The sequence below is a fragment of the Oncorhynchus mykiss genome, chromosome 27 (assembly GCF_057628025.1).
Source record: "Oncorhynchus mykiss isolate SJ-2025 chromosome 27, ASM5762802v1, whole genome shotgun sequence".
Lineage (NCBI taxonomy): Eukaryota > Metazoa > Chordata > Actinopteri > Salmoniformes > Salmonidae > Oncorhynchus > Oncorhynchus mykiss.
Genome location: NC_143048.1, coordinates 26,735,280 through 26,807,368, shown reverse-complemented (window position 1 = coordinate 26,807,368; position 72,089 = coordinate 26,735,280). Strand labels below are relative to the sequence as shown.

The window sequence follows — 72,089 nt, the reverse complement described above, 5'->3', positions numbered from 1 at the left end:
AACAAAAAGATAGTTACTTGACACATGGGAAAGAATTAACAAAAAACAGAGCAAACTAGAATGCTATTTGTCCCTAAGCAGAGAGTACACAGTGGCAGAATACCTGACCACTGTGACTGACCTAAACTTAAGAAAAGCTTTGATTATGTACAGACTCAATGAGCATAGCCTTGCTATTGAGATACAGTAGACCGCCGTTGTAAGACCTGGCTTTCAAGAGAAGCCAGGTTACGTGCACACTGCCCACAAAATGAGGTGGAAACTGAGCTGCACTTCCTAACCTCCTGCCCAATGTATGACCATATAAGAGACACATATTTCCCTCAGAAATCCTCAGATACACAAACAATTCGAAAACAAACACAATTTTGATCAACTCCCATATCTATTGGGTGAAATACCACAGTGTGCCATCACAACAGCAATATTTGTGACCTTTTGCCACAAGAAAAGGGCAACCAGTGAAGAACAAACATCATTGTACTGTAAATACAACCTATATTTATGTTGATTTCTTTTCACTTTTGTACTATTTGCACATAATATGACATTTCTTATGTCTTTATTCTTTTGGAACCTTTGCGAGTGTAATGTATACTGTGCATTTTTATTGTTTATTTCACTTTTGTTTATTATCTAGTTCACTTGCTTTGGCAATGTTAACATATATGTCCCATGCCAATAAAGCCCTTAAATTGAATTGAGAGAGAGAGAGAGAGGTTGCGTTTGTGTGCAATTGTGAGGGAAGTGCCCCAAACGCCTGGGCAAAACCACTGCGTTCATGCCTGCCTCTTATAGAGACAGTGTCAGTGTCATCATATGTGTATCTGGAGAATAAAGTGTTAACATATGGTGCTGTTCTCTGGGTCTGACTGTAAGACAAGTTGAAACCAGCAGGTGGCCATACTAGTTCTTATAATGGGCTTTGTGTACATAAAGACAATTTATTCAGCACTGTGTTTGATCATAGCCACTTTAGTCATTTGGTGTAAAAAACAAAAATCCTATATTAAATTGTTTTTGGGAAAGATAAATAGACTCAAATGTGGAAAATGCCTGAGCCAAAGTAATTATCTCAGCTTGAGCAGGTCTCATGAAAAACATGTTTATCCAATGTAATCTGTGTAATCTGCCACTTGAAACAGTACTGCACTTCTTCACTTTGTCATGCTACTGAGGACTGGCTGAGAAATGGCCGTAGTGTGGCGTTCCACTGATAGAGGGCACAGTTGAGCTTTGGAACAACCTGAGAACCTCATGTAAGTCTATTCACCATTAGTATGCTGGTAACCAGAGGACCATTATAAGTAATAAAGAAATTGACTGTAATGAATTGGAACAAACATAATATAGACCAACTTTAAAAACATTTAGACTTTGAATAATTTATGCATAGTGACAACTGATATGATTGACATGAGAGACGAATCCAATCTTACTGGGTCTGTTCAGTTTCCAATAGCAGAGACATGGGGTTAGAGTTGAGGACCAAACATGCCCAGAGATCAGAGTTCAGAGTTTAGTCACAAGGTGTTCTTGATAGTCAGTGTTATGACATACTGTATGGAAATGGTTACCTCCTGCATATACATGCAGTTGCAAATATAGCATTTAGAAGACTAAGTAAGACTCAACAAGGTAATCACCTACAATATACAGGTAACTGTCAAAATAATGGAAACACTTGAGTAAACGACGGATACAAAGTATACTGAAAGCAGGTGCTTCCACACAGGTGGGGTTCCTGAGTTAATTAAGTAATTAACATCCCATCATGCTTAGTGTCATGTATAAAAATGCTGGGCAGGCCATTATTTTAGCTACCATGGCTATTATGCCTCCATAGGATGACAATACCGCCATCCACAGGGCAAGAGTAGTCACTAAATTGTTTAATGAGCATGAAACGATGTAAACCATAAGCCATTGCCGTCTCAGTTACCAGATCACAACTCAATTGAACCCATATGGGAGAATCTGGAGTGGCGCCTGAGACAGCGTTTTACACCACAATCAACAAAACACCAAATGGTGGAATTTCTCTTGATAGAATGGTGTCGCATCCCTTCGATAGAGTTTCAGACACTTGTTGAATCTAAGCCAAGGTGCATTGAAGCTGTTCTGGCTTGTGGTGGTCCAACACCCTATTAAGACACTTTCTGTTGGTGTTTCCTTTATTTAGTCAGTTACCTGTATGTCCACAAACATAAAACAGTTAACATGTACAGAATAAAGGTACATGATGTACCTAGTGGTGTGCTGACAGCGCCCTTGGCCCCCACAGACGGTTCTGGTGGTGAGGGTGAGCAGGCAGAATGATGAGAGGCTTAGATTAAACATAGACAGAGAAGAAACCACAATGACACCAACACTGATAACAACACTCTGAGTCTACACAATCAGCAACGGGGCAGGAGAGAGAAAAAGTAATGGCCCATGCCTAAACCACACAAAAACAACACAGGACACTATGGAACACAAAACAAATATTTTACTATCTCATTCTGGAATATATAAGGTCTGAGGTCATCTGCCTTTGGCCTAAAAATCAGGAACCCAGATTTCAGAAATACAGACATTGTCATCCTGCAAGAAACATGGTCCAGAGGAGATGGACCCCCTGGTTGTCCTCTTACACAGGGATGAGATTCAGGGGGTATGCTAATTTGGTATAGATCAGACTTAACCCATTCCATTAAATGAATCATAACAAGAACATTTTACATTTGGCTAGAAATGAAAATGGAAATAATCTTAGCAGAGAAAAATGTCCTTCTGTGTGCTACCTAAATCCCCCCACTAGATCCCCCATACTTTTATGAAGATAGCTTCTCCATCCTAGAGGGGGAGCTTAACTGTTTCCAGGCCCAGGGACATGTACAAGTCTGTGGTCACCTAAACACCAGAACTGGACAAGAACCTGACACCCTCAGCACACAGGGGAACAAGCACCTACCTGGAGGTGACACCATTCCCTCCCAAATATGCCCCCCTAGACACAACTACGCAAAAATAAACAATAAACATGGGTCACAACTCTTGCAGCTCTGTTGCACGCTGGGTCAGTAAATAATCAATGGTAGGCTTTGAGGGGACTCTTACGGTACGTACACCTACAACTCTTCCCTTGGCAGTAGTGTTGTAGATTACTTTATCACTGACCTCAACCCAGAGTCTCTCAGAGTGATCACGGTCAGCCAACAACACCCCTATCAGACCACAGAAAAAAATCACAATCTTCTTGAAAAGATCAATACTCAACCATGAGGTGTTGAAGACGAACAAACTGCAAGTTATTAAAAAATGCAATAGATGGAAGGAGGGTAGTGTAGACAACCGACCAAAAAACAGTTGGCCAACGATTACAATCGATCCTAAATAACTTCCTGGACAAAATATTTTCCTGCAATAGTGAAGGTGTAAACTTAGCAGTAGAATGCCTGAGCAGTTTATTTGACCTATCAGCTAACATACAGTAAATTGCGAAAGTATTCGGCCCCCTTGAACTTTGCGACCTTTTGCCACATTTCAGGCTTCAAACATAAAGATATAAAACTGTATTTTTTTGTGAAGAATCAACAACAAGTGGGACACAATCATGAAGTGGAACGACATTTATTGGATATTTCAAACTTTTTTAACAAATCAAAAACTGAAAAATTGGGCGTGCAAAATTATTCAGCCCCTTTACTTTCAGTGCAGCAAACTCTCTCCAGAAGTTCAGTGAGGATCTCTGAATGATCCAATGTTGACCTAAATGACTAATGATGATAAATACAATCCACCTGTGTGTAATCAAGTCTCCGCATAAATGCACCTGCACTGTGATAGTCTCAGAGGTCCGTTACTTTCGCAAGGCACTGTATCAAATAAATACAATTCTAGCAGAAAACCTAAGAAAACTAACAGTGAGAAATGGTTTGATGAAGAATGCAATAGCCTAGAAAGAAATTCAGAAACCTATCCAACCAAAAACACAGAGACCCCAAAAAACAGAACCTACGCCTTCACTATGGGGAAACACTAAAACAGCATAGAAATACACTAAGAAAAAAGAAGGAACAACATGTCAGAAAACAGCTCAATGTGACTGAAGAATACATAGAATAAAATCACTTCTAGGAGAATTGGAACACACTAAAAACAACAACAACACGAAGAGCTATCTATCCAAAATGGAGATGTATGGATAAACCACTTCTCCAACCTTTTCCGCCATATACAGTTGAAGTTGGAAGTTTACATACACTTCGGTTGGAGTCATTAAAACTTGTTTTTCAACCACTCCACAAATGTCTTGTTAACAAACTGTAGTTTTGTCAAGTTAGTTAGGACATCTTACATTGTGAATGACAAGTAATTCTTCCAAAAATTGTTTACAGATTATTTCACTTATAATTCACTGTATCACAATTCCAGTGGCTCAGAAGTTTACATAGACTAAGTTGACTGTGCTTTTAAACAGCTTGGAAAATTCCCGAAAATGATGTAATGGCTTTAGAAGCTTCTGATAGGCTAATTGACATCATTTGAGTCAATTGGAGGTGCACCAGTGGATGTATTTCAAGGCCAACTTACATCATGGGAAAATCAAAAGAAATCAGCCAAGACCTCAGAAAAAAATTTGCAGACCTCCACACGTCTGGTTCTTCTCTGGGAGCAATTCCCAAATGCCTGAAGGTACCATGTTCATCTGTACAAACAATAGCACGCAGGTATATACACCATGGGACCACGCAGCCGTCGTACCGCTCGGGAAGGAGACACGTTCTGTCTCCTAGAGATTAACGTACTTTGGTGTGAAAAGTGCAAACAATCCCAGAACAACAGCAAAGGACCTTGTGAAGATGCTGGAGGAAACAGGTACAGAAGTATCTATATCCACAGTAAAGAAAGTCCTGTATCGACATAACCTAAAAGGCCGCTCAGCAAGGAAGAAGCCACTGCTCCAAAACCGCCATAAAAAATCCGATCAAATCAAATCAAATGTATTTGTCACATACACATGGTTAGCAGATGTTAATGCGAGTGTAGCGAAATGCTTGTTTACGGTTTACAGCTGCACATGGGGACAAAGATCGTACTTTTTGGAGAAATGTCCTCTGGTCTGATGAAACAAAAATAAAACTGTTTGGCCATAATGACCATCGTTACGTTTGGAGGAAAAAGGTGGAGGCTTGCAGGCTGAAGAACACCATTCAAATGTGAAGCACAGGGCTGGCAGCATCATGTTGTGGGGGTGATTTGCTGCAGGAGGGACTTGTGCACTTCACAAAATAGATGGCATCATGAGGCAGGAAAATTATGTGGATATATCGAAGCAACATCTCAAGACATAAAGACAGCTTGGTCGCAAATGGGTCTTCCAAATGGACAATGACCCAAAGCATAGGACAACAAAATCAAGGTATTGGAGTGGCTATCACAAAGCCCTGACCTCAATCCTAACGAAAATGTGTGGGCAAAACTGAAAAAACGTGTGCGATCAAGGAGGCCTACAAACCTGACTCAGGTACACCAGGTCTGTCAGGAGGAATGGGTCAAAATTCACTCAACTTATTGTGGGAAAATTGTGGAAGGCTACCCGAAACGTTTGACCCAAGTTAAACAATTTAATGGCAATGCTACCAAATACTAATTGAGTGTATGTAAACTTCTGACCCACTGGAAATGTGATGAAATAAATAAAAGCTGAAATAAATCATTCTCTCTACTATTATTCTGACATTTCACATTCTTAATAAAGTGGTGATCCTAACTGACCTAAGACAGGGAATTTCTACGAGGATTAAATGTCAGCAATTGTGAAAAACTGAGTTTAAATGCATTTGGCTAAGGTGTATGTAAACTTTCGACTTCATCTGTAACAAAGAACCAAAAGCAAACACATATTCATGATCATTTGCAAAACTTAGAATCAGCTATTAACCACTGGATTCTCCAATTATATTGTATGAGCTACAGAACAAAATACAAACCCTCCAATCCAAAAAGTCATGTGATGTTGATGGTATACTAAACAAAATGATAAAATATGCAGACCACATTCTTAAACTCTTCAGCATCATCCTCAGTTCTGGCATATTCCCCAATGTTTAGAACCAATGTCTGTTCATCCCAATCCACAAAAGTGGAGACAAATATGACCCCAATAATTACCAATGGAATCCGCATCAACAGGAACCCCTGAAAAATCCTCAACAGCAGACTCCGATAATGTTCTGAGCAAATGTGAAATTGGCTTTTTACCTAAATATTGTATGACAGACAAGGCATACACCCTACACACCCTAACTAACAAACAAACAAAACAAAACAAAAGCAGTCTTCACATCCTTGACTGATTTCAAAAAAGCTTTTGACTCGATTTGGAATAATGGACAACGGTGTTGCATACAATATTATAAAATCAATGTATGCAAACAACAAGTGTGCAGTTAAAATGGGCAATAAACACATAGATTTCTTTCCTCAGAGCTGTGGGGTAAGACAGGGATGCAGCTTGAGCCCCACTCTTTTCAACATATACAGTATATAAATGATTTGGCAAGGGTACTAGAACATTCTGTAGCACCCCAACTCACCGTACTAGACTTGGAAGTCAAATGTTTACAGTTTGCAGATGATCTGGTAATTCTGTAGACAGCACGAGTGCTGGGACAGTAACCGAAAGGTTGCTGGTTCAAAATCCCTGAGCCAATAAGGTGGAAAAATATGCCATTCTACCCTTGAGCAAGGCAGTTAACCTCCAAAATGAACTGCTCTCTGGGTGCCAATGACATGGATGTCGATTAAGGAGCCCAATGCACCTCTCTGATTCAGAGGGGTTGGGTTAAAAGCGGAAGACACATTTCGCTTGAGAAAATAAAAAGATAACTATTTGACACACTGGAAAGAATAAATTAAAAAACTGAGCAGACTGGAATGCTATCTGGCCCCAAACAGAGAATAGAAAGTAGCAGAATACCTGACCACTGTGACTGACCCAAACTTAAGAAAATCCATGACTATGTACAGACAGTGAGCATAGCCTTGCTATTGAGAGAGGCCGCCATAGGCAGACGTAGCTCTCGAAAGAAGAAAGACTAAGTGCCCACTGCCCACAAACTGAGCTGCACTTCCTAACCTCCTGCCAATGTATGACCATATTAGAGACACATATTTCCCACAGATCACACAGACCCACAAAGAAAACAAATCTAACATTGATAAACTCTCATATTTGTTTGGCAAAATCCCGCAATGTGCACTCACAGCAGCAAGATTTGTGACCCGTTGCCATGAAAACAGGGCTAACAGTGGAGCACAAATAACATTGTAAATACAACCAATCTGTTTACTTATCTTCCGTTATTATTCATACTACAACTATTTGCACATTGTTAAAAACACTGTACATACTGTAGATGATAATATAACATTTGAAATGTCTTTATCCTTTTGAAACCTTTATGAGTTTTTTTTACCTTCAATGTTAACTTTCACTGCTATGCGGATGACACACAGCTGTACATTTCAATGAAACATGGTGAAGCCCCAAAATTGCCCTCGCTAGAAGCCTGTGTTTCAGACATGAGGAAGTGGATGGCTGCAAACTTTCTACTTTTAAACTCGGACAAAACAGAGATGCTTGTTCTAGGTCCCAAGAAACAAAGAGATCTTCTGTTGAATCTGACAATTAATCTTAATGGTTGTACAGTCTTCTCAAATAAAACTGTGAAGGACCTCGGCGTTACTCTGGACCCTGATCTCTCTTTTGACAAACATATCAAGAATGTTTCAAGGACAGTTTTTTTCCATCTACGTAACATTGCAAAAATCAGAAACTTTCTGTCCAAAAATGATGCAGAAAAATGTATCCATGCTTTTGTTACTTCTAGGTTAGACTACTGCAATGCTCTACTTTCCGGCTACCCGGATAAAGCACTAAATTATCTTCAGTTAGTGCTAAATGCGGCTGCTAGAATCCTGACTAGAACCAAAAAAATGGATCAAATTACTCCAGTGCTAGCCTCCCTACACTGGCTTCCTGTCAAGGCAAGGGCTGATTTCAAGGTTTTACTGCTAACCTACAAAGCATTACATGGTCTTGCTCCTAACTATCTCTCTGATCTGGTCCTGCCGTACATACCTACACGTATGCTACGGTCACAAGACGCTGGCCTCCTAATTGTCCCTATAATTTCTAAGCAAACAACTGGAGGAAGGGCTTTCTCCTATAGAGCTCCATTTTTATGGAATGGTCTGCCTACCCATGTGAGAGACGGCAACTCGGTCTCAACCTTTAAGTCTTTACTGAAGACTCATCTCATCAGTGGGTCATATGATTGAGTGTAGTCTGGCCCAGGAGTGTGAAGGTGAATGGAAAGGCTCTGGAGCAACGAACCGCCCTTCAACGAACCTCCCTTGCTGTCTCTGCCTGGCCGGTTCCCCTCTTTCCACTGGGATTCTCTGCCTCTAACCCTATTACAGGGGCTGAGTCACTGGCTTACTGGTGCTCTTTCATGCCGTCCCTAGGAGGGGTGCGTAACTTGAGTGGGTTGAGTCACTGATGTGATTTTCCTGTCTCGGTTGGCGCCCCCCCTTGGGTTGTGCCGTGGCGGAGATCTTTGTGGGCTATACTCTGCCTTGTCAGGATGGTAAGTTGATGGTTGAAGATATCCCTCTAGTGGTGTGGGGGCTGTGCTTTGGCAAAGTGGGTGGGGTTAAATCCTTCCTGTTTGGCCCTGTCCGGCGGTATCATTGGATGGGGCCACAGTGTCTCCTGACCCCTCCTGTCTCAGCCTCCAGTATTTATCAAATCAAAATCAAATCAAATTTTATTTGTCACATACACATGGTTAGCAGATGTTAATGCGAGTGTAGCGAAATGCTTGTGCTTCTAGTTCCGACAATGCAGTAATAACCAACAGGTAATCTAGCTAACAATTCCAAAACTACTACCTTATAGGCACAAGTGTAAGGGGATAAAGAATATGTACATAAAGATATATGAATGAGTGATGGTACAGAGCGGCATAGGCAAGATACAGTAGATGGTATTGAGTGCAGTATATACATATGAGATGAGTATGTAAACAAAGTGGCATAGTTAAAGTGGCTAGTGATACATGTATTACATAAAGATGCAGTAGATGATATAGAGTACAGTATATACATATACATATGACATGAATAATGTAGGGTATGTAAACATTATATTAGGTAGCATTGTTTAAAGTGGCTAGTGATATATTTTACATCATTTCCCATCAATTCCCATTATTAAAGTGGCTGGACTTGAGTCAGTGTGTTGGCAGCAGCCACTCAATGTTAGTGGTGGCTGTTTAACAGTCTGATGGCCTTGAGATAGAAGCTGTTTTTCAGTCTCTCGGTCCCAGCTTTGATGCACCTGTACTGACCTCGCCTTCTGGATGATAGCGGGGTGAACAGGCAGTGGCTCGGGTGGTTGTTGTCCTTGATGATCTTTATGGCCTTCCTGTGACATCGGGTGGTGTAGGTGTCCTGGAGGGCAGGTAGTTTGCCCCCGGTGATGCGTTGTGCAGACCTCACTACCCTCTGGAGAGCCTTACGGTTGTGGGTGGAGCAGTTGCCGTACCAGGCGGTGATACAGCCCGACAGGATGCTCTCGATTGTGCATCTGTAGAAGTTTGTGAGTGCTTTTGGTGACAAGCCGAATTTCTTCAGCCTCCTGAGGTTGAAGAGGCGCTGCTGCGCCTTCTTCACGATGCTGTCTGTGTGGGTGGACCAATTCAGTTTGTCTGTGATGTGTACGCCGAGGAACTTAAAACTTACTACCCTCTCAACTACTGTTCCATCGATGTGGATAGGGGGGTGTTCCCTCTGCTGTTTCCTGAAGTCCACAATCATCTCCTTAGTTTTGTTGACGTTGAGTGTGAGGTTATTTTCCTGACACCACACTCCGAGGGCCCTCACCTCCTCCCTGTAGGCCGTCTCGTCGTTGTTGGTAATCAAGCCTACCACTGTTGTGTCGTCGGCAAACTTGATGATTGAGTTGGAGGCGTGCGTAGCCACGCAGTCGTGGGCGAACAGGGAGTACAGGAGAGGGCTCAGAACGCACCCTTGTGGGGCCACAGTGTTGAGGATCAGCGGGGTGGAAATGTTATTGCCTACCCTCACCACCTGGGGGCGGCCCGTCAGGAGGTCCAGTACCCAGTTGCACAGGGCGGGGTCGAGACCCAGGGTCTCGAGCTTGATGACGAGCTTGGAGGGCACTATGGTGTTAAATGCCGAGCTGTAGTCGATGAACAGCATTCTCACATAGGTATTCCTCTTGTCCAGATGGGTTAGGGCAGTGTGCAGTGTGGTTGAGATTGCATCGTCTGTGGACCTATTTGAGCGGTAAGCAAATTGGAGTGGGTCTAGGGTGTCAGGTAGGGTGGAGGTGATATGGTCCTTGACTAGTCTCTCAAAGCACTTCATGATGACGGAAGTGAGTGCTACGGGGCAGTAGTCGTTTAGCTCAGTTACCTTAGCTTTCTTGGGAACAGGAACAATGGTGGCCCTCTTGAAGCATGTGGGAACAACAGACCGGGATAGGGATTGATTTATGCTGCAGTAGTTTAATTGTCGGGGGGCTAGGGTCAGTTTGTTATATCTGGAGTACTTCTCCTGTCTTATCCGGTGTCCTGTGTGAATTTAAGTATGCTCTCTCTAATTCTCTCTTTCTTTCTCTCTCTCGGAGGTCCTGAGCCCTAGGACCATGCCTCAGGACTACCTGGCATGATGACTCCTTGCTGTCCCCAGTCCACCTGGCCGTGCTGCTGCTCCAGTTTCAACTGTTCTGCCTGCGGCTATGGAATCCTGACCTGTTCACCGGATGTGCAACCTGTCCCAGACCTATTATTTGACCATGCTGGTCATTTATGAACATTTGAACATCTTGGCCATGTTCTGTTATAATCTCCACCCGGTACAGCCAGAAGAGGACTGGCCACCCCTCATAGCCTGGTTCCTCTCTAGGTTTCTTCCTAGGTTTTGGCCTTTCTAGGGAGTTTTTCCTAACAAACGTGCTTCATGCCTGCATTGCTTGCTGTTTGGGGTTTTAGGCTGGGTTTCTGTACAGCACTTTGAGATATCAGCTGATGTACGAAGGGCTATATAAATAAATTCAATTTTATTTGAAATTTGATTATGAGTGCAATACTGTACATTTAAAAAAAAAAAATTGGTTGATGGTGTTTTGTGTTTCTTCCCACTTTTGTTTATTGTTTATTTAACTTGCTTTGGTAATGTAAACAAAAATGACAAAAAAGCCCCTATGAATCAAATTGAGAGAGAGAGAGAGAGACAGAGTGGGGGGGCTAATCAAAGAGAGTGGTGAAGGGAGAGAGAATGTGAGGGGAGGCAGGGAATGACGGAAAGAAGAAGGGGGGAAGACAGAGAGCAGCCCCTTTCCTCACAGAGAGATTCACGGTAAAGGATGGTCTATACATTCTTAAAACATAAACTCTGGGATAAAAATACCCCCGGCGCTGCACGGTAAGGGGATGGGTGGAAATTGTGTGGGGGGTTAGGTGGGCATGGGAAGGGGAGCCATGTGGGATAGTCAGGAGGAAGCTAGTGAGAAACTCTACTCCGGAGGACGGTTGTGATGGGATAAGACTGAATGTGAGTGAGAAGGGGCGAGATGGAGAGGAGATGGGATGGGGGGGGGGGGGGGGGGGGGGGGGGGGCATGTAGTTGTAATCTAACCCCCTGGCTGTATCTATATACCTCCACAGGACAAAACCAGGACTCAAATGAACTATCCTGTCATTAATTACAGACTCTGGTTCTGTAAACACTTCTCTAAGCCTGGCCTGATGGAGGGGAAGGAGGGAGTGGAGGGAGAGGAGGGAAGGGAAGAGGGAACCAGGGGTTAGGGGCTTCTGCTTTTCTCAGGATGAGCTTTAGCAGGCCTCCATTGTTGGGAAAGTGTGTCTTGTCTTGAACTTTGCTATTGCAGCTGGAGTACCTGCAGTATTGTGGAGGGTTGTAGAGAAAAGTTCACATCCATTCAGATATGTTAATGAAACCAAGGCCTGGTAAGAATAAGGGAGAGTATGAGTGAGGGGTGGCAGGAGTGATGTATTTCCCTGGGCAGACAGGAAGACAGCACAGGCTCTGGACTGGACACTACCCAGACCCTGGTGAAAATCACTCACTGACAAGCAGCAACGTCTTCCCTCTCATCGCCCTGCCGTTGATAAGCCTCGCTGCACCTTCACAGATCACAGCGTAGATGAGCTGAGTGAGGCTGACAGATCTGCTTGTGCCACTTATGTTCCTATCAGTGCTAACACAATTGGACTAGGATGGAGTTACTGATTGTCCAAAACACACCGAAGAGGGAGTCACAAGGGAGGCTGTTTTACGCTGTCATCTCCCTCTTTTTTCAAAGCAAGCAAGCACCTCCAGCTGACCCCTCTCTCTCATCCTCCTCTCCAGCCCTCTTCTCTCTTCACCAGCTTTCTTGCACGTCTCTAATGAGAGTGTGTTTCACAAGCATTCAGAAAACCCCTCTTCTAACTACATGGCAAGCAGTTCTGGGCGGCTAATGAAGAAGAATAGCTAGTGCTGGCGCTGGGACTGGGGCCCAGGCTGGGGCTGAACAGAGGAGGGGAGGGGGGGCTGCGTGGGTGTTTGTTTTGGAGCTCTGCCAGCAGCTTATCAAGGGCACGCTGGACTGAGCATCTTGTTCTCCCTCCTCTTTACTCCATCTCCCGTCTGTCTCCCCCTTCTCTCATCTTTCTTTTCTGCTTCTTGAGCTAGAACTACGTTTAGTGCTGTTAGTTAACTCACTGAAATGTTTCATCACACTGTTGTATTTGAAAAGAGACATAAGGAGGGGATGATTTTAATCCCTGTGTTGCAACTTGCAGTCACTTGGTACATTTCATGATCTTGAATAAAAATTCTGAGAACAAACATTCTATTGGGTCAAAATCAAACTCTGTACACGTGCCACCATCTCCAAAAATGGCAAGTCAAGTCCATACATGTGAATTGCTCTTCTAAAAGGTTTTACTTTTACTTTCTGGTCCTTCACTCAAGAGGTGAAGTGGGAAGCATTTGTTGGACAACTGTACTGTGACAGTGTCAGTGTCATATTTCAAGACAACAACTTGTCTGCTGAGCTGAGCTACAGTCAACCACTATCCTCTGACCCCAGGTCAGATGCAGGGAACAATGCTCTTCAGATTGAACTAAACACAGTCCCTGACTGGGGGGGGGGGGGGGGGGGGGGGACGACGACTCAGCATGTGATTCTGTGGAACCGGGTCTGTCAAGGCAACGCTTAAACAGAAGATCCCTGTCCTCGGTACAGAAACATGAACCATCTGGGGCGAGTGCACGCACCCAAACTATCAAATACTGAGGATGTTAGTCTGATTTAGTATCCCTATTTAGGCCTGTTTAGACAACTTGCCAAAGGGATTGGTTCCTTAATTAAAGATAATATATCTCCCAAGACCTCTGCTTCATAGTCAGGCTGCAACAAAGTCACAGTTCTTTGGGTCAGAGTGTGACCTAACCTATCTAGCCACTGCCACTTCTGTATAAACCCACTCAAACAATACAGAGAGCCTTTCCATGACTTGAGTATTCATTGAGTTTAGTACTCCAGTGTTTCTTTCTTTTTACCAATGCTGATGTCTCAGCTTTTTCAACGATCTAAAACTCTACCATAGTGATCGCACATTGATACTGTCAGAAAATATTACATCCTCACTTTAGTCATTTGAATTGGGTCTTTAATCTAAAAATATCTCGGCAAGGAATAAAACATGTTTGGAGCAGAAAGATTAGGCCTCTCAAAGCACCACATCTCGGAAACAGAAACACACAGGGACCCAAATAGACGTTCTCCTCATAAAGAGCTCCTTCTTTGTAGTTGGCCTAGCAACATCTGCGGGGCAGTTTCTTCAGTGGGGAAAGGATTCGGGCGTCATATCAAAGAAAATGGCCATCTCCTGTGTGAGGGGAGTGGGAAGAGAACTCCCCATTGTCATTCTCTCCCCTGAAAGAGACAAACGCAGCCCAGGCAGGTTTACCTAGAGCAATCAGAACACTGCTAATAAAATACCTTTAATACCTTTAATACCTGTCAGCTCTATCTCTAGAATATTCAAAAATGAGAAAGTGAGACAAAGGTTTCTTGGTCTACACCCACTCAACATACCACAGCACACCATTGGGGAGATGGGGAGGGTGTTGATTAAAACAATATTGGGAATTGGGATGACAAAGGCCTACTGTCAATGAGGCGACATAAGTACAACACAGGACTGAGAGATTTTCTAAATTATATTCTTATTTTTAATTCAGCTTTAATATTTAATATTTATTTAATATTGCAGATAGATTGTAGTTTCCATCAATGTAATTGTGTGCATTATTTCCAATCCCCCATATATTTGTTTTGTAAATATATATACAGTACCATTCAAAAGTTTGGACACACCTACTCATTATTTTTTTTATTTTTATTTATTTGTACTATTTTCTACATTGTAGAATAATAGTGAAGACATCAACATTAAGAAATAACACATAGTAGTAACCAAAAAAGTGTTAAACAAATCAAAATACATTTATATTTGAGATTCTTCAACGTAGCCACCCTTAGCCTTGATGACAGCTTTGCACACTCTTGGCATTATCTCAAACAGCTTCATGTGGTGTGGTAGTCACCTGAAATGCATTTCAATTAGCAGGTGTGCCAGTCAATCTGGACTGGCACACCTGCCAGTTTCTTCAAGTGCAGTCGCAAAAACCATTGAGCGCTATGATGAAACTGGCTCTCATGATGACCGCAACAGGAAAGGAAGACATAGAGTTAGCTCTGCTGCAGAGGAAAAGTTCATTAGAGTTACCAGCTTCAGAAATTGCAGCCCAAATAAATGCTTAACAGAGTTCAAGTAACAGACACATCTCAACATCAACTGTTCAGAGGAGACTGTGTGAATCAGGCTTTCATGGTCGAATTGCTGCAAAGAAACCACTACTGAAGGACACCAATAAGAAGAAGACACTTGCTTGGGTCAAGAAACATGAGCAATGGACATTAGAGCGGTGGAAATCTGTCCTTTGGTCTGATGAGTCCAAATGTGAGATTTTTGGTTCCAACCACGATGTCTTTGTGAGATGCAGAGTAGGTGAACGGATGATTTCTGCATGTGTGGTTCCCACCGTGAAGCACGGAGGGGGAGGTGTGATGGTGTGGGGCTAGTTTGCTGGTGACACTGTCTGTGATTTATTTTGAGTTCAAGGCACACTTAACCAGCATGGCTACCTCAGCATTCTGCAGCAATACACCATCCCCTCTGGTTTGCGCTTAGTGGGAATAATTTGTTTTTCAACAGGACAATGACCCAAAACACCTCCAGGCAGTGTAAGGGTGATTTGACCAAGAAGGAGAGTGATGGAGTGCTGCATCAGATGACCTGGCCTCCACAATCACCCGACCTCAAGCCAATTGAGATGAATTGGGATGAGTTGGACTGCAGAGTGAAGGAAAAGCAGCCAACAAGTGCTCAGCATATGTCGGAACTCCTTCAAGACTGTTGGAAAAGCATTCCAGGTGAAGCTGGTTGATTGAATGCCAAGACTGTGCAAAGCTGTCATCAAGGCTAAGGGTGGCTACTTTGAAGAATCAAACATCTAAAATGTATTTTGATTTGTTTAACACTATTTTTGGTTGCTACATGATTCCATACGTGTTATTTCATAGTTTGATGTCTTCACTATTATTCTACAATGTAGAAAATGTCCAAACCTCTATATGGGAATATGGTAGGGTTAGAGGAGTATAAAAATTGTAATAACGCTAACCCTACCATATTCCTATATACTCCCCTAACCCTACTATATTCCCCTAACCCTACCACACTAATTAGAGTAAGTTAATGGACAACAACACTTAGGATTTTACTTCCAGGTTATACATTCTATTTACATTTTGTGGACAAGTATATTTTACAATAGTTATCTTTTGTTTGTTTTGAATCCCATCCAGCTACCCACAACCCCTTCCATATATCTCTGAAGACCATCCAGTTTTCTATTTGCCATATATTTTTAACTGTGCTGTTTCACAAAAGTTCTGAACCTATATACATTTTACTGATACAGTATATTTTAGTCCCACCCTTCAGCACCACTCAACTCTCCCATTATAAGGGCACAAGGCGAGACACAGATGCAGACACAGGAGGCAGATGGTTAGAGTCTTTGTAGTTTACTTATAATCCAAAAAGAGTAGGCAAGAGAATGGTCGTGGACAGGAAAAAGGACAAAACCAGATTCTGAGTCCAAGAGGTAAAGAGTGGTAGACAGGCTCGATGTCAGAGCAGGCAGAAGTGTCAGGCAGGCAGGTACGAAGTCCAGAAAAAACAGGCAAGGGTCAAAACCGGGAAGACTAGAAAAAGAGAATAGAAAACAGGAGCACAGGGAAACACACTGGTTGACTTTAAAAATAACAAGACAAACTGGCACAGAAAGACAGGAAACACTGGGATAAATACACTGGGGAAAATAAGCGACACCTGGAGGAGATGGAGACAACCACAAGAACAGGTGAAACAGATCAGGGTGTGACACCCATCTATCTTTGAAAATCATCCAGGTTTGATTTCTATTTGCCATAACAATATTCTTAATGATTTACTCATGTTCTTCTGGCTCCTCTGGAGAGCACTGATCTTACTTTTCACTTCAGTTTAAACACAACAGTTCACCCAAAATCTTAGTTTGTTAGATGTTTTTATACTTCAATAGTGTTCCAACTTTACCACGCCAATCCTGTGCCAGTTCACTGAGGACTGAGACCTGCAGAACTCTCCAGATGCCTATAGACAACAGATGGTGTGGAAATGGGTTCAGTTTGACTTCAAACCACGTTTGAGGTATGAAAATGTCTGCCAAACTTTGGGTGAACTATTCCTTTAATACCCAGAAGGGTCTGTCTGATGGCCTAGTGACTAACAGTAGGGTAGGCTTGGGCTTCATGCAGAAGAAGACGTAGCTAACCAAGAAGCAAAAAAAGCAAACAGCCATCTCAAAGTAAAACATAGTGAAATAAATAACCAGAGTACATACAACTGTAGTTTCACTAAGACAAAAAACATGATGGAAAAAATGAACGTCAAGTAACACCATGACTTTGGTGAAAGGTACAGTTGGCAATAAAAAAAGTTCCTACTCTATGAATTATGGGGCTTACTGGTGGTGATGGCATGGTGTTCACTGTCTGTTTAATGTAAAGCATGAATGCAGTTGAGCCAGAGAGAGAAGGAAAGAGTGAGAGAGAGTGACTGAGCGTAAAAAGGTGGCACAACAATGGCATGAGGTTAAGTGATGAGATCTGCTTCATGTGGAGCAGAAGTGTATTGGGGCCTCCCCTTTGAACTCCCAATGACGATAATTGAAACAGCATTGAGGGGGCATTAGAATAGATCTGGATCGCATTCCTGCCCCTTTATTCAATTTAGCTCATCAGAGGGGCGAGCCCGATCTCCTCTTTTCGCATGGCAATTACTCATCCCCTCCCCTTTTTGCCCCGACGTGTTGTCCATCTGTGCCCTGAGGGGGCCAGGGGAGAACAGGGGGGGCCGGGGGGCCCGCGTCAGAGCTTCAAACGGGGTGCTGAGAAAGCGCAGGCCATGCGCCCATCCCAGTTTGCCACTGGGCTCCTCATCTACAGCACTCCTTCACGCCTCTCACTTTGGACTTGAACAAGATGTACTTTAAAGAGGCAGCCTCTGCCAGGGGCTTGGTACTTTATCATTCAAACAAATGTTCTACCAGGGTCAGGAGAACATCACAGAGTCACAGGGTGTTTCAGATGAGTCGCAAGTGTTGAGCTGATAAATCCCTGCTTTTCCCATTTCACCATCATGTTTTCCAGTAGAATGCTTTTTTACAGATAGAAAAATACTTATAGTGCAGTTAATAACCAAATGAATAGATACATATCATGTTGTTTCCTGTGTATCACAGCACCCAATCAGATACAGAGGGCTTGTAGACTTCCCGGCGTGTGGAATCACCTCTTCTCATTTCGCAGACTACTGGCTGAGGTTTCCGTCAAGGCTTTAATCAGCGTCACACACGCATGGCCTGGGATGGGGCTGAACGGCGATGGGGCACCAGCCACTAGAGAGCTGTGGAGGGGCAAATAGATGACAAATATTCAGGAACCAGATACCTCTCAAAGGTATCCTTTATAGACCTGGAGGCAGCCACGAGGCGCAACTGTTTGAGACACCTTGGTGGTGGCACACTGTTGATGAGCACATGCCTTCTGACACCAGGCAGGATAGAAAGGGCCCTTGGCCTGTATGTCCTAACAACTGACTGACCACTCCCCAGGTCTCACCCTTTCTTGACACTTCACTAATGTGATACTGTGTGGCCTGTGTGCCCATAATTGGGGGCTTTTTCCCAGGTCACCCAGGAAGCCTATCCATTGTCACCAAGTACCAACTACACCTGCAAAACCAAGCGAGATGATCATATCATTGGCTTGATGGTAAGAATTCAAGATGACACTGAAAAAAGTCTATATGATTGACAAACCTGCATAGGACTGATGGTGAAAACCCAGATGTGTCACTAAACAATAACACGTTTTTCTATTTGGAGTAACTGTTCGGGTACTCAGCGATTGTGTGGAAAACCCCAAAGGGAATTTGAGTGGGTCTCGGTATGATTCGAGGGTGGGACTTAAATCCGGCATGTGCATATTCCTTCCTCCTTGGATTCACTATAAGCCCAGGTACAGCATCAGTGAATTGAGTCTGTCTACAGCTGAACTGTCACAGCCAACTAGCCTACAGAGCGCACCACTCAACCAACCTGCAGGAAGTTTCACTCACAACACACGGTAAGTTTATACTCTTACCAATTTTACAAATCCAGTAGATATATAATAGAGTAGAAAATAATGTTGTTTACATATAAATAGGAGAAGCAACAGGAGTGTGATGTGTCTGTCGGGTTGTAAAAGCTCGCTTTGAAGTGCAGTCGCGCTTCCCGAGAGGAATGCTGTTGGAGCGTGAATGAACTGTGCAATCTGGTGCATTTTGAACTAAATGGTGAAGACCGCGTTTATTTGATCAAACCTACGTAAAAATAGTTTTGAAAAAAATGTTAATTACAGCTTAATAATATTTGTGGTATATCTGCATTGATATGCAATAGCATATCACGTGCGTATCTGTTTGGATTATCTGCTGTGTCATTGGCCATTGACCCAGTCATTTGGAAAATATGTTTATATAAAATGTTTTACCTCACAATAAACCTTGAATTGATTGCAAACTATTGGTGTCGTAATGTAATTTTGTGACTTTGGCTGCAGAGATTTATGATACATATTTTTCTATTGTAGTCGATTACAATAGTTATCACTTGACAATGATAAATTATGCTAAACTGTGCTAAATAAAGGCATACATTCAAGGACACTTGTCCCTACCCACGTTGTCTGTCAGCTCCCCTGGAAACGCTCTCCTCTCAGCTGGGTTCCTGTTCCCCGTCTGTTGATGTTTCTACTAGTAAACACATGATAATGAGATGCCCAAAGTGAGTGGGAGGAAAGGAAGGAGAGTGGGAGGGAGGGACAGATGAGGAGGAGGAGAGCGCTAGGAGGTAAAGAAGGGGGGATCAGGCAAATAATTATATATCAACGCTGGAGATAGTGTGACTTAACATGTTCAGCCCTGAATATTGAAAAAGCTGCCTCATATAAATGTCCAAATATGGAGACACACTAGCAACTGAATTCATTATAATCTTGACTGGGATGTTGTCGGCTAGAATTTAGTATCTGTTATTGCATTGTTGTCCATGCTAATTTATTTTGTATTTTTTTGCCCATGCAAAGAGGAGGAAATTATGAAGTTGTTATTCATTAAAGATCCTCTATTTCTAAACCCATTTCCATCAAGTGATTATGTAATTTAAAGTCAACATTGCAAAAAGGAAGAATTATCGCAATGTTGTTTGTGAAGTCTGCATTAGATGTTACACAGGGCAGTGTGGGGTGGTGCCACTCTGTAGAACTGTGGTGACAGCTTATTGTAGTCACACACACAGTGTAAACAGTGTGTGATTGATAGGGGCCCCGCCTCGGCTGTTTGTATGCTGATCCCTTCCACAGGCCTGCTGCTCCATCCAGACCCCAGGATGAGTTACTACATGGATCCAGTTTCCTCCTACTCGACCCTTCACCCCTGTGACCGTCTGGGCGCGATGGTAAGACCCCGACCACCATAAATCACACTCCTGTTACAGCCTGTGGACGGGCTAGCTACCTACCACATGCCACGGTGTAGGAGGAGTATGCAAGTGTGTGTTAACAATGCACCTCTGGATTCCATCAACCTTCTGCAACACTGGAGTGTTGTTAAGTTTACTATAAAAAATCGGCACTTTATTTGTCGTTAAAAAAATGCTACTATCAGTTATTCATTCTAGACCACTATGGACCAGAGGTGAATGTAAGGTTAACATTGTCTTGGGAGGCTGCAGTGGAATAAGAGATGGACGACGAAGACCAAGTTCTGAAACCAATAGTTTCAATCAACTCTGCTCTGCAAAACAATTATTACCTCCTAACCATATTGGCAGTAAATACTTAGAAGTGTGGGGCCCAACCATCACTGAGTCTATTTGGAGTCATGCAGAGCACCCTCACAGGAAAACACTTTACCATGTAATACCATATTGATGTGCTATAGAGCAGGTTATTTAGGCTATTTGTAAACACAGTCTTTTTAACACCATCCAAATGAAAGGACCATATGAATACAGCCTGTCAGATCACAGGAATCAGGGACATTGGGATTCCTGTCAGGTGAGCTCTGAAAGGTGAAGGCCGAGAAGCGCTGGCAGAAATGTTCCCATTTGTATGCAGAATGTAGCCCTGTTAGACAAAGAGGATGAGGTCACATGCAAATATCAACCCAACCTGGCTCTGGTACAAAACGTGGAGGGATAAAGCTCCCTCGCCCCTAATTGGCTCAGGTGGTTCTGCATGCCTTTGAAATTGAGATTACTGTACCCGGGGCCAGATGTGGTCAAAAGGTGAACCTAGGTTGCCACAGATTTTCCTATGAATTGACATGTATTAGTAGAGAAAGGTCCTCTGATTTCCCTGCCCTCTGCTTTTGTGATTTTCCATGTTATTCTGGATGCAAAGAGGTTGTTTATGTGAAAGAAATGGCCAAGGTTTCCATGTTTTGTGACCATGTCCTGTAAAATGAGACTGTGGAAGAGGCTGTAGTTGAATTGCCCCTGACTCTCCTACTTTCACATATCAGATGTGTGGCATCAAAGGTTCATCCACACAAGGGATGGAGGACTCATGGCAATCTACTTTTGCTGGTCCTCCAATTTCACTTTAAAGCAGTGGAGGCTGCTGAGTGGAGGACGGCTCATAATAATGGCTGCAACAGAGCAAATGAAATGATATCAAACAAATGGAAACCATGTGTTTGATGTATTTGATACCATTCCACTTATTCCGCTCCAGCCTTTACCATGAGTCCGTCCTCCACAATTAAGGTACCACCAACCTCCTGTGCTTAACAGTGCCGATACGACTGCCCTCTTCCCCTGGCTATCACTCCCCTCTCCCTGCCAGACTGGACTGATAGTGCCGTCATCGGCCCACGTACCCCCTAGAGACTTCACTAGATTAGACTCCATAGTCCCCTCTCACTATTAGCTGGCTGTAAAGCTGACAGCCTACTGATAAACCCGGCATCACTTTAACAAGAGTCCTTATCAGATGGGCAGTCAGTCAGGTACCCTGATCTGAGGTCTATACTCCTAGCCATGCCTGTTGTGAAGCCCGACCAGGCGGTAGTCAGTTAAGTGGTGAGGTTACAGGAGCCACCACTATTGTCCCTATGGTGAGCTGATAGAGCTGATAGATGGAAACTGCTACTGTAGAGGCTCCTATGCTTCTTGCTACTGGTCATCACATACCTACCAGGTATGCATCAGATATCACTTTCAGAGTGTCACCAGAGTATGATCACCCATTTCTTGAAGTAGTGCATCAGAACTGCATCATGTTCCATGTGCTTGCTTAGTGCGATTTTGAGTCAATGGAAAATGTTCTCAGAATAGTCCTGACCCGTTATCTACTCTCCTGCTATTTCTTGTATCCACATACGTACAGTATTCCTATATGGTCCTCCTCCCAACTACTCATTCACTTTGGACTTCCCCTCAGTCCAATCTGAGGGGACAACAGATTGAAACAAAGATAAACCTATTGAATCCAATTTAGCCTTCATTTTATCTGTACTGAAAGCGTAAAACAAAACCATCTCCACTCCAAAATAGTATTTTTAAAACTCTAGCTTGGTCTCTTCCCCCTTACAATCGAGCTCATTGACATTCTTACAGTATGTCCGTAAACCTTTTACTCACATGTACAGTAAGCAAACACAGTTTAAATGTAAACAAAATTTGAGGTTGAGATATACTGCATCTGTGCCTTGCTGTTGCTGTGCAGTAGGAACCAGGTTAGGGTTGGGCGATATATCATCTTTTAAGGTATGAAATCCACATACCGGTATGGATTTTTACAGTACTAAATATAAAGGTAATTTAATACAGTGTTAAATAAATGAAAAGTTCTACAAATTGGACTACTTCACTGTCAGGTTTGTCCTAGTTTGGTTCATTATAAAACTATGATGGAGAAAGCCCATTAAAACTACTTGTTGCCATCCTAGGGTCATGCACTACTCATAAAACATTTAAAACATGTTATTCAGAAACATAAAATATCACCAAATACCACCATACTGTCAAAAATAAGAAACATATTGTGATATAATATTTTGGGCCAAATTGCCAAGCCCTAGACCATTTCCAGGCTCAGTTAGTTAACCCCCTGTTTGTGTTGCCTTTACAGAGGCAGAGTGGAGGGGTGGCTATGGGACCACTGACCCAGCTCTCTGGTATGGTGGTTCACCCCCAGCAGCAGCAGCACTACCCCCCACCCAGAACCCTTTACCCCCAGGACATCACCCTTCAGGAGGTCCCCAATGGACACGACCTCATACCCACAGGTAGGAGCCAAAGTAAGCCTCTGACTAAGAACAAATCCTACAGAACACAGTTGTTTGCCTGTTTGTTCAGGTCACTGCACTTAATACAGTGAATTAAGCAAGCAAAGTGAAATCTGCCTTTTAAATTTCTCAAAGGAACACATGGATAGCCTCATATAAACATAAACTATATTGGGGTAAAATGGAACTGAGATTGGGGATGAAAGAGATTGTTCATTGTGGATTAAGTGTTCACTGCAAACAAATTACTTTGTGTGGAGAGGTGTGGCAAATTAACTGTGACTCACATACAGGCACACACACACACACCTCATCCCCACATCTTACACACACACACACACACACACACACACACACACACACACACACACACACACACACACACACACACACACACACACACACACACACACACACACACACACCAGTCCAGGCAGTCTGTCTTGCTCCAGAGTGCTGCATTCAGAGCGGCCGGCTGAGCAGCCCCGAGGCCCCCTCTGGGTCTCCTCCTCCCTGGGGACCATGGTGACGTTGACCCCAGGGCCGAATGCCTTTACCAGATGCCTCCTCCTCTCCTCCTCTGGGGACCTCCACATACCCCGCATTTTTCTGCCTGCACTCTGTTTTTTTTCTGCCGTTTATTTTAAACTGGAACATTCCTCCCAGTGCATTGCCTCTGTTTGACTCTGGCCTCCCTCTTTCTTAAGAGTGATTTATTCAGGGGACTGGGACACACGCCATGGGGGATTGGGGGGGTGGTGCTTAGGCCAGGCACCAGCTTTCTTCCGTCTCCTCCCAGGCTGGATGCAGGGGCACAGGGGAAAGGAGGACAAAAGGACAGCCGTCTTTTTCCCAAGCCTCTGGTTCCCCCCGGGGGATAAGGTCGGGGCTGGATCTGATGGGATTTGCTGATGTTTGTTGCTGGAGACACACTCCTTTGGAGCCTCCAGTGGTTCCAGCGCTAAACCGTTGACATAAACATTATCACATGGAAAAAAACGACCTCCAGTTGACCTCCTCTCCCTCGTGATGGTGATCAAGCTGTTCATTCGTCCGCGCAATGCAACCACCTGTAGACGCAATTAGAGTAATTTGGTGACCCCATAGTGTCATATACATGTTGTTGCTGTCATTGAAGTGTAGCCTCCCAGTGTATGGAGCTGAAACCTCCTAACTGGTAACCCTTGACATACTCCACTTCCTAAAACCGTTGATCTGACCTATATGTTTCTCAAACTAAAATATTTTGACTTAACCACAGTCGTTCCATGTCATCTCAATAACCTGTTGAGAAAACCAACTATATAGTAAGGATAGAAGTGAAGAAGTCTTCTTTGGCTGTCTGTGCCACCAGCAAACATCCTCTTCCTTTCCTGAAGCCATGCTCTACCGTGTGTGTGAGTTTGGCTTGAGACCACTTCTACACCTTGCTTAGCTTTGAACACATTTGCGTGTGCTTCCCTTTGATATTTTACAGCCCAAGTCACTGCGCACAATTAATTGGTGACATATTTCTGCTAATGAATATTTTGCCAGCTATTACATGTTTCCTTTCGTGGAACCAATGCAATTAAACACAGATATCACCTCAACTGCTGTTGAGTCACGCTAACATTATGGAAAATGACTGCCTGTGTGTCAGTATCCACCTAGAATGTCCAATACAGTATACAACTTGTGAAGAACCTTTTTGTGTTTCACTATGTATACGGCCAATACAAACTGCCCTGGTTCTCTTTCATAGAAATGACAGCTAGGTGCACTGAGTACTGGGGCTGGTAATGAACATGTTCTCTACTTTTTTATAGAGGAACACAACTTAAAGTTTGAAAGACTGAGTTCCTAACACAGTTACTGTAACACCCTTTTAGTTTACATCACTGGGATTTATAGCTTGTTGCTACAGTAACTGTGAGAGAGACCTGAGAGCTGATGTGGTGAAGGGATGTTGTATGTTAAAGGGCATTTGCATGTTTGACCCTGAGCCCACTGTCACACACAGCTTCCTGACATCCGCCGTACCATAACCCCCCTCTCACTTTCCTCTCTTTTCCACTCATCTCCTTTCCAGTCTTCTCTGCTCCACTCTTCTCTTCTCCACTCCTCTCTTCTCCACTCACAGAAACCTAGCCACTCTCACACCGCTGGGTCTGATCATTAACACCCACTTAGAGATGCATGATGTGTGTGCTGCACAGTCTCACTGAAACACAGAAACACACATACACACACACTTTACTTCCGGTAGTCGCTCACACCCCACATAGTCCTTCATTAATTCACACCAGTTTTCTGGCATGTATTGTATTACTGTATCCTCCCATTCAGTAAAAAGCCCACTTCCACACACATCCACTCCCAGGCACTCAGGATCTCACTGTACATTTAAACATCCACTCCCATTTAGAACACAGCTGTGATATGGAACCCAGGGACCATTGGTCTGGGTTTTATTTTATGTGATTTAACAGCTGGATAGTAGGGAGGGGGATGGTCACAGGGCCAGGGCTGGGGGTGGTGGTTTGGAGGGAGGGAGGGAGGGAGGAGGAGAGTAAAGGAGTAAAGGAGGGGAGGGGGGAGAGATTTGGGACAGGGGGGGTGGGCGTCTTCGCCTCTGATGAGGGGCACGTCCTCACGGGCGCAGGCCTATTTATTTTTTCTAAGAGTAAACAAGCAGCCTGCGGGGGTCTGGAGGTTATGGGAAAGGAGGAAACAGCGATGCTAATCAGGCCGAAGCACACTTCCCCCAACAATAAAACAAAATGAGGGGAAAAAAGAGAGACAACTCTGAAGCAGAGGGTCGCAAAACAGCCCCACTTCGCTAGGCTATGTTTTTGTGAGGGGTTGTAGTAGTGACATTGACTTTGTTTGTAGGGATAGCTGATAAGCTGGCATTGGGCCGGGGATGGCACAGCAATTAGGCATATGTAAAAATTGTTCTCTAGAGAGCCTCTGTACATAGCTGCATAGACCAGTTCTGGTAAGGGTAAGTGGGGTCAATTCCTCTACGGTGACTAACAAGTGACCACATACACAGAACATTCAGTCTTCAAGGAAATACAGTACCATCATGGGAAGAGGTGATGCAACTAATGCCAGCTCATTGGAAAGGTAGAACATGTGGGTATGATCCAAGAAAAGACCTCTATTGTAAAAATGCTATTATGTGGCTTAGTAATACCTACTGGCATTACACGCTTATGTGTGTCAGGACTGAACAATGTGTCAGTGTAGATAATGGGTAATGAGTATATTGTTATTATCATAATGGTATTATAATCATATCACATTTGGTATATTATGAGCTTTTACAGTCAACCAATGAATCCATCTAGTGATGTTAACACTATATTGTAATGCAGACCAGCTTATAATAAACAGGCTGTAGTCTAACTGGGGAGACGAGGGGCTTTCCTTTAGCTGCGGGTGGTGGTTGAGCTTCATCAGTGAGCTCTCTCTCTCTCTTTCTGTGAAAGAGAAGGTCGGAGGGATGGAAAGAAGGAGGGAGACCTGGGAGGCTCAGAGACTCCGGGGGGGGGGGGGGTAATTGAATTATTTGCACAATGGAGTGATGGGGGGCACGTGGTGGCGCTAATGGAGGAAGATACGTATTTTTTAGCGAAGGCAATTGTTCAGAAAGAGCTTTTGTTCAGGGAGGCCCAGAACCACCCCCAGCATACTCACTCAAACACACACACAGTCGTGCACGTGCACACACAAACACACACACACACACACACACACACACACACACACACACACACACACACACACACACACACACACACACACACACACACACAGCCTGTGGTCCTGTCCCTACTCGAGGCCTATGATCTCAGCAGAACTGCATCCAGTTTATGGCATCCCCTGACGGCTAAGAGACCAGTGTGCTGTGTGTGTATGTGTATGTGTATGTGTGTGTGTGTGTGTGTGCGTGTGTGTCAATGAGTGATTGATCAATTACTCGCTAAGTGGTGTCTAAGCACAGGGAGGCCAATCCAGTCATGCCATACCCATTGGCTGGTACCAGCAGCAGGTTATTTCAGCGAGCTAGCTGTCAGTTAACCCCTGGTAGCAGCATCAGGTCCTTTCAGCTAGCCTGGTGTCAGTTAACCCCTGGTAGCAGCATCAGGTCCTTTCAGCTAGCCTGGTGGCAGTTAACCCCTGGTAGCAGCAGCAGGCCCTTTCAGCTAGCTAACTGTCAGTTAACCCCTGGTAGCAGCAGCAGGGCTTTTCAGCTACCTAACTGTCAGTTAACCCCTGGTAGCAGCAGTAGGGCCTTTCAGCTAGCTAACTGTCAGTTAACCCCTGGTAGCAGCAGTAGGGCCGTTCAGCTAGCTAACTGTCAGTTAACCCCTGGTAGCAGCAGCAGGGCCTTTCAGCTAACTAACTGTCAGTTAACCCCTGGTAGCAGCAGTAGGGCCTTTCAGCTAGCTAACTGTCAGTTAACCCCTGGTAGCAGCAGTAGGGCCTTTCAGCTAGCTAACTGTCAGTTAACCCCTGGTAGCAGCAGTAGGGCCTTTCAGCTAGCTAACTGTCAGTTAACCCCTGGTAGCAGCAGCAGGGCCTTTCAGCTAGCTAACTGTCAGTTGACCTCTGGTAGCAACAGTTGGTCCTTTCAGCTAGCTAGCTGTCAATTAACCCCTGGTAGCAGCAGTAGGGCCTTTCAGCTAGCTAGCTGTCAATTAACCCCTGGCAGCAGCAGCAGCAGGTGTACCAGTTATATGTCTGGATTAAGGAAAAGCAGGATTTAGCTATAGCTGCTAAACTGCAATGCTATTGCATGAACCCCTAACTGTCAAAACCATGGCAACAGCATTTGCCAGGTAAAGAAGCTAGACATTGAAACCCAAGTGCACATGTTGCCTGATCAGTGGGAGATGATGGTGGTGCTGCTGCTCAGTCTCATGAGAGGGATGTCACTTACACGTACAATGACATGTATAGACTTTTTCATTCCCATAAACATCCGTTCTTCCTGTAACTGTACAATGTATACGTTGCAGTACAATGACCAGTGACTAACATATTTGGGAAAGGAATCCTAGTCAGTGGTACAACTGAAATGTGTCTTCTGCATTTAACTCAACCCCTCTGAATCAGAGAGGTGCTGGGTGCTGCCATAATCAACATTAACAGCATCCAGGGAACAGTGGGTTAACTGCCTTGCTCAGGGACAGAACAACATTTTTTTTTTATTTTTTTACCTTGGATTCAATCCAGCAACCTTTCAATGACTGGCCCAACACTCTAACCACTAGGCTACCTGACGTAGTAGTATCCAGGAAACAGCATCTTTGGGCAAACAACAATAGCCCTAGTTCCTACAAATGTAGGATCTTCATTTGAGGCAGTTTGCTACAGCAGGAAAATAATCCTGCAGCAACAGGAAATGTGAATGATTATGTGGATTACAATTAATGGACATTTTTGTTGGGGTTGATACATTTTTTTCGTAAATTTCAAACTTCAGAAGACTTTTTAAACCTCAAATGCACTACAAGTTGTACATTTCCTGAATTTCACTCCTGCAAATTAAGATCCTACATCTGTACCTGGCTTTTAGAATGATAATGTTTTATTTATTTTAATATTTCCTCTCAGATTCTGTCTTTAAAGTGTTTTAGTAAAGGGAGACCCAGCTCTTATTCACTCTGTTGTAACGCTCATGGAAATAAGTTTAGCAGGTCAGAAAGATAATACTGAATGAAGACTAGAGTGTATCAACCAAGTAGAAAATGGGTACATCAGTCTGCCTGCACTTATATGTGTCTGTGGAGCTCTCAAAACATTAAACAGAAATGTATATTCAATTTGACCTATTTGCAGAACTGAGTAAGTTTCAAGCTAATATATTAAGTACATAGATAGATTAATACCCACTTTAAATGTTCACCATTAACACATGGATGATACATATAAGGGAGCGAGAGGGGGCATAACGCACCCCCATTGAAAAGACCACTCTGCTAGCTCCAGTCCAGATATTAGTCAGCAACGCTATTAGTCTTAATGGCTGTTCTCAGGCACAAAGGATCTGGGCTGCCCTTTTAAGAGTAGATACAAGGAGCTCATTAAGCCAAAACAAAGATGGGCAGTGAGAGGGAGAGAGAGGAGAGTGACTGACGGACTGACTGAAACTAATTGAAAGGTACCCTTAAACCACCCCTCCCACCCTCTTGACGGCCCCTTGTGAGGAGCAGTGAGACCGCAGAGGCCACACGACATCTCTGCCTGGCATTTCCACTACGGTTGATATCTGTCAAGTGAAACATTATCCAGGTTCGCTAATGGAGATGGTGAAAGACCTCTATTTAAAAATCCATACATGATCAATACCCCTGGCTCCCCTAACTCCCAATCCCATTTAGAGGTATACTGTAGCTACGTACATGCATAATCATGTTGCCATGCATATTAAGATGGACCATATTGACTTATCTAGCTAACTATGTTATTTTGTGTATGCAGACCTGTGTAGATTGGATGCTGATACACTGGCTAAATCCAATGTCACTGTATTGTTTGTTTGAGGAATTAATTCCACATCTCACAAACAATGAAACGATTGTACTTTAGCTGTCTACTTCTACCAGTAATCTTGTCTTTGTAACGGTTTTCTTGATGAGAAGGAGAGTCGGACCAAAATGCGGCGTGTCTATTGCAATCCATGTTTAATGAAGGAACACACTAAACACAAACACTACCAAAACAATAAACTTAACGAAAACCGAAACAGCCTATACTTGTGTAACCTAACACAGAACAATGACATCAGGACACTAAGGACAATCACCCACGACAAACTCAAAGAATATGGCTGCCTAAATATGGTTCCCAATCAGAGACAACGATAAACACCTGCCTCTGATTGAGAACCACTTCAGACAGCCATAGACTTAGCTAGAACACCCCACTAGCTACAATCCCCACACATACACACCACATACAAAAACCCATGCCACACCCTGGCCTGACCAAATAAATAAAGATAAACACAAAATACTTTGACCAGGGTGTGACAGAACCCCCCCCCTAAGGTGCGGACTCCCGAACGCACCTCAAAACAATAGGGAGGGTCCGGGTGGGCGTCTGTCCATGGTGGCGGCTCCGGCGCGGGACGTGGACCCCACTCAATCAATGTCTTAGTCCCTTCTCCTCGCGTCCCTGGATAGTCAACCCTCGCCGCCGACCATGGCCTAGTAGTCCTCACCCAGAACCCCACTGGACTGAGGAGCAGATCGGGACTGAGGGGCAGCTCGGGACTGAGGCAGCTCGGGACTGAGGGGAAGCTCAGGAGTGAGAGGAAGCTCAGGAGTGAGAGGAAGCTCAGGCAGGTTGATGAATCTACCTGGCTGGCTGGTGGTTTCGGCAGATCCTGGCTGACTGGCAGATCCTGGCTGACTGGCAGATCTGGAAGAGTCTGGTCGACTGGCAGATCTGGAAGAGTCTGGTCGACTGGCAGATCTGGAAGAGTCTGGTCGACTGGCAGATCTGGAAGAGTCTGGTCGACTGGCAGATCTGGAAGAGTCTGGTCGACTGGCAGATCTGGAAGAGTCTGGTCGACTGGCAGATCTGGAAGAGTCTGGTCGACTGGCAGATCTGGAAGAGTCTGGTCGACTGGCAGATCTGGAAGAGTCTGGTCGACTGGCAGCTCTGGCTGCTCCATGCTGACTGGCTGCTCCATGATGACTGGTAGCTCTGGCTGCTCCATGCTGACTGGCTGCTCCATGCTGACTGGCAGCTCTGGCTGCTCCATGCTGACTGGCTGCTCCATGCTGACTGGCAGCTCTGGCTGCTCCATGCTGACTGGCTGCTCTGGCTGCTCCATGCTGAATGGCTGCTCCATGCTGACTGGCTGCTCCATGCTGACTGGCTGCTCCATGCTGACTGGCAGCTCCATGCTGACTGGCGGCCCTGGCTGCTCCATGCTGACTGGCGGCCCTGGCTGCTCCATACTGACTGGCGGCCCTGGCTGCTCCATGCTAACTGGCAGCTCTGGCGGCTCCTTGCAGACTGGCAGCTCTGGCGGCTCCTTGCAGACTGGCAGCTTTGGCGTCATCCTGCAGACAGGCAGCTCTGGCGGCTCCTTGCAGACTGGCAGCTCCATGCAGACTGGCAGCTCCTTGCAGACTGGCAGCTCCTTGCAGACTGGCAGCTCCTTGCAGACTGGCAGCTCTATGCTAACTGGCAGCTCTATGCTAACTGGCAGCTCTATGCTAACTGGCAGTTCTGAACAGGCGGGAGACTCCGGCAGCGCTGTAGAGAAGGAAGGCTCTAACAGCGCTAAACAGGCGGGAGACTCCGACAGCGCTGGAGAGGAGGAGGGCTCCGACAGCGCTGGACAGGCGAGGCGCACTGTAGGCCTGATGCGTGGTGCTGGCACTGGTGGTACTGGGCCGAGGACACGCACAGGAAGCCTGGTGCGGGGAGCTGCTACCGGAGGGCTGGGGTGTGGAGGTGGCACAGGATGGGTTAGACCGTTAAGGCGTACTGGAGATCTTGAGAGCGGTGCTGGCACAGGACGTGCAAGGCTAGGGAGGTGCACAGGAGGCCTGGTACGTGAGACTGGCACCATCTTCACCAGCCGACTAACACGCACCTCAGGACGAGTATGGAGCGCTGACCCAGGTGCCATCAAATCCCCGACACGCTCCGTCGGGCAAATTCCATGTTTAAAACACCAACACAGCAACTCCCTCATTTCTCTCTCCTCCAATTTCCCCATTAACTCCTTCACAGTCTCTGTTTCGCTCACCTCCAACACCGGCTCTGGTTCTGGTCTCCTCCTTGGCTCCTCACGATAAACAGGGAGAGTTGGCTCAGGTCTGGCTCCTGACTCTGCCACACTCTCCCTGAGCCCCCCCCCAATAAATTTTTGGGGCTGACTATGGGGCCTCCGTCCACGCCGCCTTGCTTGCTTCGCAAACTCCATTCTCCTATATCCTTCCGCGCACTGCTCCATCGAATCCCAGGCGGGCTCCGGCACTCTCCCTGGGTCGACCGCCCACCTGTCTATCTCCTCCCAAGAAGTATAGTCCATACTGTACTCCACTTTGGGCTGTTCCTGCCTGTTGACACGCTGCTTGGTCCCTTTGTGGTGGGTGATTCTGTAACGGTTTTCTTGATGAGAAGGAGAGTCGGACCAAAATGCAGCGTGTCTATTGCAATCCATGTTTAATGAAGGAACACACTAAACACAAACACTACCAAAACAATAAACTTAACGAAAACCGAAACAGCCTATACTTGTGTAACCTAACACAGAACAATGACATCAGGACACTAAGGACAATCACCCACGACAAACTCAAAGAATATGGCTGCCTAAATATGGTTCCCAATCAGAGACAACGATAAACACCTGCCTCTGATTGAGAACCACTTCAGACAGCCATAGACTTAGCTAGAACACCCCACTAGCTACAATCCCCACACATACACACCACATACAAAAACCCATGCCACACCCTGGCCTGACCAAATAAATAAAGATAAACACAAAATACTTTGACCAGGGTGTGACAGTCTTGGACAGACCGTCTTACTGTTGTCAACATCGCTAGGTTCCACTAAAGAAGCAACGAGACCTGCATGTGACAATTGCAATGACAATCTGTTGCCATGGCAGGTAATTTCCATATGGTTGTCTTTGTTCCAAGTGGAGCACCAGCACCCTTTCACTCTTGCTCATATATTCAGCCATTTTCCTACAAGAGGCAGAACTAAATCTTGATTCAATTTCCGAAATTACACGCTGATTGTCCCTCATCGGAGTAGCCTAAAAAACGGACTAACACATGAAATGGAACTTATAGATAAAACAGTAACCCTTACAAATCAAATTAGCTGTGATGGCCATGATGACAGTGGCCCCAATTTGATTTGTGTCGATAAAGAGCCAATAGATCCATTTATTTGGAATTTTCTGTGTCCACTGAGCAATGGTGGTTTTAGCATTTAAATCTTGGTGGGGCAAACTCCCCCCAAAATGTTTTTATGTATGCCAGGAAATCCACTACACAACACAACACTAAACAATACATGAATTGCACTATAATGGTGACAAACCGTGCCCACAAAACGGTTGGGGCCTACATAAAGCTGTCCCAACAGCAGAGTCCCAACAGCAGTCCCAACACCTTACCACTGCTACACCTGGATATTAGCAGAGCCTTGTCTGGCAGCGAAACAGTTCATTCAGCCTTGTTGTGCTGTGCTCACTTGAACAGGAAGGTGTCCTTCGTAGGCTAATTTTGTCATCAAACTTCATCATGAAAGTCTGGCATTCTCTGTATTTATGGGGTTTTCAAGACAACTGAGAACTCTGAAAAAAACAAGGTTGAATCATGACGTCAGTGATCTTCAGGTCAAAGCTCTAGAAAGAGGCCCGAGAATCCCGACTTGGAATTCTGAGTTGGATGCTCTTTTTTCCAGAGTTCCCAGTTGTCTTGAACTGACTGTAGTATGAGATTTCCCGGTTCCAAGTTTCCAGCTGGATTGACAACATGCCCAATGTTAAATGTTTATCCTTTCAAGCTAGTGAAAGAGACCCCTAAACCCAGATTTGGACCACGCGCCCACTCCACTGAATAGCAGGCTAGTGATTTGCAGTTAACCAATGGTCGATGAGCACCAATACGTTTTATGTATAATTTCTCTTCATATGAAAAGGATTTGCCAGTAGGTTGTCGATTTGATTCATGATGGTGACTGCTAGCTTGCTAGCTAAGATTTTGAAAGTATGATGTCGACATAATCAGTCCAATCAAAGCTACGGTAGATATAACGTGACTTGACATCATTTTATATGTGGCCAATGACCATGAGCCTTCTTGGATGGGCAATTCTAATGTAACCCTGTCATAGCAGCACCCAAGGAGCTTACATTTTCGAGCTCTCCCCATAGATTTTGCGGTGGCGTAGTGTCCCAATGAGTGATAGAACACTGAGCCAATCACAGGTGCAACTACAGAACATTACCAACCCCTACACTCCATATGTTCCGCTGGCTGCCCAATCACCACAGAAAGCACTGAGCTAGGCTGAAACACCTGTTTGTATGGATGCTTTATTAACTCAATGATAAAACATTTTTACATTGTTTGCAAACTGATATCTGACACATATTAGTGCCAAAATAACATGCAAAACAGGGGCAACATTTAAAAAAAAAAAATCAATATTTTTTTTTTGGGGGGGGGGCAAAATATGCTCTGCCCCACCTGCCCTGAATGAGGGGTTGCCACTGCTATTGATTGATTTAGGATATGTTTCAAGTTTCAGCAGCATCAAATCCTGTGCATTCTCCCAAGACGTCATCCCTTTTCAAAAGCCTGAGAGGCAGTTCTGTAAAAAGACAGGCTTGGTTTTTATTGATCAGTACAAGGTGAACAGGAAATACTCTGAGGTGTTTATGAGGACGCTTGGACCCTTGGAGTTGGACACAGATGGTCCCCTTAGCCTGACATGCTTGTTACAGTGCCTTCAAAAAGTATTCAGACCTAAGAAATAGCCTAACTAATCAGCTGTCCAAAATAGCCTACTACCAGCCTCCGAATTGGACTAATTTGCGGGAACATGCGGATGATTGATTCTCATAGAAAGACAGCAGGCAAGAATGTAATTGAATTGTGAATCACTGGTGGAGTTCGTTTGCATGGCCCGATGCTCCGGTATGTTGGAGATTTCACTTAAAGACCAATGGAGTGGTGTAAAATGAGAACTATGCCTACCCGGGGAACCGGGCTATGCAAAACGAGTTTGACCAGTGGCGGTAGAAACGCCGCCCCTTCAGATGCCGGTGGTACATTTAGGCTCCACGGAGGGAACAACACAACCTCTTTCGTACTGCTCAGTCAGAGCGACAGAAACGCCCTGACGGAGATAGAGGGAGGGAATGAGAGAGAGAGAGAGAGAGAGAGAGAGAGAGAGAGAGAGAGAGAGAGAGAGAGAGAGAGAGAGAGAGAGAGAGAGAGAGAGAGAGAGAGAGAGAGAGAGCGAGAGAGAGTAGCGGACAGAGAGCGATTGAAAGAGAAGTTTGTAGACTTACTGGATACATTTTGGTGGAGATAAATTGAAGCGGGAGGACAGGAAAAACGCAATATTGTTTTTGAGTAAATCAAAACTTTATTGGACAGCAAGGGAAGAAAGCCATTTTTTGTAAATTATCACGGAATTCTTGTGTTAGAGAGAGAGACTAAATTGATCATCCCGTTATCGAACAAATTGATCTGATGATCATGACGGCAGCTGTCGATATGAAACCGACATTAACCATCATAAAGTCTGAAAGAATGGACGGTGAGTACAGCAACTTTTGTTTTTTGACATCTAACATTGTAATTACTGTTGCCTATGCTCGCTCCGTATGTTTCATGTTGTGCGGCGCATAGCGGCTTGCATTTAAAACTCTGGTCAACTTTTATAAGGCAAATGCCATCCTATGTAGTGCAACATGTATCAGTGGAGGTAATAAGTATTTTTCTATGATAAAGCCATCATTTAGCCTAACGGGATATGTCGGTGTCCTATCGCGTCTTCACAATTGTTGTGCATGCAAAACATTCATTTGTTTATTGTGTAAACGAATAAGACACCATTTTTGGATAAATGTTTGTGGATCCAGACAGTTCTGCTGGATAAAATAAGGGACAAGGGGAAATACATTATTACTCTTATGCAATTTAGGCTAAATGGTATTCCCGTTTACATAATTGTATTTCTTAATCGTCCATCTCATGTTCTCAACATACCGGTCTAATGCTCTGTGTCACACGGCTAGACTGCAGGCTGCAGCAGCAGCTGCTGAACCCTGCATTAGACTGACAATCATATTTCATGGATGAAGAGTTAATTTATGAGGAGGCATGATTTATTACATAAAAAACAGGAGTATGTGACCAACAAAATGTTATTTGATTTGAAGAGTTAATTTATGAGGAGTCGTGATTTAACTCTTTAACCTATATGAACACTTAGTTAAACTATGGCAAAGAACATGATGAGACTAAAGCAATCAGTATGACATTCTGCCTACTAGTGTTTGAAAAGTTCCTGTGTGTTTAAAAAATATATATGTTAATTTGACAGTTGACACTTCTACTCAGTCATAAAACGTTTGTTAATTTGAACACATTATTGATGGAGCTGTACAGTAGCCTTGTGCCTTTAGTATGTGCCTTTGGTGTATTTTCTTCCCTTTTCAAATTAGTTCCCTCTCTAGAGAGTCAGCCTTCTCTTTCATGCTGAGTAGATCTTGCCTTGCCGGGCACCTACTATCATAATCCCATCTCCCTCCCTTGCCACCCAGAGTAGCCCCAGTCCAGGGAGGGGGTGTCATATCAGGCATGCTGCTGTCTGCATGGGAAACCACCACTGGTGCCCAGTCATCAGTACTACCCCTCTCCTTTCCCCCTCTCCTCTCCCCCTCTCCTTTCCCCCTCTCCTCTCCTCCTCTCCTTTCCCCCTCTCCTCTCCCCTTCTCCTTTCCCCCTCTCCTTTCCCCCTCTCCTCTTCTCCTCGTGCTGAGTGGTTTAGCCAGAGTCTCAAGAGAGAACCAGAGGCAGACGGGGTTGATGAGTGTGCAGGCCTGAAGGCTGGATATCCTGCCTGTTGCCCGTAAGGCCAGGTCATGGTTGCACTGGGCTGGGGCATGGAGTGCAAGCCCACACAACACAGTGTTTGAGTTTGTATTTAGAACTCTGTGGTTTAATTCCCTTCAAAGTGACACTGTTCTTTTACATTCAGAGTCAGGCTGATTTCACTCTTTCTTCCTTCATTGAGAGGGCTGACTGGGCTTTAATAGCTAACATTAGGCTAATATTCAAATCTATACATTTATGGCTTCAGAAGTGTGACAGCTGTTAAGGTGGCAAAGGCTTGAGATGCCATAGAAACTTGATACATGCACTTCTCCGTAACCCGTTATGCAGAAAATTAAGAAGAAAGTGTAATGACTCCTTGAGGTCAAGCACCGGAGATGTGTTCACCACCTTAACTCAGATTACACCTGCAGGAGGAGAGCACGCACGTACACACACACACACACACACACGCGTGTGCGCACATACACACATACGCACACACACTCATGGTAACGCACTCATATCAAAAAGTTGCTGACAGCTGCAGTGGGGTTGCCAAAACATACCGCTATCTTGCAAAGCCATTTCGCAATGCTAGCTTTCTCTGCCGACCGTGTGTGCTGGGGTCAGGCTGTAGCTGCCAAGACTCTCTATATCAGACATGCACATTACATCTACTCCTTCCCCGTTTCCATGTAGCTAGCTTCTCTCACTGCAAATAGGACAGTAGACCAGTGGCCCACTGATGAAGTGAACCCTTCCTGCCCCTTCTGATCAAAAGTGGAAATTGCTATGTTCCCCCGTGGCTGAGTTATACTGAGTAGGCATGACAGAACATGGCAGGATCTTTGTGAATGGTGGAAAGGTTTAAGTGAGCCATAGAGTGATGATACCTAGGCAGAGGATTTTGTTATTCTCTATCTATGTGCACACACACACACACACACACACACACACACACACACACACACACACACACACACACACACACACACACACACACACACACACACACACACACACACACACACACACAAACACAAATCAAATGTATTTATAAAGCCCTTTTTACATCAGCAGATGTCACAAAGTGTTATATAGAAACCCAGCCTAAATCCCCAAACAGCAAGCAATGCAGATGTAAAAGCACAGTGGCTAGGAAAAACTCCCTAGAAACGCAGGAACGTAGGAAAAAAACTAAAGAAGAATCAGGGTCTGAGGGGTGGCCAGTCCTCTTCTGGCTGTGCCGGGTGGGGATTAAAATTGTACATGGCCATTTAGGCCAGATTGTTCTTCAAGATGTTCAAACGTTCATAGATGACCAACAGGGTCAAGTAATAATCACAACGGTTGTAGAGGGTGCAACGCACGCACGCACGCACGCACACACACACACACACACACACACACACACACACACACACACACACACACACTCACACAGCAAGACAATAGGATTAAGTGGTTGGAGTACATCTCATTGTCTTGTTTATTTTTCTATCTTTGTGAAGGTGCAGTGAGTGTCAGTTTACTGAAGCTTTTTTCACTCTATCCCACTGAGATAATTCATTTTAAGTGCCTACAGACTGTGGAGGTTAGGGGTGATCCCAAACAAAGCTGTTTATATACCAAAAAGCAGGTTCCTGAGTGTTACTGCATAAGTACTGACATAGTAGATCCTTCATTCCCACACAGAAGTCAGATTTGAAATGAGCAGCGTCATTGAGATATTGGGAAATACAAGTGAAAGATTTCTACAAGCAAGTGAATACTTGGCAATAAAGTGCTGCTATATTGAATTAGATTTGACTGTAAGCACAGTCCAATGTAGAGCATGGTGCAGTAGCTGATTACTCAGTTTATCAAGTAGCCATAACAAAACGATAAAGCTAAGGAGTGGAGCTGCGAATGCTGAGATAAGTCCGATTCCTTCTCAAGATGGGGGGTGTTGGATTGCAAAATAACAGGGGCCCTTTTTCTGATTTCAAAAGAATGTAGCTCATGGCTTCTTTACAGTACTGTACTTACACTATTCCTACCACTCTGTATCGTGTATAAGGACATGTGCTTTCATGTACTGACTGAGTCTTCCCTGCATGGTCTAGGATCCCTCTTTCTCTGTTCTTCAGGTCTGCAGGTCAGGGTTCATTGACTGAGAGGAATGTGTGTGGCAGGCAGGCCTGCTGGGTGCGAGTCTCCCTTTTATCTGGTTAAGACGCGGCTGCTTGTCTTAACTGGCATGCTGCACCACCGGGCTGGGCGGCTACACTCAGGGCCCCCTATGCCACCACACACCCATGTCACATACAGCCAGCCAGGGTCCACAATGGGCCAGGAGCCAGAGGCTGACGCCTGACTGTCCCTCCTAATTTTGGTGCCTGTTGGTATGGTGAGGAGTGTTTTCCTTCTGGGCAGGGTGGCTAAAATAAGCATGTGTCAGCTCAGGGCTGGTTTGACAGTGTCAGCACTCCTCCAGTAGTGCTGTGTAAAATGCAAAATGTGCCCGTGTTTGAGCCCGGCTGGCCGTTTGGCAGCTGTGCAAATAGCGGTGGGGCGATTCAGGCTCCTCTGATGTGGGTTGGTGCTGCTGGACCCAACAGAACAAACAGGTATGCTGAAGTCCATTTCACTTTGCCGAATCAAGTAATGGCCAACCAGGATGTTCGATCAAAAGCACTTTTTGGTTTCTGGTATTTGGTGCTTTGCCCATAGTAATTAGACAGTGTTTAGCTAAACAATGTCTCCATGATGCCAGGCTGCCGTTGTGCCCAGTGGACACACTGAATGCCCAGTCTCCCGAATGTGCCTCAGACTCATCTCATGTGGGGCAGATGTTTCAAAGGCTGGGCTGTTGGTAGAATGGTTGTCTATGAAGAGGAATACTTTTCTACTGGCCACAATGACCCAGTGTCTCTGCTGTGAATGGGCTATGATGTCACCCTATAATATCATTAAATGGGTATCTCCTCCCTCCTCCTTCTCCTCCTTCGTTCATTCATCTCTCTGACCTTAGTCCTGCCCTGTTAATCTGTGAAACATTATCGTGCGTGGGCAAAATCGGGATGTCTCTCTTGTGACTACACGCATTAATTTTGCCTTTCAGAACTTAGTCATATAAAAGTAGGCGTGCTACCTTGTGATACATCAGTGTGCTAAATAGTAAGCATATGTGGAGAGTGAGCGCAACAAAGGCATTTGAAGGTGTGGCACATTCTGTAAGATGTGCTGAAAGCATAGGCATGTGTGGAATCGGGTTGAAAAATGAATTTGGTTGTACTCTAAATCTTTTTGAAGTTCTATAACGGTATGTGAACTTCTTGAAAGATGATTTCTTTAGACCTTGTCAAAAACAGAGTAGATTCATCTCTTGGAGTGTAGCCTTCACCAATAAGCCTTCTCGAGACGCCAACCAAAACAAAGAAACAGCATGTCCACGAGTTAGGAAAGAAGAAGTAACAAGCTTGAAGGTTTTTTACAGCCTCCTCCCTCTGATTCCTCCTCTCCCCCTCTCCTTCCTCTTTTCCATCCCCTCTGTGGGCCACATGAGCATCTCTCAGTCTAACGTCACCTCAGGCCTTGATGTGGCGTCGGCCTGTCTCATCCCAGCCGTCTGTCAGTCTCTGCTAATCACTGAGTCACAGCACCCGCCACACCACCGCGTGCCACCGGCTGCCTCCTGCCGCCACAGGCCCTTCCTCTCCCCATTACTCTACATTTCTGTGCTGACTGGGAGAGCTAACTGGTGGGCTCCACCCTGCCTCACCAATCCATAGCTGTGTCTGGAGGTGTGGCCAACTACCTCCCACACGTCCCACCATTCCCTGTGTGTTGCACTACATGTATTTCTGTCCCCATTCTGCTGTTTTACAGTTCCTCATCGGGAGGTTGTTTGCCCAGAGTAAACGATGCTTTGTCTGGTATAGACGTCAATCTGTGTCCTCTGTGTCCTCTGCGGACGGCCCAGTCGTTTGCTTACGGCCAGTGGCCCAGATTTTCCTAATTCCTTTCGGTAAGCATTTTCAGTTTTCTGCAGACCACCTGTTTTTGGAGTCAGCATGTGGGCTGCTTTCGTAATCAGGCTAGTAGTGAACGTCCCATGAGCCACAGACTGTATGTCAACCCTACTACATCAGAGGGGTATTGACAAGCAGGTCTGCTCTCCTTAGCAGAGAACAATAAGGAAAGCTGTGGCGGGGGAGGAGAGTTCTATGATGTAGGTGAGACTCTGTGGCGCTCTCACGTCGAGTCGAGCCTCAGTGATGCAGGCACAGTCAAATCGGAGGCACATGTGCTCTGCTCTGGCACCCCAAGGAAGGGGGGTTGGGACTGGGGTTGGGGCTCAGGCTGTGGTTGGTTGGGATTTGGGTGTTTGTAACAGCTGGATGCCTTAGCTTTTTTATTTATTAATTTATTTCACCTTTATTTAACCAGGTAGGCCAGTTGAGAACAAGTTCTCATTTTCAACTGCAACCTGGCTCCTTCTCTCTCTTTCTTCATATCTGCATATTTTGGATGGAGTGAGTGGCCTGGCCTGGCAATCTCCAGACTGAGTGTTGCTAATAACAGTTACTGTGGGCATCTGGAGGAGTCCCAACGGCCCATCCTATTGAGAACTTGTCTTTGACACCGTTCACTTCTACCACTAAAGAGCTGCTGGGACACAGTCCACTGGCAGTTTCTCATAAAACCACATTAAGAGGTCTCTCTACATGCTCCTGCCTCAACACTCAGACCTCAGACTCCAGTGTGTTTTTATGGGAACCTCTGAGGAATAAATTACAAATAGTGAGTAAATAACAACATTCTTTTAGAAAGCAAGCCTAATTTCTTTCGTCATGTTTACTCACGGCAAGAGGAACACAATGTTAAGTCCAGTCATTCTTTGACAGTGTGAGTCACATCTACTCAATGCTTTGCCTATACCTGCGTTTGGATGAGTGTGTGAGTGAGTGTAAGGGTATGTACGCTTCCGTGCATATTTTCCATGAGTTGCTGTTATCTGTTACACATCATTTGATCAGCACACACACAGCTATATCTCTCTGAAGGGTTGCATTGCATCAAAAACCACCTCTATTGAGATAGAGGTAAAACAACAAAAAAATAAGTAGTAACCAGACGTTTGATATGTTTTAAAAACACGAATTTCAACTCGAAAACAACAATGTTCCATCCAAAATAGAGGGTAATTCAACTACAGTATTTGACCTCCAACCATTTTCTAAGGGGGCCACAGTCATTTTCGGTCACACTAAAGGCACACAAGAAAGCTGTGAGAAACACATTAGTGATTGTAAAACAGCAGAGGAATGTATGGCACGCAACAGGAAAACAATGTGGTCTGCAGGGAATTTATCTAGCCACTATCCATCTGTCTCCCATGCTTTAGAATGAGCAGAGCGCATTTAGCCGTGTGATGTAGAATTGTATCCATGGCTCATAGTGTTTGTGTGCGTAGAATGTCACAAAGAGAACTGTTGAATGAATGAATATTTTATTAATATGACGGATTCCCCCTACTTTCAGTCGGTATCGCTTCCCGCCATATTTCAGTATGCTGTCAGGAAACTGTACTCACGGAATGTTGCAGTTTAGACGAAAGGGGGCCAGGCATGGTGGGTTTGTTAGAAGAATGCAAGCGAGCGAGTAAACTGTTTGTCAGATATTTTGTGTGTTTGCTTTAACGCCTAAACAGTTCCCCCAGAGCATCCCCTGTGTGTTTACATGCAAGGCTGGGGCCAGGGAAAGCTGCTACATGCCGCTAAGCTCACACCACCTGCTCTGCTCTCTAGCATGTACTCTAACAGCTAGCCAGAGCCCTGGTTAACTCACAAACAACATAGAACAAACTTCTCCTGCTTTTATCCCTTGTTCCTTGCCTTGGGTGGATTGGAGGGCTGTGAAATGCTGAAATGTGCTGTAGGTGTTTTTCATAGAGAGTTGGGGCATTGCACAATCTGTGTATGTAGTTTTGCAGAGTGAGACATTTTGTAACCAAGTCGTTACTTCTATTTTGAAGACGCATAAAACCATCTGGTCTTTCTCTATGATTGAAGCATTGAGTGTATGATCGTGAGCAGCATATATGGTGACCATGAGCCATTTGTAAGAGCTTTGTCTCGGTTTTATCCCTTCTGCAGAAAGCAGGGAATTTCCACCAGCATTCAAGAGAAATACACTCCACCAGGCATAGCCAGCGATCAATCGAAAAAGGCAGCTAATGTCATCACGCAAGAACTAAGACTGGTAAACAATATGGACTTAATGCACTTACCACACATCAGAAACTAATGTGATTTCAAAGATAGAGAGGAGAGAGAAAAAGAGAAGAGCAGCTATAGAGCATTAGTCTCTGTTAGCATCTGAGTGGTGTTCCTTGAGAGCTATGTACTTGTGTTGTAAAGAGAGACAGACAGACTGAAGAGTAGTTTCAGGTCTGGTCAACAGTAGTAGTAGTTACTGCACTGGTCAACAGTTGTAGTAGTAACAGGTCTGGTCAACAGTAGTAGTAGTTACAGGTCTGGTCAACAGTAGTAGTAGTTACAGGTCTGGTCAACAGTAGTAGTAGTTACAAGTCTGGTCAACAGTAGTAGTAGTTACAAGTCTGGTCAACAGTAATAGTAGTTACAGGTCTGAACAACAGTAGTAGTAGTTACAAGTCTGGTCAACAGTAGTAGTAGTTACAGGTCTGGTCAACAGTAATAGTAGTTACAAGTCTGGGCAACAGTAGTAGTAGTTACAGGTCTGGTCAACAGTAATAGTAGTTACAGGTCTGGTCAACAGTAGTAGTAGTTACAGGTCTGGTCAACAGTAATAGTAGTTACTGGTCTAGTCAACAGTAGTAGTTACAGGTCTGGTCAACAGTAGTAGTAGTTACAGGTCTGGTCAACAGTAGTAGTAGTTACTGGTCTGGTCAACAGTAGTAGTTACAGGTCTGGTCAACAGTAGTAGTAGTTACAGGTCTGGTCAACAGTAATAGTAGTTACAGGTCTGGTCAACAGTAGTAGTAGTTACAGGTCAGGTCAACAGTAGTAGTAGTTACTGGTCTGGTCAACAGTAGTAGTTACAGGTCTGGTCAACAGTAGTAGTAGTTACAGGTCTGGTCAACAGTAATAGTAGTTACAGGTCTGGTCAACAGTAGTAGAAGTTACAGGTCTGGTCAACAGTAGTAGTAGTTACAGATCTGGTCAACAGTAATAGTAGTTACAGGTCTGGTCAACATTAGTAGAAGTTACAGGTCTGGTCAACAGTAGTAGTAGTAACAGGTATGGTCAACAGTAGTAGAAGTTACAGGTCTGGTCAACAGTAATAGTATTTACAGGTCTGGTCAACAGTAGTAGTAGTTACAAGTATGGTCAACAGTAGTAGTATTTACAGGTCTGGTCAACAGTAATAGTAGTTACAGGTCTGGTCATAGTAGTTACAGGTCTGGTCAACAGTAGTAGAAGTTACAGGTCTGGTCAACAGTAATAGTATTTACAGGTCTGGTCAACAGTAATAGTAGTTACAAGTATGGTCAACAGTAGTAGTATTTACAGGTCTGGTCAACAGTAATAGTAGTTACAGGTCTGGTCAACAGTAGTAGTAGTTACAGGTCTGGTCAACAGTAGTAGTATTTACAGGTCTGGTCAACAGTAATAGTAGTTACAAGTATGGTCAACAGTAGTAGTATTTACAGGTCTGGTCAACAGTAATAGTAGTTACAGGTCTGGTCAACAGTAGTAGTAGTTACAGGTCTGGTCAACAGTAGTAGTAGTAACAGGTCTGGTCAACAGTAGTAGTAGTTACAGGTCTGGTCAACAGTAGTAGTAGTCACAGGACTGGTCAACAGTAGTAGTAGTTACAGGTCTGGTCAACAGTAATAGTAGTTACATGTCTGGTCAACAGTAATAGTAGTTACAAGTCTGGTCAACAGTAATAGTAGTTACAGGTCTGGTCAACACTAATAGTAGTTACATGTCTGGTCAACAGTAATAGTAGTTACAAGTCTGGTCAACAGTAATAGTAGTTATAAGTCTGGTCAACAGTAATAGTAGTTACAAGTCTGGTCAACAGTAATAGTAGTTACAAGTCTGTTCAACAGTAATAGTAGTTACAAGTCTGGTCAACAGTAATAGTAGTTACAGGTCTGGTCAACACTAATAGTAGTTACATGTCTGGTCAACAGTAATAGTAGTTACAAGTCTGGTCAACAGTAATAGTAGTTATAAGTCTGGTCAACAGTAATAGTAGTTACATGTCTGGTCAACAGTAATAGTAGTTACAAGTCTGGTCAACAGTAATAGTAGTTACAAGTCTGTTCAACAGTAATAGTAGTTACAAGTCTGGTCAACAGTAATAGTAGTTACAAGTCTGTTCAACAGTAGTAGTAGTTACAGGTCTGGTCAACAATAGTAGTATTTACAGGTCTGGTCAACAGTAATAGTAGTTACAGGTCTGGTCAACAATAGTAGTATTTACAGGTTTGGTCAACAGTAATAGTAGTTACAGGTCTGGTCAACAGTAGTAGTAGTTACAGGTCTGGTCAACAGTAGTAGTAGTTACAGGTCTGGTCAACAGTAGTAGTAGTTACAGGTCTGGTCAACAGTAGTAGTAGTTACAGGTCTGGTCAACAGTAATAGTAGTTACAGGTCTGGTCAACAGTAATAGCATTTACAGGTCTGGTCAACAGTAGTAGTAGTTACAGGTCTGGTCAACAGTAGTAGTAGTTACAGGTCTGGTCAACAGTAATAGTAGTTACATGTCTGGTCAACAGTAATAGTAGTTACAAGTCTGGTCAACAGTAATAGTAGTAGTTATGGGTCTGGTCAACAGTAGTAGTAGTTATAGTAGTAGTTATGGGTCTGGTCAACAGTTGTTGTAGTTACAGGTCTGGTCAACAGTAATAGTAGTTACAGGACTGGTCAACAGTAGTAGTAGTCACAGGACTGGTCAACATTAGTAGTATTTTATTACTTTTTTTATTTATTTCACCTTTATTTAACCAGGTAGGCTAGTTGAGAACAAGTTCTCATTTACAACTGCGACCTGGCCAAGATAAAGCAAAGCAGTTCGACACATAAAACAACACGGAGTTACACATGGAATAAACAAACATATAATCAATAATACAGTAGTAAAATTATCTATACAGCATGTGCAAATGAGGTAGGATAAGGGAGGTAAGGCAATAAATAGGCCATGGTGGCAAAGTAATTACAATATAGCAACTAAACACTTGAATGGTAGAATGTGCAGAAGATGAATGTGCAAGTAGAGATACTGGGGTGCAAAGGAGCAAGATAAATAAATAAATACAGTATTGGGATGAGGTAGATGGATGGGCTATTTACAGATGGGCTATGCACAGGTGCAGTGATCTGTGAGCTGCTATGACAGCTGGTGCTTAAAGCTAGTGAGGTAGATAAGATTCTCCAGCTTTAGTGATTTTTGCAGTTTGTTGCAGTCATTGGCAGCAGAGAACTGGAAGGAGAGGCGGCCAAAGGAAGAATTGGCTTTGGGGGTGACCAGTGAGATATACCTATTGCAGCGCATGCTACGTGTGGGTGCTGCTATGGTGACCAGTGAGCTGAGATAAGGTGGGGCTTTACCTAGCAGAGACTTGTAGATGGCCTGGAGCCAGTGGGTTTGGCGATGAGTATGAAGCGAGGGCCAGCCAACGAGAGCGTACAGGTCATAGTGGTTGGTAGTATATGGGGCTTTGGTGACAAAACGGATGGCACTGTGATAGACTGCATCCAATTTGCTGAGTAGGGTGGAGGCTATTTTGTAAATGACATCTCCAAAGTTGAGGATCGGTAGGATGGTCAGTTTTACGAGGGTATGTTTGGCAGCATGGGTGAAGGATGCTTGGTTGAAAAATAGGAAGCAAATTCTAGATTTAATTTTGAATTGGAGATGTTTAATGTGAGTCTGGAAGGAGAGTTTACAGTCTAACCAGACACCTAGGTATTTATAGTTGTCCACATATTCTAAGTCAAAACCGTCCAGAGTAGTGATGCTGGACGGGCAGGCAGGTGCGGGCAGCGATGGGGTGAAGAGCATGCATTTAGTTTTACTTGCATTTAAGAGCAGTTGGAGGCCACAGAAGGAGAGTTGTATGGCATTGAAGCTCGTTTGGAGGTTTGTTAACACAGTGTCCAAAGAATGTCCAGAAGTATACAGAATGGTGTCATCTGCGTAGAGGTGGATCAAAGAATCACCAGCAGCAAGAGCGACATCATTGATGTATACAGAGAAGAGAGTCGGCCCAAGAATAGAACCCTGTTGCACCCTCATAGAGACTGCCAGAGGTCCGGACAACAGGTCCTCCGATTTGACACACTGAACTCTATCTGAGAAGCAGTTGGTGAACCAGGCGAGGCAATCATTTGAGAAACCAAGGCTGTTGAGTCTACCAATAAGAATGTTGTGATTGACAGAGTCGAAAGCCTTAGCCAGGTCGATGAGTATGGCTGCACAATAATGTCTCTTATCGATGGCGGTTATGATATCGTTTAGGACCTTGCGCATGGCTGAGATGCACCCATGACCAGCTCTGAAACCAGATTGCATAGCGGAGAAGGTACGGTGGGATTCGAAATGGTCCGTAATCTGTTTGTTAACTTGGCCTCCGAAGACCTTAGAAAGGCAGGGTAGGATAGATATAGGTCTGTAGCAGTTTGGGTCTAGAATGTCTCCCCCTTTGAAGAGGGGGATGACCGCGGCAGCTTTCCAATCTATGGGAGTCTCAGACGATACGAAAGAGAGGTTGAACAGGCTGGAAATAGGGGTTGTTAATTTCGGCAGATCATTTTAGAAAGAGAGGGTCCAGAATGTCTAGCTCGGCTGATATGTAGGGGTCCAGATTTTGCAGCTAGTAGTTCCAGGTCTGGTCAACAGTAGTAGTTACAGGTCTGGTCAACAGTAGTAGTTACAGGTCTGGTCAACAGTAGTAGTTACAGGTCTGGTCAACAGTAATAGTAGTTACAGGTCTGGTCAACATTAGTAGTAGTAACAGGTCTGGTCAACAGTAGTAGTAGTTACAGGTCTGGTCAACAGTAATAGTAGTTACAGGTCTGGTCAACAGTAGTAGTAGTTACAGGTCTGGTCAACAGTAGTAGTAGTTACAGGTCTGGTCAACAGTAATAGTAGTTACAGGTCTGGTCAACAGTAGTAGTAGTTACAGGTCTGGTCAACAGTAGTAGTAGTTACAGGTCTGGCCAACAGTAGTAGTAGTTACTTGTCTGGTCAACAGTAGTAGTAGTAACAGGTCTGGTCAACAGTAGTAGTAGTTACAGGTCTGGTCAACAGTAATAGTAGTTACAGGTCTGGTCAACAGTAATAGCATTTACAGGTCTGGTCAACAGTAGTAGTAGTTACAGGTCTGGTCAACAGTAGTAGTAGTTACAGGTCTGGTCAACAGTAGTAGTAGTTACAGGTCTGGTCAACAGTAGTAGTAGTAACTGGTCTGGCCCACTGTCGGTCCTGCTGTAACTCATCTGGCCCTGGCCCACTGTCGGTCCTGCTGTAACTCATCTGGCCCTGGCCCACTGTTGGTCCTGCTGTAACTCATCTGGCCCTGGCCCACTGTTGGTCCTGCTGTAACTCATCTGGCCCTGGCCCACTGTCGTTCCTGCTGTAACTCATCTGGCCCTGGCCCACTGTTGGTCCTGCTGTAACACCACTACTCTACCGGCCCGGCAGCCTCCTCTAGCGAGTGGCAAGCGGCCACTTCTATTCCTGTCTCTGGCCCTCACATGGAATTCCAAATAGCGACAGAACAAGCGGACCTCTCAGGACTTAGAGTGCCCTCTGACCCCCCCCAACCCCACAATGGTCTCTCTTTATATCAGCGGGGTTTATGACCCTGTGCTCCCAGACTGGGACTGATACAAATCTTCATCAAAGCCTCTCTCAGATAGCAGCGTCACCTCTGGACAGGGGGTCCCTGAGTTGGCTGGACCCCCTGGTGGTACCCACCACCGCTGCCTAATAAACCATAAAGCCTCAGAGGGATATTTACGGTAAAAGGGTTAACCTGGGTTGACCCTGAAAGGCCCAACCAGCTCAACCCACCTCTCACCTCTCTCTCTCTCTCTCTGGGAAGTGACACCTTAGCCTCAGGAAGTGGACCCAGTCGCATACATAAATACAGCCGTACCACCCACAAAGTGCTGCAGAGAGAGAGAAAGAGAAAGACAGGTGTATTGTCAAGATGTTAATCTCACATTAGACCGAAATAAATCATCCCTTTATGGCTTTAAATGCATTTCACTGCTGAAATATCTGACAGTCCACTGAATAGCCCCGTAGACGTCCTCCCTTCTTTGATTTCACACCAACTCTCTTTTTCTTTCACACACAATGACAGACCTAAATGGACACCCACACATTCATACACACTCAGTCTATGACTATTTATAGCCACATGATAGCACAGTGCTTCTTTCTCCCATTGTGTCAGTAGAAGTTTCCTGCTCCATGCATGTTGTTGCATCATCTGAAGCAGAGGCAGCGTCGTAGCAGGGGGTTTATGAATGAACACAGCAGTCTAAGCCAGAGGCAGGGAGATGGCACCATTCCCACTCTGATGTCAGACAGAGGGAGCACTCTGAGGCCTCCCTTTTCTTCATTCATTCATCTCCCCCCAGTCAGTCCTGTGATTGACTCACATTACAGCTCAATGACTCATCCTTCCACTCTCCCTCCTCTCCACTCCACTCCCCTCACCCACCCTACCCCACCCTGACTTGCCCTGCCCCGCCCCAGCCCCACCACGGTTCCTTAGGGCCATGGCCCCGGCTGCAAAATCCCAATTTCAAAATCCTTGCTCCGGCGCACAAGTGAAGAAGGCTACTAATTTGGTTCACGTGTGTCTCCCTCCTCCTGTTCCCCGCTGCTAATAGACCTGTGGGCCAGAGGTGTGGACTGGAACCTTTGTCTGCAGGGAAGGTTAGGAGTGGGGGAAGAGGGATGCTTTTCCAGCAGGCACAGCATCTATTCAGTGGGCTTCACTGGGAACAGATATCATTGTGGCACTCTGCACACCAACCAGTGACTATCAATATATTTTACAGTAAATCTACAGGACATCGCTCTCCCGCTGTCTGTCAATGATAATATAGTCCCATTTTACATACCACTTCTAATAAAAAATTGAATGATCCATATTTTGTCTTAATTGGTAGGCAATAAGACTATTTAGCATAAGCCACATGCAGGCACGGTCCTCCCTCTCTCCACTGTAATCTAAGTTGTGAGTGACATAGATCACCAACCTTACCCTCCTTCTGTCATAATCACACTACATATTAAACCCAATCACACTATCAGTCCACTAAATGGATGGGTCTTATCCTATGATAGACTACCACTCTGTGTGTGAAGGAGGCTGGCAGATACTTAACGCTCAGTGATACTGACCCTGCCCAACCTGCCCTAATCAGACTCCCAGGCATTGAAACCATATCAGGGCCTCATAATTTAGCAGAGACTCTATACCCAAGCCAGCCTCCCCAGTTATTAGATATACAGTACATTAGCTATCTTACAGAGAACTGCATGGGTCGTTTAGAGAGGGAGTGAGTATCATTCATGGAATACTGTATGAAATGGAATCATTTGTAATGTGTAAGACAGAATCAAATTCAGTTCAGTCTATAAGAGCTTCATGCACCAGGAAATATCATGTTGAAGTTAAAACATGAATGTTATGCAGTTCAGACACACTCACAATGGTTAAGCCTGTTTCAGCTGGTGGGCGTCTGTACAATATGAACCCCCACCTGCTCACCCAGAGGGAGCTGTGTGTCTTTGATGGGTTTTAAGACAGCTTTAGGCCTGCGAAGCCCAGCGTGGGGATGACGACAGGGCAGCGCGAGCTGGTTCCAAAGTGCAGACAAACTCGATCCATGTAAAATAAACTTCAACATTGTCTCTGTCTTTGATAGATATCAAAGCCCAGGCACAGTCTGATTGAGCAAGCTCCATCTCATCTCAGCCAGCGAGCGCTCTCCACTAGCGCTATCTAACCCTACGTAGTCAATCAACAACCAGCCGTCACGGTGGAGATGGTTAAGACGACCGTGCAGTCAGGGACATGGACATCAGGTCTTGTTTTATTTTAATTTCAGAATGGGCCTTGTCTGACAATATCCTCTTCAGTCTTTTGTAATATGATTCTAAAATACCATGATACTGTAGAAATGCGTAACCAAGCCAATAGAGTTGTTACTGTAATATGTAGTATAATCAGGACTTCCAAATGGAGAGAGAGGGAGCATGGAGCCCTAATCGAATCACACACCGGCAGTGTTATGGTTTGCTTCCATTTGGGCACTCTGCATAATTTGGCCTGTCAGCTTCCAGCGGTTAGATAGAGAGAGAGAGCCTTGGGTTCCAGACGGGCAGCGTTGAGTTACAGTTCCACAGCCCACAGAGGAACGACAGCTGTTGTACATTCCAGACGAAGTTGGGAACGTCGATGAGCAGTGAAAACACGCATGAACTTCACATCGCCAAGGCCTCCCCTTCGCTGCGCTGGCAGATCAAACCAGGGCAGGGATGCCGGAACATTTATGGCGTCGAGAGACAGCAGAGGGGTGACAAAACATCTCCAGCCTCCCTCCGGGCCTGCTTGTGATCTGGTAGTTTACCTCACACAGCGAGGGGTGATAGAGACAGAGTGACATACAGCCGTGGTAATCTTTTATGCCTTTCTTTGTTATGAAATGTGGTGATTTATATATTCATTCACAATAGACTGTCACAGTCATTGTCTGTCTGTCTGTCTGTCTGTGTGTCTGTGTGTGTTTGTCTCTCTCTCTCTCTTTCCATGTCTTAGTTTTTTCTGTTGCTCCTGCCCTGGGGGCTTTCCCTCTCCCCTCCCTCCATCCACCCCTCTGTAGCCTGGTAGAGTCTAATTAGATCAATGCGAGTCATCAGGCACTGTTTAAAGCCATCAAAGAGTGCTCTGTCTCATGCTGGATGCCCACTGGCTGTGAGGGGAGAACAGTGGGCCTGTGTGTCCGGGACCACAGGGACACTCACCCTCCACCCATCCCCCTTGACCCCTTACCCCCACCCCCTCCAGCCTGGCAGGGCTTAGGGTGACATCATCACCTCGTCCCTGACCTCTGGGGGTAAGGGGGCATAAGAGGTCACAGTGATAGGTATCAGCCGCACTCTGTGCGTCCTACCCACTGGGTCCCCAGTGAGAATGGCTTCTACCTTGTCCATATGTGAGGCATTCATGCAATATATTGCCAAACAAACAACCCTTTGCTTTGAGGCACTTGGACAACACGGACAGCGGAAGCTGGAGCATGTGTTGTTGGTGTGCACGTGGATGTGACCAAAGCATTTGCGGCAGCTGCCATAGTATAATTGATTCTCTCCCAAGTCGATACACTGTCTGTCTGGACAGGATGTAATTGTTCAGCCAAGTGCTTCATCACGGCGGCTGTGTGTTTGTGTGTGTGTGTGTGTGTGTGTGTGTGTGTGTGTGTGTGTGTGTGTGTGTGTGTGGCCCTGTGTTCTGTGCGCTGTGAGTCTGACTGCTAGTCTCTCTCTCCTGTGTGACTGACAGATCTGGAGTGTGGAGATGTGCCCCTGCTCACTCCAGGGAGTAAAGAGATGATGTCTCAGGCTCTGAAGGACACGTTCAGCGGCTTCACAAAGGAACAGCAACGACTGGCCATTCCCAAAGGTAAAGCACTTAAACAAGGTCTTACTTTCTCTTTCTGAATCTTTCTCTCTCTTTCTCTTCCTATCTCTCACTTTACATGCATATTTTTTGATTATCCATGTTTCCCTACACACACTCAAAATCTAAACCCCTCCTCTCAGTATGACTAAAGATTGCTGAGTGGTGACATTATATACAAAATGACAGATTGAGTGTATTGGTTGTTAGACAGACTGTAGGATTCAGAGAAAGCCGGGGTAGAGACACAGATAGAAATGATTAATGATGGTTCTTTGATTGAGGCATACCACAGAGCAAATAGCTGGGGTTTCACTGTCAGTCTATTGTTACTATCACCACTTATCTGCACCACCTCACCTCTTACCTCTAATAGCAGAAGCAGCACGTCGAAAATATGACCCACTGAAACTGCTAATGAAAATTAATGTGCTATAGAAATGGCTCTGTGGCCTGATAATACCTCACCTCCATTCTAATTCAGGAGATGGTAGATTAAAACAGAGTGGAGTGGAGGTTTCTTGTCACCATGTATATTACTGTGACCTCAGGTAGCCCTTCAGTGACATGTCCCTCCCTCTCCCCCCATGTCCCTCTCAGACCCCAGGCAGTGGACAGAGAACCACGTGGGAGAGTGGCTGACGTGGACGGTGAACGAGTTTAGCCTGAAGAGCGTGGACTTCCACAAGTTCTGTATGAACGGGGCCAGTATGTGTGCCCTGGGGAAGGAACGCTTCCTGGATCTAGCACCTGACTATGTGGGTGACATCCTCTGGGAACATCTAGAGATGCTTCAGAAAGGTAGGCCCAGGCATATGGTAGTGGTAGCATGATGTACTACACTACGCACAATGCTCTGTACAACATACCAATCGGGGTTGGGCTCAATTAGAATTGAAGGCAGTCAATTCAGGTAGGGATTTTAATAAAAAAATCTGAAATTTCCAAAATGTTGATATAAATAGCTTCTACTTTTCAGTTCATTGAGAAATCGCTGAACATAAATGCCCTTTTAAGATTATTGAATTAAAATTTTTGTTTACTTCCTGAAATGACTGCCTTCAATTAAAAATTGAGCCCAACCCTGGTATCAATCATAAGCCTCAGAAGTGCCTACTGTACCTATCACATTAGCTGTAGTGTGTGTTGAAGCACAGCATTGGCGCTGTAGTCTCTTTGTGCAACATGGTTTCAAGTGTTAGCGCTGTTAGCATTTACATGGTAATCTGAGATGAAGAGGAAGACCTCCGTTTCCTCCTGGTCATTAATATTTAATCAGCCATACTGGATGCAGTGAGTTTACGACTGTTATAGGATACATTAAATCAATGACAGGGTCAGTGACTGTTGATATCTATTTTTCATGAAGAAGACACAAAGCATTTCCCTGTCAACGGCCTGACCTCCACCTTCCAGGAATCCCACTATACCTCAGACTACTTTGTCAGTAAGTATCACTGAGGAGACTAAATCCTATGTACGTAGTCTGGCTCTAATGCACTAATGGCTTGTTAATATGTAATATGTTACGTCAATCAATGTATATACAGAAAGAATGGGGATATGACTCAGCACAGTAGGTCCAGGGATTTTTTGTTGTAGCAGTTACACTGAGCTCTCCATTTCTCTCTCTCTCTCTCTCTCTCTCTCTCTCTCTCTCTCTCTCTCTCGCTCTCTCTCTCTCTTTCTGTCTCTCTCTCTCTCTCGTGCGCTCTCTCCCGCCCCCTCCTTCTCTCTCTCCACCTCTCTCTCTCTATTGCTCACTCTCTTCCCCATTCTCTTTCTCTCACTCTCTCCCGCCCCCTCCTTCTCTCTATCCACCTCCTTCTCTGTCTCTATCTCCCACTCTCTTCCCGTCTCTCTCCCTCCCTCCCTCTTTCTCTCTCCTCCTCCTTCTCCTGTGTTTCTCCAGGCTATGGCATTGAGCATGCCCAGTGCGTTCCTCCCTCTGAATACTCAGAGCCGGGCTTTATCACAGAGTCCTACCAGACCCTTCACCCAATCAGCTCCGAGGACCTGCTGTCACTCAAGTACGAGAACGAATACCCAAACGTCATCCTCAGGGACATGCCCCTCAACACACTGCAAGGGGACTACTTCTCAGTCAAGCAGGAGGTGGTTTCCCCCGACAACATGTGTGTGGGCCGCATCAGCAGAGGTGAGGGGTCACAAACAAGATAGTGAAGGAAATGGTTGGAAATAAAGATTTTGTGAAGTGTGGCTATTACAGCTGCTGTGTATTAGGTGCCCTATCTCAAAGAGGAACAAGTTAACTTGGGTAACTTGGGGCCATTACGTGAGTAGGCCTATAGTCCATGTCTTAGTTGTGCATAAGACTGAGACTCTGATTCAGTCCATACAGTATGAATCTATGATAAGTCATTCCACGGTGTTGACTGTAACTTGAGGTCTAGCTTATTGGGTTGTGTTTGTGAACATTACTGTGTGCGTGTGATTTCGCTGACGCCTTCCAATCTTGCCCTGCCACATCACTGGATGTACCACGATAGAAGAAAGGAGGCCCTAAGGCTGGCTTGTGGTTCAAGCAAACCCGCCTCGGGGAGATAATAAGTCAATTGTTTATGTCAGAGTGAGAAGAGAACAAAGCCACACGGTGCGTTAGCGCTATCTGTCCCTATAGCTTTCATGTAAAACAGCCCAAGCGATGTAACCTTCAAGAACAACCACATTTTTTTCTCTCAATTTTTTTTTCTCTCAACCTTGAGGTGGTTCTCAGCAAGGACATAAAGTGACAGAGAGTGACAGAGAGTGACAGAGAGTGTCATAGCGTGGTTTTTCTTTCTCATGAATCGTTCTGTTTACCTGCCACATGCACCACTGTTTGCTTTCCTACTGATAGTTTGGAGAAGAATTAACAACGTGGTTTACATTAATACCAATAAAGCAAGGATTTTCTTCTCAAATCCCCCGGTTTAACAAATTAGTAAGGGCTGTCAGGGAGTTTACAGTACACAGGCCCGTCCAGTGGACTGACTGGGCATTCGCCTGCAAGGTATGTCCAGGCCTCGTACATAATAAATCCCAGGGTTTTTGGCAGCACATTGTGCTTTCTAAATGTGGGAAAGTATTTGTGGCACCACCGAAAACCACATGTGGCTTCAATTTGTGCAATTGAAGATTTCAGTATCAGTCGAGGCACTGGATTATCTTTCATTCTTTAATAGCTCTCAGTTGAAATGCTCCTCTTATCTTTGCCGAGGCCAGAAATAGCAAGGAAATTTGCATTGATCTTCTTCCAATTAGACAAAACCAAATCGCAGTTGCACATGCTAAACTGAGTGTGAAGTGAAGGGACCAGGACCATACCATTACGTTATACAGAACAAAGAAGCTCAGTGAGAGTGTAATTTACTGCCAATGTCTGTGTATTCCTGCCATAAATATTGTCCTCTGTCAAATCGTAATGTCACTGTTCTAAACTATTTACTTTCAGATAATTCTATTTTCATTCCTTCTCACACTATGAGGCAATAAAACTAACAGATTCTGCTCTCCATCTCTCTGTCTCTCAGGTAAGCTGGGAGGACAGGACTCGTTTGAGAGCAACGAGAGCTTTGAAAGCTGTGACCGTCTGACCCAGTCCTGGAGCAGCCAGTCCTCCTTCAGCAGTCTGCAGCGCGTCCCATCGTATGACAGCTTCGACTCCGAGGACTACCCCAGCACCCTGCATGGACACAAGCCCAAGGGAACCTTCAAGGACTACGTCAGGGAGTGCTCAGACCTCAGCAAGGACAAACCTGTCATCCCCGCCGCAGCACTGGCAGGATACACAGGTTAGTCGAAATGAATGAAGAAAATACAGGTTACAGTTTGGAAAATGTGCAATCAACTACAATAAATATGGCCAAACGTTCATCCTTCTTACTTCTTACAGGCGTTTTTATGCCACCCAATGGAGCCCTATGTTACATGTTTGCCAGGCAGTTGCAGCTGATGTACATACTGTAGGTGTGCCTCAGTGTAATTGGGTCTCTGTAACTGGCTGCACAGCTTCTGGCTGAGAGCGTTTATATACACACCTCTATAACAGCCTGTGGCACTGCAGCTCCAGAGTCATGCACTCACAGGAAACCAAGACATTTGCTCTCAACCTCTTCTCTCCATCTCGCCTCGTCTTGCACCTCTGACTTTCTCATCTGCACCGTTTTATCTGTGGCCGCATCTCAACCTATTTTCCAGGTCGTCTTGGCAACCTGGGTGCAAACACAAAACAATACCTGCACTTAAAACTAGAGTAGATATATCTGTTAAGGCCCCTTTCTACCTACAGTGCCTGATGAAAAAGCTACTCTATCTTCTATTCAAACACAAAGAAACACATCTTAGAAGTTTAAAAAAAGATCCAAGGTCTGGCACATTCTATTTTTGTATTCTTTTTATGGCAAGGTTTTCAGTTTGTTTTGTAAAAACGTAGTGATAAAGTTTACATTTTTTCTACTTAAATCCCTATTCAGCATTTTACATTTTGGGACCAATAGCCATTACAGAAAAACTACATAATTGTGGAAAATCACATGACTTCACACACAAATTCATGTGTTCTTTCCGTAAGAGAGTTGAATTCTCCATGTTTCAACATAGAGCACAAGTATATACGGTGCATTCGGAAAGTATTCAGACCCCTTGATTTTTTCCACATTTTGTTATGTTACAGCCTTATTCTAAAATGGATTAAATATTTTTCTCCCTCATCAATCTACACACAATATCCCATAATGACAAAGTGAAAACAGGTTTTTGAATTATTTTGCAGAAATAAATGAATACGTATTTACATAAATATTCAGACCCTTTGCTATGAGACTCAGGTGCATCCTGTTTCCATTGATCATCATTGAGATGCTTCTACAACTTGATTGGAGTCTACCTGTGGTAAATTCAATTGATTGGACATGATTTGTTGACATGTTAGAGCAAAAACCAAGCCATGAGGTCGAAGGAATTGTGCGTAGAGCTCCGAGACAGGATTTTGTTGAGGCACAGATCTGGGGAAGGGTACCACAACATTTCTGCAGCATTGAAGGTCCCCAAGAACATAGTGACCTAAATCATTCTTAAATGGAAGAAGTTTGGAACCACCAAGACTCTTCCTAGAGCTGGCCACCCAGTCAAACTGAGCAATCGGGGGAGAAGAGCCTTGGTCAGGGAGGTGACTAAGAACCCGATGGTCACTCTGACAGAACTCCAGAGTTCCGCTGTGTAGATGGGAGAACCTTCCAGAAGGACATCCATCTCTGCAGCATTCCACCAATCAGGCCTTTATGGTAGTGGCCAGACGGAAGCCAATCCTCAGTAAAAGGCACATTAGAGTTTGCCAAAAGGCACCTAAAAACTCTCAGACCATGAGAAACAAGATTCTCTGGTCTGATGAAACCATGATTGAATTATTTTGCCTGAATGCCAAGAGTCACGTCTGGAGTAAACCTGGCACCATCCCTACAGTGAAGCATTGTGGTGGCAGCATCATGCTGTGGGGATGTTTTTCAGCGGCAGGGACTGGGAGACTAGTCAGGATCGAGAGAAAGATGAACGGAGCAAAGTACAGAGAGATCCTTGATGAAAACCTGCTCCAGAGCGCTCAAGACCTCAGACTTGTGCGAAGCTTCACCTGCCAACAGGACAATGACCCTAAGCACACAGCCAAGACAACACAGGAGTGGCTTCGGGACAAGTCTCTGAATGACCTTGAGTGGCCCAGCCAGAGCCTGGACTTGAACCTGATCGAACATCCCTGGAAAGACCTGAAAATAGCTGTGCGGCGACACTCCCCAGGATCTTCAGAGAAGATTGGGACAGACCAAATACAGGTGTAACAAGCTTGTAGCGTCATACCCAAGGCGACTCGAGGTTGTAATCGCTGCCAAAGGTGCTTCAACAAAGTACTGAGTGAAAGGTCTGAATACTTATGTAAATGTGATATTTCCAAAAATGTCGAAAAATTTGATTTAGCTATGTCATTACAAGGTATTGTGTGTAGACTGTGAGGATTTTTTTTATTTTATTTTTTTACATTTTTGAATAAGGCTGTAACGTAACAAAATGTGGAAAAAGTCAACGGGTCTGAATACTCGAAATCCACTCTATACATCTATGGAGACTGAGAAGCAATGTAAGGGGTAATTGTCTCTCAATATCTTTAATGCACTAGACACACTAGTTACAATGTCTCCTATTTTCTATCTAGTCTTTGGGGACTTTCTCCCCTCTGTGTTAAATTGCTGTCACAAGGTTGCTAGTAGAGGAGAGGGGAAATACCAGAACACACAGTGTTCGTCACTGACAATGTATACTTCAGATTGCATTACTCATGTCCCACAATTGGCATCTCATGGTAATTTGAATTCTGCAAAGTTGTCTGTACTAATCAATTATGTCAATTTCTTCATTCATGCGTTCATCTTTGGATCATAATTGCATACCTACAGAGACGTACATTAGATGTACATTAGACATTTAAGATCAAATGAAAGACAGATATAAAACATTGGCATGCCCTAATTGAAGGCTTTTACATAGCTACAGTATGCATTTGTAATATAATGCCAGCTAGTGGTACAGATGTAGAATCTTTATTTGATCCAACCTGTTGCAGGATAACTTTCCTGCAATTGTTTAAAAAGTCTTCTGAAGTTTGCAATTGCCACTATGACATTTCAGACTTGATTTTCCCTTGCGAAAAATTGTTTAATAATCCACATAATATTTAACATTTCCTGTTGCTGCAGGATTATTTTCCTGCTGTAGCAAATTGGCTCAAATTAAGATCCTACATATTTATGCTATTTTCTGCATGTCGTCATTCATGCATTTCTGCAAAGTAATTCACTTCCCTACTGTATGTGTTTAATGATGTAGCATTGGTTATAAAACTACCATAGACTCATGTTCAGAGGCTAATCCATGTTCCAATATTTTCATTTTAGTCAGAATACTTTATCAAAGCTTTTAGAGTCATGCAGGACTAAAGAGAAGAAAATGAACATAAGTGGTAAAAATACTTCAATATGCTTCAGATATGAAGTGTCTAGCTGGCAACAAGCATTGTTATTAACTGTTATTACCCTGTATGCTGTCCTGCAGCCAAGAGAAAGATCAACCCCATTTGGCCCCCAAACAACAAATGCATTTTATTACTATGTGAAAAACAGAGAGAATCTCCCCAGAAAAGAGTAAAACATTTATGTAATATATATTTTTTTGATGAAAACGTGGGTTTTTGGCTTCCTTCCCCAGTAGCTGTGCACTGACAGGCACACACACGGTTCCCAGTCACACACAGTGATGAGCTGGTGTGATAAAGAAGGTGTGAGATAAGTGAGGCTCAGTCAGTCGTCAGCTCTCTTTGAGGTTGACTGTGTTTCTCATCTCCAATCACACTTCTGTCACCTCTGGGGATGCAGCAGGCAGTCAGTCACTGTGCCTTGTCTACAGCCTACTCTCTCTCTCTCTCTCTCTCTCTCTCTCTCTCTCTCTCTCTCTCTCTCTCTCTCTCTCTCTCCACGCTGCATAGGCTACAGTCTCATCTGTAAAGCCTAAAGGCAGATCCTAAACAGCACTATGAATGCAAGCCCCCCCACCCTTTCTCCACACTATATGCTTGTTCAATGAGGCCCATTGTACATGGGGGCATTTACCATATTTTTGGGAAAACATTTTAGGGTCTCCAAACATTCTCGTGTGAGAGAGCCTGAGGGGGCTGGATGGGGCACTGTTGTAACACCCTAATGTGGGCCCTCGGTTACAGTAACAGGCTTTTTGGAATGTGCCTTCATCTGGAGGAGAGCTACTGTACAGTAGTCAGTTGAATATAGCTGGTTATTATTTTCTGAAATGTGAGTATTGCGTCCTTGCATTCATGTTCATAACTGAGGGAAGCGAGTAGGAGCCTTGGACTGAAAAAAACTTATTTTGCTTTCAGGTGTTCAACCCACACTTCAATTTCTCTGAAAGCTTTGATGTGTGTCGTATGATTTTATGAGGCATGTCTGGGAGGTAACAGCTCCGCTCCGCTACAGCTTTACTAAGTAGGCGCTGCATAGCCAGGTGTGATTTGAACTAGGTAGTTCTTTTTTGTTTGTACAGAAAACCACACGATCAAAGAGTACAGAAGATAATAGAGTGCAGCACAAACCAAACTTAATTTTTCTCTCCTGCTATTATTTATTTTTCTTTTCAACACGATTGTAAGTTCAGGTCGTCACATTTGGTCCATTTGTTTAATCTACAAATACATGTAAAAAATGTCAATCAAATTGTAGGTAAATGCTTTCAATTGCTTTTACGGTACATTGCAGTATTAATACAGACCTGAACATAACAGAAAATCAAGCGGCATTTGTTTACAAATGAGATTAAATGTAATGTTTCTAATGGCTGATCTCTGGGAGTTTACACTACATTACACACACACATACAATGCCTTGCAAAGTCTTCACCCCTCTTGGCGTTTTTCCTATTTTGTTGCATTACAACCTGTAATATAAATTTATTTTTATTTGGATTTCATGTAATGGACATACACAAAATAGTCGAAATTGGTGAAGTGAAATGAAAAAAATGACTTGTTTCAATTAGATTTTTTTTAACACGGAAAAGTGGTGGGTGAATATGTATTCACCCCCTTTGCTATGAAGCCCCTAAATAAGATCTGGTGCAACCAATTACCTTCAGAAGTCACATAGTTAGTTAAATAAAGTCCACCTGTGTGAAATCTAAGTGTCACATGATCTGTCACATGATCTCACTATACATTCACCTGTTCTGAAAGGCCCCAGAGTCTGCAACACCACTAAGCAAGGGGCACCACCAAGCAAGCGGCACCATGAAGACCAAGGGGCTCTCCAAACAGGTCAGGGACAAAGTTGTGGAGAAATACAAATCAGGGTTGGGTTCCAATAAAATATCCAAAACTTTGAACATCCCACAGAGCACCATTAAATACATTATTTTTTAAATGAAAGAATATGGCACCATAACAAACCTGCCAAGAGAGGGCCACCCACCAAAACTCACGGACCAGGCAAGGAGGGCATTAATCAGAGAGGCAACAAAGAGACCAAAGATAACCATGAAGGAGCTGCAAAGCTCCACAGCGGAGATTGGAGTATCTGTCCATAGGACCACTTTAAGCCATACACTCCACAGAGCTGGGCTTTTGCGGAAGAGTGGCCAGAAAAAAAGCCATTGCTTAAAGAAAGAAATAAGCAAACACGTTTTGTGTTCGCCAGAAGGCATATGGAGACTCCACAAACATATGGAAGAAGGCACTCTGGTCAAATGAGAATAAAATTAAGCTTTTTGTCCATCAAGGAAACTCTATGTCTGGCACAAACCCAACACCTCTCATCACCCCGAGAACACCATCTCCACAGTGAAGCATGGTGTTGGGAGCATCATGACGTGGGGATATTTTTCATCAGCAGGGACTGGGAAACTGGTCAGAATTTAAGTAATGATGCATGGCTCTAAATACAGGAAAATTCTTGAGGGAAACCTGTTTCAATCTTCCAGAGATTAGAGACTATGACGGAGGTTCACCTTCCAGCAGGACAATGACCCTAAGCATACTTCTAAGGCTACACTCGAGTGGTTTAAGGGGAAACATTTAAATGTCTTGGAATGGCCTAGTCAAAGACCAGACCTCAATCCAATTGAGAATCTGCAGTATGACCTAAAGATTGCTGTACACCAGCAGGAACCCATCCAACTGGATCAGTTTTGCCTTGAAGAATAGGCAAAAATCCCAGTGGCTAGATGTGCCAAGCTTATAGAGACATATCCAAAGAGACTTGCAGCTGTAATTGCTGCGAAAGGTGACTCTACAAAGTATTGACTTTTGGGGGGTGAATAGTTATGCACACTCAAGTTTTCTGTTTAAGGGTCTTATTTCCTGTTTGTTTCACAATAAAAAATATTTTGCATGTTTTGTAAATCAAATGATACAAATCCCACAAAATGTATTTTAATTCCAGGTTGTAAGGCAACAAAATAGGAAAAATGCCAAGGGGGTGAATACTTTCGCAAGGCACTGTACACACACACACGCACGCACGCACACACGCACACACACACACACACACACACACACACACACACACACACACACACACACACACACACACACACACACACACACACACACACACACACACACACACACACACACACACAAACAGCCAAGGCCTCATATGAAGATCCCCTCTTATTTTAAACACTGTGATTTCATTGCCATGAAATTCATACAGAAAGATAAAACCATGCTGTGAAGCCCAGCTCCACATACTGCAGAGGGAAAAGTGTAGACAAAGGGATTCATGATGAATGGGACCCTTGTCTGTGAACACACTGTTTTCTCTCCACTATCATGCCTTGTACATTTCTGATTCTGAGTGCAATATTTATATTTTTATAGTCGGAGATGAATGACCCCAAGTCAAGTAGTTAATGAGAAGCATGAGGAGAACAGTCAGTCACAGATATGCTGTGTTTACATGCGGCTGATGATGTCATGTTCAGTAATTCTCATCTGTATTATACTGAAACAGGGCTCCTCTCTCTCAGTGTTCTAACCTTGTTCTCTCCCTTCTCCTGGTTCTGCTCTGCAGGCAGCGGTCCCATCCAGCTGTGGCAGTTTCTGCTGGAGCTTCTGACGGACAAGTCTTGTCAGTCCTTCATCAGCTGGACGGGAGATGGCTGGGAGTTCAAGCTGTCCGACCCTGACGAGGTGAGAGGTCACCACCATTGACCTCACATGGCATGGGGGCCCTAAACAGTTAGACAGATTTTTTACTTTTTTTTAATTTAAACTTTATTTAAACTAAATTTAACTAGGCAAGTCAGTTAAGAAAAACATCTTATTTACAATGGCGGTCTACCCCGGCCAAACCTGGACTACGCTGGGCCAATTGTGCGCCGCCCTATGGGAATCCCAATCACGGCCTGATGTGATGCAGCCTGGATATTGAGCTTGATGTCTTTTTAATGTGACGCCAACAACAGTGTTATTTGCCTTACTTAGATTCAGAGAAACCTTAGCGGTATCAGGTACATTTAGCTACATTAAATATTGGTCCATGTCAAGAGAAGACATGTACACGATAATATTGTAATGTGAGGTTAGTGTATAGCTCTGTCTCAAGGTTGGTACATGGTGTAACTGGGTGCCTTTTCCCTCTGTGACTCAGGTGGCTCGGCGGTGGGGGAAGAGGAAAAACAAGCCCAAGATGAACTACGAAAAGCTGAGCCGAGGCCTGCGCTACTACTACGACAAGAACATAATCCACAAGACATCAGGGAAGCGCTATGTCTACCGCTTTGTTTGTGACTTAAAAAGCCTGCTGGGATATACCCCTGAGGAGCTCCACGCCATGCTGGACGTCAAGCCTGATGTGGACGAGTGAAAACAGAGGGATGAGAGAACAGAAATAGTAGAAGAATAGGAGAGTAAAGGAGCCGAGGGGACTAGGGCTCAGAGATTGATTGCCGTCCGGTTAAAGAGGGTGCCCATTTTGGGACCAAACCTAAACTGTGGTCTGTATCATTTTGAGCTATTGTCAGATGACGTTCAAAAAGGAAGCACATGCCAAACGTGAAAATGTATAATATGTTGCATTTGAGATAGTGTGTATGGTAGCTATATGTATATACTGGTATTACTTAGTAGCTCAAGACACATGGAAAGCTATCAGTTAGAATAGAGTGGCCATTTAGCCTAAGTAGCACAAGAAACTGACATTGAGGAAGGGGGCCAAGAGACAGTGAAAGATTCATTATAAGGAAGGACATGAATGGAGATTTCCTGCTATGAAATCTGTTGCCAAATATAAAATGGAAAGTAGTGGAAATAGATCACTGTTTCTCTGCCACACTCCACACAATAGGCATGGGTAGAGTTCTCAGCTTGGACCAAAAAAGTGTGGTTTTTGTTACTATTGTTTCAGAAGCATAATGTTTGTGTCAGTATTATCGTTGAGACTCAACTCCTGGTGTGCTGTTTAGTCTCAGTACGACCAGGGTTCCCCCTTTTTAAAAAATATTTTTTTTATGAAGGTATTATGAAACCAAACGTTGCACCATTTAATGTTAAGTTAGTCCTGTCTCCTCTCTGTGAAAGCCCAATAACTGAAACATGCTGATATGACTATCAGATGACACTAGACACAGGCCTTTTTTACTCATTTTCATAGGTTGGATGGAGAGTTACTTACTCATACCAAGAACGGTTGATAGACACCTGAAAGTAACCGTTGCTTTAAAACTGACGCTTTCAGCTCTGCACATTTGCCGCTTCGCTATAGAAATATACTGTCTTACCACAAGTAATACAAATCCTTAGACACCCTTTCTGTGGTGAGTTTTGAAAGGAATTGGACATGAAAGAGTCAAATGTGCCCATCACAATCTGTACATTGAGTGGTTTTCCAAACCCCCATTTTAGCATTGCTTTAGAAGAGAGCAGAGAGGGAGGGACCTGTTGTCGACAAATTGAATTGCAAGCCATGTACGATGGATGGTTTTTGTAGTCAAAAGAGAAAGCTTAGGAATGTAGAGTGTACTGTATTTGTGTGTGTTACGTGGTGTTCTCTGAATGAAGGGAAGCTGCCATAGCTAGGTAAGGTATATCAAGGTGCATGATGGTAGTAGGGTGAAAAGAGAAGTGTTCAAAGCAAGGAGTGTAAACTTTGGATGACTGTTTGAAAAAGAGGGAGATGAGAGGAGGACTGGGTAGTTTTGGGAGGGAACTGTGGAGTTGTGAAGTTAATCAGTAGTGGCTGAAAGAGAATTATCATCATTATGGCATGAGGATGAGATTAATGCTTGTGCTATTGTACAGCTTGGAGTCTTTTGTTAACTGAAATGTTTGTAAAGATGCTCCATTTCACCAATGAGGAGGTAGAGATCGACAGGAAACAGGACTTCCATAAACAGTTGGGCTAAAGGACTACTGGGAGACATGTGGCATTATATGCTATTTTCTTACCATGCTTTGTACATGCTTTTCTATTTCTAAGACATAAGGACACCCAATTCAGTATATGGAAAGGATCAATGAAATTACATGCCCTGAATACTGTATGTACTTGTGCAGCTTACTCAAGAGCAACAGTAGTTGTGCTGGTTGGGTTTTGAGTAATGTCGTCAGTGGGAACATGACTATACGCAGGTCTTATGGGAAAAGCCAAAGTCAAGAAATATCATCTTAAAATACAAATGTTATTGTTTACAGTGGCTGAATGTTACCCATTCTGATGAAAATAGGTTTTGAAATGTTTATTTGTACAGATTGTATTTCATAACGCTTTATTAAGACCCAGATGAAACAAATAAGCAAGAGACAAAGCAGGAATAATAACCAAACCCATGTGAGGTCTGGGCGATAGATAGAGCTTTGGGTATGTCCACCATCTTGAAGGACAGGAACTGTTATTCCCTCACATTCAAAGTGTTGTTTCTGCTTTGATCTTTTGATTTGTTGGAAAGCACTCAGTGTTAGGACTCAGTGAAGATATTTGGCTGGACTGACTGAAGTTCCCTCTTGAGATTATAGGAAAGGGATTTCTGTTCATATTAGTTACTTTTTAGTTGGGCAACTGACCACAGGGTTGGTTTTTCTAGTGTCAGTCAGCACAAACACACACGCACACACACACACACACACACACAGACCACACACCACACACACACACGTAATCTTGTGTAGAGAAGATTGAATTCTCTTGAACAAATCAATCCACCCAATCTCTGTGGTTCATTATGCACGCTACATTTCCAGGATTCACATCACTGTTAGATTATTACTTTTCAGATATTTTTCCTCCAAAAAATGTTTTATGTTAGGGCAACTGTTCATGTTTAAATATATGCTTAACTTGTTGTTGATGATGCCGTCCAGCTCCTAGCCAGTCACCATTTTGAGTAGATCAGAATATATTATCTTTGTTTAAATGGAACATATACTGTGTCTGTTTGGACTTCAAGTCCAGTTTGTTTCAGTAAATGTCATATACGTTAAGTTGTGGACACAAGTATTGCACAGATCTTTCTAAATGGACTAAATACATAAATACACAGATACCTTGCGATATTAGCATATCTCAGACTGATCCACTAGGAAACCTTTTTTGGTGTTGTTGTTTTTGTATATTTTATAGTGTTTCTGTATTTTTGTTAATGAGACCATTTTTTATGTATTTAGTTCACAAACATTTGAATATTTTTCAATAATTTATATTTTATAAAAGAAAAAGACGCAGACAGCTGGTGCTTTCACGGGAAATAAAGGTAGCACAGGAAAAAAATGTAGCGATTTTCTTTCGATATAGAGAATAGACCTACCTGTCTGTTAAGGAAAAAGGCTGATGCTGGCCCATCATTGATTTCTGCTGGAAAGTTTTATAAACTGTTGCTTCTATTTCTATTTTACGTTGTAAAAAAATATATGTGAACAAATATTTCATACTTTGTGTGTATTGTGTGGTTATTTCTTCTAATATTACCAGAGCAAAAACGGCTTTTGAAACATTACATCTATACTGTTGCTTACAGTACATTGGAAACAAGTTAAATATCTATTAAAGAAAGCAGATTCGCAGATTGCAGTCTTACTTGGCTTCCTGGCCTTGACTACATGCCAAAAGAAAGGTTAGTCAGTTAGTCAATCGTTTTGATAACATAATAGAAGTACCTACACATTATCCTCAAAATAATTCTGCGTACTCATGTTAATAACCACCTGTGCATGTACTGGATGAACACATCTAGGCCTATTCACATCCAATACCTGCCTGAGCAAGTCAGTATCTCACTCAATCATGATAACACTAAGACTGTGTAAGGCAGCCCAATTCTGATATTTTTCCCACTAATTGGTCTTTTGACCAGTAAAATCAGATATTTTCACATCAAATCTTTTTCAGAGCTGATCTGATTGGTCTAAATCTGAATTGGGCTACCCATCTACAATGTGCAGATCAACAGTATGTATTGATTGGTCTCTCGGTCTCAGAACCCAGTTTGGGCCTGGTGGCAGATCCAGGTCCCCTCCGAAAGGCATGCTGGGATGTCACTGGTGTGTACCTGGCTAACAAGAGTGTCACTTCCACGGCGATGGGTGACGTCAAAGCAGAAACAGGCACGCCGGGCCCATTCATGTGTTTATGGCCCTAGGGTCCTAGTAATTCCACTATAGATTAAAAAAAAACATAGCTGCCGTGACCTCTCCCCAGCCACTGCCCTGGCCGACACAGCACAGCACAGCTGTCTGGCTCCTCTAGAACAGCACATAGGGCAAAAGGCCAAGGACCAGTCCCAATACAGACTAGTGTCTTTATCCCAGAATGGTCTGTAGCAAACTAAACTTGATGAGTTATTGGCATAAAGATGAAATATTTTATTTTCCTTTACTGGGATGATACTGTATATTGGCTTGGTTTGAGATGCCACATCAGGACATAGGCCAGTCCTTGAAATCCATACCATATTTAGAACGATTGTCTAGTACATCATAGTGTGCAGTATGTTCTTGGTTCAAATATGCTGCAGTGAATACGTTTAGGTTAGAACAGGAGAACATTGAATGAGACATTGATAGAACATTTGTAGGAAGTGTTAAAACTATAGTCTCAGACTCCTTAACAAAATAAAGTGTATTATTTTTTACTAGGACTTGGATGCAACATGACTAAAACTTTCCGTACCTACAACTTTCTATAAATATAGCAGACAGGATGTAGATGCTGACACACTTTCGCATGCACGCATACACTCACATACACACACATACACACACAGACATACTGTATTGCTGGCTAATTTCCCCCTGGACAGGATGAACATATATTTAGCAGAGGGTAGCTTAAGTTAGGCAGGTTGTTCTTCTAACATTCAGCATTCCATCCCCCTGGGCCTGTGATCCAGACCAGACACTATAACCAGGCAACATAGTCTTTAAACACTTCACTGGAAGCTCTGGGAGCCCCTTGTGCCAAAGAACCTGGAACATAACCCAACACATTATGATACCATTCACACCTGCTGGTTTCACAACCAAAGAGAGAGACACTCAGACGAGGTGGGGATTTCACATGGTTCTTTTTTGTATCTCACTCAACACACAGACTGCTATAATCACTGGTGTAAAGAGAAAAGAGAGAGAACCGAACAGCGGAATAGAAAATAAAACCGTAGCGCCTGGCGGTGTCACCGAGACGGAGATCTCTGCCTCCCTGTCTGAGACCCCATGTCGCTCACAGCTTACTCCGCTCCAGAAACGGAGAGAGACGCATTTGTCAGACTTCAACCCAAATATTTATCTAATGGCCTCGCTTGCGAAGCTTCATCTGTCTCCTACGCCTAGTCTTCCCATGAGTGAGAAAGGATGAGGAGGAGGAGGAGGAGGAAGAGGAGGATGAAGAGGATGAGGAAGAGGAGGAGGAAGAGGAGGAGGATGGTACACACTACGGTTCAGATAGATAGCTGCGCTATATAGGCTGGTGAAATGTGTTACTCAACACAGTTAAAGATGACATGGTTAACCTGAAAAGACTGAGATGAAGGGGAAGAAGAGAGTAGGAGGAGGATAGGAGGTTTGTCTGGCTGTGTGGCCATGAGATTCCCATAACCACCTGACCTAAACAGGAAAAACTCCTAGCCCTACTTAGTAAGAATGTTGTGCAGGGCTATTGCATAGTTGGTTAAGAATTGTGTACAGGATGGTGGTAGGATCCACGATGCCTCCCTGATCTCTGCCTCTTTCAGTACTTAATCACACCTCCTCTGTAGGGAGAGAGGGAGAGTGTGACGCAGACAGATACAGCTCACTGCTTCCATTATGCAGAGAAGGCATGAAATATGACCAACATTCTCCTCAGCCCCCCATTGGTGGTAACACAACAGAGTTGTTTCTATTCTGGTCTTATTGTGTGGCTGGTAGCCTAGTGGTTAGAGTGTTGGACTAGTAACTGGAAGGTTGCAAGATTGAATCCCCCAGCTGACAAGGTAAAAATCTGTCCCACTGTTCGTAGCCTGTCATTGAAAATAAAAATGTGTTCTTAACTGACTTGCCTAGTTAAATAAAGGTAAAATAATAGAATTGTTCTTCATGGTAGAGTCTCCTTGGTTGGGTTAATATGGACCCAGGGTAGGAGTGGTGTCTGGGGAACACATAAACACATTACCCCATGCCTGTTACAAGAGACCACATATTTTCCAACGGTCTGACTCTTCTCATGGGTCCTGCTGTTACCGAACATCACTCAGAGATGGAGGATTTACACAATCACCACAGTGGTCAGAGACTGAGTAAGCACCCATAAAGCAGAATGACGTTTATGGAACGTACATGTAAGTAACAAACTTCATTGACACAAAAAATACATTTTATTTACTCTAACTTCCCACTCAGGGAAAAGGAGGTAGTCAATCTCCTGTTTTTTTTTATTTTCTTTCTCATTCAACTGTGTGTATTGTGGTGGAGGAGATGGGTTGACCCACATGTCACTGCAGGTGGAGGACTGTATTATACAGGTTTATGAAGGTCACGGCTGGGGCATCCTCAGCTTGTGCTTCAATTTACATTTTTATTGCTGTTGTCGCATCCCCAGTTAATATGCCATTGACTCCCAGAGGCACCTCTGGTCCTCCTGGTAGCCCTGTTGAAATGAGAGCCAGTCTTGGTGCCGGTGGGCCACCCACCCTGCATTCATGAGGGCTTGGGTACCAGGGACCTGACATTCTGGGCAGGAAATGGACTGGCTTCACATGGTAATGTGGACTTTCCATTAGTAATGGTGATTGATTTACAACCCATGCACTACAGCACCTGTCAGATACAGGGCCACAATGAAGGGGGGCTGTGAAGGAGAAGATGTGTGTCTGAGGACTGGAGTGGTCTTTCCTGGTTAAGGGGAGTGTGAGGAGGGTTGGTGGGGTGAAGGGGTGGTCGTGAAGGTATTGAGCCACTCTCCTGCATTCATTAGAAAATGCATACTCCAGACGTTAACAACAAAGGGGTAAGGTAATACGCCATAATTTATTTTCTTGAATAAAGGTCATTTTCAATTTTGGTCTATATTTATAGGTCTAAATTTATAGGTCTATAGGAAGCGTTTCAGTTGGAAAGAAGAATGTGATAAGAATGTGATTCCATGCATGTGTTCCTCTCTTTGTACAAGTGGATTGTGTGTGTGTGTGTGTGTGTCAGCTTGCCTGTGTGCGTGTGTGTGTGCAGCTGGATTAGAACAGGTTTTGGTCACTGTCCAGTTGTAGGACCACATTTTTTTCTCTTCTCTTTTACTGCGGGTCGGCTGGGATTCAGCAACTTTCCCAGGACATCTGCTCAGAGCGCCCACGTTAGAGCCCTTGGCCAATCAGACGGTTTTGAACACCCCTCAGACCAGCGTGTGCCGTGCTGTGATTGGCTTCTGAAGCCAGGGCCCAGAAAGAGAAGGCCTGAGAATTTTCCCCAAAATTTTATTTTCTGCCTTGGCTCTCGCCAACATCTGTTTCCAATCACAGTCAGCGAGCTGCCCCCCCCCCCCCCCCCCCCCCCCCAGTCTGGCTTTCACGAACACATACCAGTCCCATGCAGGCCACCCCCTCAACTCCTGCCATTGCCGCCCACCCCTCAAAGGCCCACAGTCCTCTCTCTCTCCGCTAAGGAACCTCCATTCCCTCTCCCTTTCTATTCACTTCTCACTTGTAACAACTCCTTGCATTACATTCATAAGGAGTATGAAACCTTTCAAACAACCTTCAACAAATAGGGGAAGGGTTAATGGTCTAGCGTTGTCTGAGGGACATTGAGTCTGTCAGCAAATTAAGTTGATTTCATTAAATGTTATAAAGTCATTATTACAATAAATCAAAACAATATTATTCTCTAATATCCTTGGTTAGAAATATAACTGGCTTGAGAGTTAAGATGTTTTCCATTGTGGGTGTGAGAGTTGTGGGTAGTTAAAGAGAGAGTGGATCAGATGTGAATATCTTAAATGAGCTAAAGTGAACATGCAAACACACGCACTCACGCACACAGCTAGATCATGGAATCCCACTCCCACCCTCTCCCTGAGAAAACAGGGCTAGGGTCAACCCTCTTCACCAAAGCCCCTTGACTTCTACTCGCTCTCTTTTCTCTTCATATGTAGCTTGCCTTTCCCCCTTTAACTTCAACTCCCAGCTCCTCCCCCTTAATTAAACTATTTCATCCTCATGTGTGGTCAGTTGTAGCTCTTCTTGCGTGACTTTCAACCATGCAGATCAAATCAATAAATAGTGAAAACCCTGCTTTCCATACATATTCAGAAATAAGCATGGTGAATCACTGTAGGCAAACAAAAACACACACACTAAGGAGGCTGTCTTACTGTATTATTTCTGCCAGATAACCACTCCGAGGCTTCAAGGCTAAACATGGGAAACAGGTTTTTGGAGAGAAATGTTAGTCAGAGAAAGGATAAGGATTTTTCCAAATCCCACGAAGATGTTCTGTTCAACCTGTACTGTGCAGTGCAAACACAATGGATGTCGTATACATCAATAAATCAAGGACAACGAATACTGTAGCTCGGATGCCAGAAGTGAACCACACACTACCATCATTTCCTGAACAGCCACTGATAAAGGGTACAACAAACATATTAGCTCTAAGGCACAAACACATGTCATTGTTTTCTAGTGAGTGCCAGAGAGTAACCTCAG

General features: G+C 44.1%; 1 protein-coding gene across 5 annotated transcripts; it reads left to right on the top strand.

Moving 5' to 3' along the window:
- Positions 1 to 18,003: 18,003 nt before the first annotated feature.
- LOC110507855 (protein C-ets-1) lies at positions 18,004 to 66,848 on the top strand. 5 transcript variants are annotated; one of them, XM_021588224.3, is made up of 10 exons: positions 18,004 to 18,889; positions 20,168 to 20,262; positions 22,940 to 23,096; positions 52,254 to 52,373; positions 52,971 to 53,171; positions 53,740 to 53,817; positions 54,283 to 54,528; positions 55,904 to 56,164; positions 62,996 to 63,114; positions 63,575 to 66,848. In XM_021588224.3, exons 2-10 carry the CDS (start codon positions 20,194 to 20,196, stop codon positions 63,788 to 63,790), a joined length of 1,467 nt encoding a protein of 488 aa, XP_021443899.1. In that variant the 5' UTR covers positions 18,004 to 18,889; positions 20,168 to 20,193; the 3' UTR covers positions 63,791 to 66,848. The 5 variants fall into 5 exon arrangements, with proteins under 5 accessions (XP_021443899.1, XP_090079881.1, XP_021443900.1 ...); XM_090223755.1 differs by lacking the exon at positions 18,004 to 18,889 and having other exon boundaries at positions 20,160 to 20,262; XM_021588226.3 differs by lacking the exons at positions 18,004 to 18,889; positions 20,168 to 20,262; positions 22,940 to 23,096 and adding exons at positions 34,908 to 35,402; positions 42,826 to 42,931.
- Positions 66,849 to 72,089: the final 5,241 nt, after the last annotated feature.

Excerpts from the sequence above, each read along its gene's own strand:
- LOC110507855 (XM_021588224.3), top strand. The coding sequence starts at position 20,194 with ATGAGTTACTACATGGATCCAGTTTCCTCCTACTCGACCCTTCACCCC. Across the intron at positions 53,172-53,739 it reads TCTAGAGATGCTTCAGAAAG|AAGACACAAAGCATTTCCCT; the intron begins GTAGGCCCAGGC and ends TTTTTCATGAAG. Across the intron at positions 54,529-55,903 it reads TGTGGGCCGCATCAGCAGAG|GTAAGCTGGGAGGACAGGAC; the intron begins GTGAGGGGTCAC and ends TCTGTCTCTCAG.